Source organism: Chenopodium quinoa, unplaced genomic scaffold (assembly GCF_001683475.1).
Source record: "Chenopodium quinoa cultivar QQ74 unplaced genomic scaffold, ASM168347v1, whole genome shotgun sequence".
NCBI lineage: Eukaryota > Viridiplantae > Streptophyta > Magnoliopsida > Caryophyllales > Amaranthaceae > Chenopodium > Chenopodium quinoa.
The window spans coordinates 1452701-1524789 of NW_018743444.1; the positions used below are offsets into that span (position 1 = coordinate 1452701).

The window sequence follows — 72089 nt, forward strand, 5'->3', positions numbered from 1 at the left end:
GAATGGCTAACAAGGAGAATCATAATCAAATTCAATCAATTAAAGCAATTCTCAAATCAAGGGTTCATGTTAGTGAAATTTGCAATGCAATCTAGATTAATCTTATAGGTTGATCACTCCTAGTCTAATTAATCACATGCACAACTATGTCAACTAATTTAATTGCAACAATTCAATCAATCAATGATCATCAACTAGCAAAAATCATCAATCAAGCATGCTTCCCCTTCTCCCTAGAAACTAATCTACTCACTAATCATGGTGAAATTGAAAGACAAAACAAATTCAATCACAAACATATTCATTTCAAGCTAAATCAAAAGGAAATTCAATCAATCAACAAATTTTCAAACCTAAATCAAAATTCAAATCAAACGTTCAAGCATTTAAGAAAATTGCAATTGAAATAAATTCATAGGAAAGAAATCTCACAAACTTTCATTGATATGAAGAAGAAATCTAAACTTGATTGAAGCAATGTTGTAATACAAATCAAAATCCGACAATTTTTAATCTCTACTTTCTCTCTAACTTCTCTCTAGTTTCTCTATCTAAAAACTAAGCAAATGAAAGATTATCTAAAAGTTAGCCTTCAAAAGGAATTACAAGAGTATTTATAGATAAAGAAGAAAAACTGATTGGTCGCACCCTCTCCAAGAACATCCCGCGGGAGCGGAGAAATGGGTACATAACCCATAACTAACTCCACAGGCAATCTGGGCAAGACCTGCGCCCGCGGCAAAGACCCCCGCGCCCGCGGCTAAGGGCGCGTCAGTTGCCTTGTTCCCAAGTGTAAACAGGTGATCGCGGTCTCTCCAGAATCTTCGCGCCCGCGGCTAGTCCGTGGCTAGGGCGCGGAGAGTTCCTGCCAAAAATCATCAATTTGCTGCACTTTATCCGCGCCCACGACCCTCAGAACCCGCGCCCGCGGAAATTGGCAAAGGTAGAGCGCCCTCTCCATGCCCTCTCCAAGCCCTCTCCAAGGAGCTTGGTTCTTCTTTGCTGAGCCCTTTTTGCTCTTCTTGACCCCTTCTTGAAGTCAACTCCTTATGCACCTACAAAAGTAACCAAAGAGAGAAAACTGAAGAGAAAAAGAGCAATATATAAGGGAAACACGAAGAAAACCACATAAAGGAAAGTAAAACACGAAGAAAGAAGAAATAGAAAAACTATAGGAGAAAAGACCAAAATGATAAAATAAAACTATGAAAAATAAGGTGAAAACATCCTAAAAGATTACCCTATGAGTGCCATAAATGACACTCATCAAATTCCCCCAAGCTAGACTTTTGCTTATCCCGAGAAAAACAAAAGCTAAAAAGGAATAAGGAGGGCTTATTTAGTAAAAAAAAAAGAATATACACTAAGACTCACTTACGTAGAAATCACATTTGTTTTTAGCTATAACAATCCCTTTAAACCCCAAAGTCGCCTATGAGGACGAATGAGGTCTCGTAAGGGTTTCCTAAGAGCTTAACCCACAACTCTTTGAAATAAAACGAGGCAAAATCATTTAAAAGAAAAGACGTTAAAACAAAAATTCAAACAAATAGCTCTTGATAAGGACCTTCACAAACGGTCAAATGCAAATGAATGAACACTTTTCTATATGAAATGGGTATGCATGCTTCAAGATATTCACGGTTGATTGAAACATAAGGTATGCTAAGCGTAGAGAACTAATGAGGCGCAATCCACTTTCATCCAAACAAATCTAACCGCGTTCTCCCAATGGCTTCAAATCTTCCCTTAGTAAGCGTCTCTATCGTTCCTTGAAGGAACCGAAAAAGAGTAAAATTTGAGGGTTCTCGACGTCTTGACCTTGAATCCCTTTTCCTCAGGCTTTAACTCATAATGCCCTCCCTCGGTATATGACTCAACCACTAGGTCGAAAGGAATTTCCCAAAGGTTGTAACATAAGGGCAAAAGGTTAAGGGTAAGCTTAAATTTAAAATTTTGGTGGTATCCCTAATAGTGAAGCAAAGAACGGACCCTTTCTTAGAATCACAATCAAGTAGTCACCAAACAAAAATAAACTAACACCCCCAAGCTTATTCAAAGCTATAACCACAATCATATATACAAAAAGCGTAAACGCTTCTCCCCCAAGCTAAAAGACAGCATTGTCCTCAATGTTTGAAAAGGGAAAAGAATCACATCAAAATATTTTAGAATTTTCTCATTTTCATTCATTTTTTTTCATTTCTTTCAAAGTAATTGTCCATGCCACTATAACTTAGGAAGGCTTTTACAATTTGCATTTATTATGTCCTTGCCTCTTTTTTACTTTGGACGGATTTTCCTTTATTCACTTGCCATTATTCACAATATATATAAAAAGACAAGTTTGCTTACAAATAGAACCAATATCCAACTTTATACACCACAAACTCCAAAAATATGACCATTTGCTTCACAAAAACAAAAAATGTAACAAAAAGAAACAAAAGGCTCAAATTTCTAAATATGTGGCTAGAAAAGAAGGGAAAAGGCTCAAATGGTTAGCAAGAAGGCAAATGTAAACCCAATGAACTAAAAAGAAAGAAAACTCCTAGAAATGAAAAATTACCACCCTGAAAAGTTGCCTTTGTCCTTCCTAGTTGGTTCGGTCTCGTGTTCGAGAATTAAGAGTCAAAATTCAGGATTAGGTATGCAAAGGTCAAGGATCCATGCCTCACAATCAAAATATGATGAAGGCTTGAAAAAAAATTTCCTCACACGGTTGTAGCAAAAACTTACTAAAAGTGTAAAATCCACCAAAGGAAGCAACTCCTTCTTACCACAAACCAAAAGAATCCGGCTTCAAGGCCCCAAAAGGTCTTAACCGCTACCTTAGCATACCCTATCCTAGAGTCAATCGCAAATACTCTCAAAGCATGCACACCGATAAAACATAGGAAAGCATACATTCAAAGGCAAAATTCAAAATTGTAGAACGTATAGAGATAAGAGCTAAACAAACAAAAAGAAAAGTATAGCCTCAAAAATTTTGTTTTGTATTTGAAAGAAAGAAAAGAACTAAAAATCAAAATAAAGAGAGAAAAGCACAAGAATGAAAGCAATTACAAGTAATACCCAATCGTCAAACAAGCGGTCATTCGGCATCAACGCCAATGACCCCAAAACCGCTAGGTGTTACAAGGAAAACATCCTCGAACCATTCAACTCATCCTAAAGCTAATCCTAATCTAAGCATCCAAGAAAAGAAAAAGAAGAGAAATAGAAAGATCTCACCGAGCGCCAAAGCTATGCTACATAAAACAAGGTGAAAGAGCACCTTACGAATCGTTGAAATCCAAAGCATAAGCAATAGAGCAAGGTGAGAAATAAAGAACTATATATAAAGAAATTTTTTACTAACTTCCAAACAAAATAAAAGAAGAAAATAAAGAAAATAAAATGCATGGAAATAAAGAAAAAACAAGTAGTAATAGCAACAGGAAAAGAATCCAATGAGTATAGGGATCAGAATCATCAGACTGAAACAGTAATAAGAAACAAGATATCAGATAATCATCATTAGGAATTATCATAACAGAGATACAGAGAAATACAACAGATAGCGATCAACAAAACAAACAACAAAGTCAATAGCCGGGCAGAGAAATCAACAGAAGCACAACATCATCATCATAAAACCAATGATAAAGAGGTCAATACCGGAAGCATAAGAGACAAGGAATGAACTACAAAAGAAAGGGGGGAAAACGTTGAAGCACAGCAACAAACGACATAAAACACCCCCAAGCTTAAAATGGGCTACCCCCCTAACTCTAAACCTAAAGACATATAAGCAATAGAGAAACATCATATAAAGCACATAAGAAGGGGGGTAGCCATGGTAGTATCACTCCGCACTATGGTAAGGGGTAGAATGAGAACTCCCCTCACCGGTCTCCATCATATGACTAGAGCTAGTCATCTTGCTCACCTCCATGGGAGCCTTACCCCTTAACCTACTTTCCCTCCTAATTCTATCAACCTCAAAATAATGAGACCAATCATCTAAGACCGACTAACCCAACCTACCCCACCTACCAAAAGTCTCGAGGTCCGAAAAAGGCAAACGATTAGCTGGATCATACGCATAATCACAACCACTGGGCCGCCTATAGTCATAAGTGCCCGGGGTAGTGCCTATGATAAAAATAGGGTGAAAATGAGGGCCTTCTCAATAAGGGTAACAAGGTCTAGGACCCATAGTAGGATTAAAAGGCTCCCATTGAGGGACAGGTCCTTGTTGGACCGGGAGATACGGGTAATTCACATAGGGCTCGATCTCCCTCCTCTGAACATGCAAATCGTACAATTGATACAAATGATAGTCATAACCAAGATAAGGGTGATGGATAGAAGGCATGGAGTATAACACATTAGCAATAGAATCAAGCTTGACATGAATGATTGAAATATCAAAAGTAGGAGTGGGAGAGGGGGAAAGAATAGGTGTACCTCCCAGTTCAACCGAGGGAAGAGTATGAGCATTCGATGAGAAGGGATTGGTTGAGCGACCTCTTGTAAGATTTGTCCTTCGTCGAATAGAAGGATTAATATCTCGCACCGGGGGCCTCCAAGACAAGGAATCTCTCTCCTCAGGACGGGTAGTTGCCTCCTTGCATGGGATGAGGAACCATTCCTTAAATCGAGAAACTTTCTAAATGAAAACATCATCCTTTCGAGTTGAATCGAGAAACTTTTGATTCACAAGGGCGAAGATGTTGAGGAAATGAGAGGGAGATTTTTCTCGAAGGTCGATAATCGGGGGAAGCTCATCTAAAAAAGTCTTGTAGTCATCATTAATGCAAAGAGCTAGGATAGAAATCATCCCTCCCAATTGGATGCACCCCGATAGGCAAACTCCATCACGGATATCAATTGATCAAATGCTCCGTGAAATCCACCGACTCAATCTCAAAGTCGTTTTGGTCGGTTATCCACAACCAACAAAGCTCTTCTCAGGAGATAGCTCCCAAAGAGTCCTTGGATCAAAGAGCATACGTGAGGATACAGTTGAAATACTGCATAGCCGGATGAATCATGGAAGCGGACTTGGAAGTTTGAGGGTCATAATTTCCTTCCTCCGAGATACTTCTCCACCAACGTTACTCATCATATCCATGATCACTTGCCATTTTACTATGTGTCGGATAGATACAATGATCCGTATCCTCGGCCCAAGGAAACTTGAAATATGATCATAGTTGAGCATCCGTCAATGAGTGATCATTGTTGAAGAGTTGGAAAGTCAAAATCCTTGAGGAATTTGCACCCGGTTCTTGGACAACTTCAAGAGAAGAAAGGAATTCATAGGTCACCCTAGCATAAGTAGGGGCATTAAAATCCAAAAACTCTAAAAGATCAAGTCCCTCTGCAAGTAGGCTAACATCCTCATTTATCCCTAGAAATTTGGTTGTTGCTAGATGGTAGAATCTCGTTGGTCTTAGCTTCCTCTTAGATAAACGCTTGAAACAAAGGGACAACATGCCTAGGCTTGCTTGAACTTGATCTTGCTCGCTTCTTTTGACAGATCGGGGCCATCTGTAAGAAGGAAAACAACTCATGAGCAAGACTTAACATTGGTCATATTTCAAGAATAAGCATAAGTAATTGCTCAAGAATCAAGCACAAATGAAATTATCTCACAATAGAAGCAAGAGATGGCTACAAATGAACAATGCCATTAATATAAAATCATGAATTTGAAGCAAGTAAGCATGGATTAAAGGTGAAATTTAACATAAGAGATCAAATCATGAATCAAATTGAGCAAAATAATCTCAAGCATTGAATTATCAAAGACATAAAACCATCATGAAGAATACCCATGAGAGAGAAAATAGCCAACAATGGTTATTCAAGAATTCAATTAAATTATACACATTTATCATGAAGAAGCTTCAATTCAACACTCAATGACATCATTAAACACAAATTTCAAGTTAAAAGAACTAACAATGGAGTTCTACCATGAAAGCAAAACAAGGGTTTCAAGCTTGAACAATGAGGAAGAAGATGACTAGAAAATAAGAAATTATACCTCAATGAAGCCTTGAAATACTTGTAAATGCCCAAAATGTAGATTTAAGAAAAATTAGAACTCCTAAAGACAAGCTCCAAACCTCAACACAATAATTCAAAAATTGAAAAACGCCCCAATTTTTGTTTGAATTTGGGTTAGAAAATCTGAATTTTTTGGGTTTAAATTTGAAAACTTGATGTGGTAATTGTAATTGATGTTGAAATGATAACAAAAGAATGAGTAGGTTTTGTTTTTCAAGAGAGGGTATAGGGTTTTAGGAGTGAATGAAAGTGGGAAATATGAGAGAAATAAAGGATGAGGGTGCGTTTTGGGGTTATAAGGGCTGGCGGCTGGTGCGTGCGCGCAGGCCCGTGGAGGGCACGCACTCGAAAGCCGCACCCTCTCCCAAATTCTCCGCACCCGCGGCAGCCAACCCGCGGAGAGTTCCTGCTCGGATTCAAAGGATTGAGATGTAGACACCCGCGCTCGCGGCCATTTAACCCGAGCCCGCGGGTAGTCTCTATGGTGCGTGCGCGCAGCCTGGTGCGTGCGTAGTACAGGAAACTCGGGAGGGCTCTAAAACACATTACTAAATGCTATAAATTACGCCAAAATATCCAACCCCTATGGTGCGTGCGCGCGGGTGAGGTATGCGTGCGCACCATAGGATGATCCAATTTGTTTTAAATCCGACAAGAATTTAGCAAAAGGTTAAAGAAAACACCCTTACTTATGCTTTCGTGTTTGCATTCTAACCGTCCCTATCGAGTGTTAAGATCAAGTACTCAAAAATTTCATATGAAACAATCCAATATATTTTTGAACATGAATAAAAATCGATGGAAATGCAAACACGATACCATGTAACCCCACAAACTCCTTCCTCTAAGCTTAACCAAACCTCATTAAATCTTGAAGTAACACCAAAATTGTTGGAAATTTTCTCCGATCCAATCTCATGGTACCTAGGATCAAGAGAACAAAATGAAATAAAGGGAAATAAGAAAAATCCTCAAAGGAAGAAATATAGAAAATTGTAAAATAAAAAGAAAAAGGTTAGAAAACTGGGTTGCCTCCCGGGTAGCACTTATTTAACGTCATAGCTCGACGTCCTCCACCAATTAAGGTGGTTTTCGGAGAAACAATGAGTGAAAAAAGCCTACAAAAGCACCGTCAAAATACTTCTTTAGACGACGGTCATTGACCTTGATCGGAGAAGAAGAATCTTTCATTGAGACATCTACAAAACTATTTGGAAAAAACTCTTGGCCAAATTGGGACCGCTCCCTCTTGATCCCTTGATGCTAAGATGTGATGGAAGAGGTTTGATATCGACCATAGGTACACCTTTACCTTCCTTTGAAGTGATATCTTACAAAGCCTATTGGTTTGAAATATTCATGCACATATGCTTGTACACACCCAAACGTGTCTCCCCAAAACCAAACCCAGTGATGAGTACCTTTCACGTCAAATCATAATCGAATGATAGAAAGTGTGGAAAGTTTGGTGTTGCGGATAGTTTTAATTTCTTTTCTCTTCTCTCTGTTTTTGAAAACTTATTTTAAGAAAACAGCCAATTCAGTTTGTTTGGTCCATGATATGGGTCCAATAGTAGTGTAGTTGGATGGGGCTTGACAAGACCTTTCTAACGATATATTATAAGCCCAATTCTGATGAATATTGAGGAAGTTATGGCCAATTTACTGAACTGGGCCCGGTTTGAGCGTTAATTGCGGCCCGATGATCTAGGGGAGGGCCTAATATAGATTTATCATTCCTAATGCAATTTGGAATGGTTTTAGTCTTCTAGATTCTTCTAGAAGGTTCTTTTCATTCCTAATTCAATTAGCATTGATAAATTGAATTTTGTTGACTTTTCAGAGTTTTAATTAAAATCAAAGAGCATTTTTGAGGAAAAATACGATTTTATCCTCCTATACGGTAATTTTTATCTGATTTTAGAAAACACGTGAATTTCAGAAATCAGCGCCAAACGCCAGCTATAGCACCTGGCGCTACGCTTCGCACCTGGCGCTACGCTTGGCGCCTGGCGCCAACAGCCAGCGTTGGCGCTGGTTCTTTTTTTGTGCGCTAATGCTTTGTTTTGTTTATTTTATCTTTTTGGCTGATTTTTTTCTATAAATAACGTCGTAAAAACTCCGTTTTCATTCACCATCTCTTTCTCTTTTTTTTTTCTAAACTAGCTTTTACATACAAAATTCCACATTCGCAAGATCTAGAAACACCTAGCCATATTCGAAGTTACCTTCGCCCTAGACGTGAAAGGTTTAATTTCTGAGGGTTTGGTCCCAAATCTCTCCTTCCATTATTTAATTTAATTGTTTTGTTTATTATTTTCCTTGAAGTTACTAACGTGTGTATTTTGTTATTAAAAAGAGGTACGAGGCATCAAAGTAAGTACTTTAACGGTTTTTATTGATATTATGATGTAGAAATCATGTTTAAATTGTTATTATGATATTCATAGTATCATGTCTAGGGTAAATTTAATATTAAATATGATTGTTACGATGCTTCCTATGTTCTTCATAATATCTATTATTGTTAGTATCATGCTAGGGTTAAAGATTTGATTTTTATTGCTTAGTGACATGCTAGGGTTTGTTATTAATCTTGTTAGTATCATGCCTAGGATCTTGATTTTATTATGCTTTAGCGTTGATATGATTATTTTAATGATGATTATTATTATTAATAATGATTGTTATTATGATGATTATTTTTAATTATAATTATTATTTTGATTATTATTATGTTGCTTGATATTTATTGTTATTGCTTGATCACGCCTTTTATGCATGTTTAAAGGGAATTTTGTACTTGTAATCACGCTTAATAAGATATTTAATAATCTTGTTTAGGGTTAATATGATTATAATTCAAGTGATCGCCAATAATAGTTTTATCTGTGCATTAATATTCAACCAACATAGATTAAACAGGTTTAGGGTTAATCCTATTGATTGTATGTTAGTCAGAAAGCGCACATGAATACGATCAGAATAAAGTAGAGGCCTATTAATAGGGCAGGTTCAATCTCTTTTAGGTTGGATTTGTACCTTCATCTCCGAACCCTTATTTGGTTCTAGACCTTATGGAGTTGACGATCTCTTGGATAGTTAAGGGATGTAACCTTCACCCTGTGAACGGTTTACAAGTTCCTAAAACTTGTTGGCGACTCTTTTACTCTATCTTCTTCCCTTTTGCATGCCACCGTACTTTAGTCTATGATCACAGTGGGGTTCAAGCTAGGGGATTAACGCTTGAAATTTATTCCCCACAGTTTTTGGCGACTCCACTGGGGAGGATTTCTATTTTAATTCCTGAATTTGTTTCGGCAATGATTTAGAATGAGTGGATGAGACTCGAAACGTTCTAAGTATTTCATGTGCGTAATTTTGATTAACATTATTGTCATATGCATAAAAATGATCTCATTGAAAAGACCATCTGTAATGAGTTAAAAACATAGGATTTTACACGTAGGGAATTTGAAAAATATCTTTCACAACTAGGATCGAAATAACACCGCGCGAAACTGGAAAACTTTATCGAGCACAAAAAGCTGCTGAGGCATGTGGGAAGTAGCACCAGGGGCCAGAGAATTGGCGCCATGATTTTAACTATAGCGCTAGATGCCAGCATTGGCGCCAGGCGCTACAGCTAAAATCTGGCGTCATTCTCTGTTTGTTGGCGCTAACTTCCCCCAATACCGAGCCAAAAATATGCGTTCTAATGGTCTTTCGTATTGTTTGCTCCATCCTATTTCCTGATTGAGTTTTTTTCTCACTTTTCTGAAACCCATATGTGTTCTACATATGGACATAACCCTCTGGGAATTCATGCTCCATCTACCTGATTGAACGCTCTGTGCAACAAAGGGTACATCCGAGAATGTTAAATTCACCAAACCATGGAAGCGAGTTTTTTCTAAAGCTCACGGTGTCCCATCCACTCACGCCAACCCTTCACGGTTAGGCTTCCGCGCGGTGTATTCGGACAATTTACCATGGACCCTCTATTAACTAAACCATATCCCGAACTTTAGAGTACTAGAGCCATGGTTAGGTTGCAAACTCATTGCATCATATTGTGCCTACTTGACTAATTGTGCATTATTTGTTGTGCATATATTCTATGTTTCTCTTAAACGTTTGTTTGACTTGTGTTGAGATTAAATAAATTAATGACTTAAAGAAATTTTCCTAATTAATTAATTAATTAATTAAATTGAGTAAATAAAGTCTAATTTTTTAATCAGAATTGACCTAGTACGACTTTAGGCATACCCTAGTTGATTAATAACACCGAAAACAGTCCCAGATTGAAGCTCCAGTATTGGCGCCAAAGTCTGGACTATAGCGCCACTCTGTGGAGTGTGGCGCCTGGCGACAACACTGTCGTCTGGCGCCAAGCTACACAGTGCGACGCCAGTTCTGTCGTTTTACCGACAGTTCGGATTATCGGTCAAGTCATCACCTAGTGTCTAATTAACCAGTTTGCTAATTAATTCGGTTAATTTTCGCTGTCAATAATACTTGGTTGAGTCATTAATCGAGTTTAGGCACTAAGTCCCATGGTCTCACACAAGAATTCAAGCATGTCACTTACACTCAACGCACACACCAATACAAAACTTTGACCATGTCTAAGGGAGTCTTGCGTGCGCGTTTTTTCCGTCATTTTTTTTAGAAGGGTAAGTCGGATATTGTAGACACCTAAAAATGTCTCCCCAAATCCAAACCAAATGATGAACAACCTTTCATCGCCATTATTGGTCGGGTTGAATATTTAATCTTGAAGTGATTAAATCCATATTCAATCCCAATACATTTCATAAACCAACCCAACTCCTAGCCCATTTCCCCAAACCATAACTTATTTTTCTCTTTCCTTGCCTTTAAACCCAAAATAATTCATTTCGTGTCCTTTAAAATCATTCATTTCGTGTCCTTTTTATAAAACGTTTAATTCTTTTTATTTTGGTCCATAATCTGGGTCCAATGATTTAATATTTGGATGGGGCTTTAAAAGAGATTTCCAATGATATATTATAAGCCCAAATCCGATTTATAACGAATAAGTTATGGCCAAAATATTAAACTGAGCTCAAACCGAACCTAAGCCCACCTTACCTACGACCCAATGATCATGTGGAAGGTCCAAATTATTTAATCCCATTCCCAAACCAATTAGAATTAATTAGAAACTTCTATAATTTTCTAAAAGATCTTAATTATCTTTTTTGAAAAGATAAGATTAAAGAGTTTGGAATGGAATAAAACTCCTTTTTTGAAAATCCTATTTCTATCTTAATTGAAAGACATTCAAAGATAGAAAGATATGAATTTCTTCCTCATATTTTTTATCTAAAATTTACATGGTTGGATATTCCTTGAAATTATCTTTCCAATGATATATTATAATATCAATTCCGAGCTATAACGAAAAAGATATGAATTAAATAAAAAACTCAATAAAAAACTGACACCGTCTCACTATTTCAGCCATATCTTTTATTATATAAACTATTTTAATCTGATTCAAATTGGGTTAAAAAGTAGAATTCAAGAGCTTTCCAACTATATATTATTCATCTTATTCCGATTTCTGGATTAAAAGATATGATAAAAACAAAAACCGCAAAAACTGCTGTCTATCGCAAGAGTTTTAATCCGATTCGAACTCGATCTTTTCTTGATTCTTCGACCCTCTATTTTCCCTATAAATAGAGGTCATATCACCCCTTTTTCAATTATCAACAATCTTGATCATCAAATAATTCTCTTCTTCCTCTTTAGCCTAAACACTAGCCTCCCTATTCTTTCATTCCTTCCTTAAGCACTCCAAGAAGTCTATACTAAACCCGAAGTTCTATACTTTAACCAAGGCGTGAAAGGTATAAATAACTGAGGGTTTGAACCAAATCAAATCTATATTTATTTAATTTAATTTTCATTTACTTTATTTTTTTATTGAAGTTACTAACAGTTTATTCATGATGTAGCAATTTAAAGGAACGTGCGGAATGTGAGTAATTAATTCACTTAATTACTCTTATTATTTCTTATTGCTAGTATCATTATTTTGGTTAATTTATGATTTGATTTGAATAACGCTATTATTGTTAAATTTCTTCCAATATTAATGTTTATTCTATTATTTTTATGATCACTGTATTGCATGTTTAATGGGAATATGTGATTGAAAATCACGCCTAATAAGATAATTTGGACAACCGGTTTAGGATCCTTTTTAATCTTGTTGTTTAATCAAGTGATCACAAATATTATAGAATTATATGTTGCATTAATATTCAACCAGTTTAGCATAATAATAGTTTGGAGAAAATTAAATTTTTATTTGTATGCCTTTGAGATCGCAGGAATCATTTTTTACTATAAGAATCGAGTAGAGGCCAATACGGGGGAATGTGACTCCATGACTCACTTTGTACCATCATCCCCGATCCTCCTTTCGTGGTTCCCAACCATATGGAGGTAGTAATCTCATGGATTATGAATGGGGTGTAACCTTCACGGGTCAATCGTTGTTGCCTATCGTTGTCCCTTATCGTGGTTGCCTTTTTATGATCCGTGAACGGTTTACAAGTTCCTTAAAAACTTGTTGGCGGCTCCCTACTTTCCTTGTCCCTAATCGTATACGTCAATTCCCACTTCCTATGAGTGCCAAGCATATTCACACGTGCTTTAACGTAGGTGCATTTCAAGCGACGCCTACAATTTGGCGACTCCACTGGGGAGGATTCTTGGTTATTTATCGATTTGAGTGATCGGTATTTAATTGAGATGAGTGGATGAGACTTGAAAGATTCTTGAATTGTATTCCTGCGATTTAATTAGCATTGTCACATTTGCATATGCATTTTAGGTCACCTATTTTCCCACAATAGTACGTTTTCTACGTATGTGGCTAGCCCGGGGGATTTAAGCTCTATCAACCCGAAAACGTTCATGACAATAAGGATTCATCCGAGTTTTTAAATCCACCCAAACCATGGAGTCGAGTTCGATTTCATCACGAACTCGCGGAGCTGCCCATTGGCATACACCCTCAAGGGAGGCTGCCTTGCTAACGCGTCCAAACTCTTAACCATGGTACCCTTTGACCCCCAAAAGCTTGACCATAGTCGAACATAGAACTTGACTTTAGGTTGCGAACTTCATTGCATCATTCGTGACAATGTGCTTATATGTGCCTTTTTTGATTTTTATTTATTTATTTATTTTTCTCTTATCAAATCCTTTTTATTATTATTAGAGTCGAGCCATAGATTTTTTTTTAATTTTTTTTTAGTCACCCGGATTTTTATTCCCGTATCTTGCACAAGAGTCAACTTGTTTTTGTCATAGCCAGAGTTCTTGAAAGAGTTACGTGTCGTGCAACCCATGGATCTGTAGCCCCAAGTTTTATATTTGATTTAGAGGTGGTTTCATCCAAATCAGAGTCACATATCAAATGTTATAATCGAAATACTACAGCCTGTCCAATTTAGGTGTCTTTTTAGCGTTACCTTGTTTTTTTTTAAAAAAAAAAAAAAATAATTCATGTCAAGCTAGTCTTAGCCAAGTCCTTTAATCCGTTTCAAATCATATAACATAGGATTATAAATTTTTTTTTTTATTTATTTATTTTTATACCCTTGAGTCCTAACTCTTCTAGAATTCACGTCTTCTTCCTAGTTTCTTGTGATCGATTTTTATGCTAACCTTAACATGTGTTCTTTGTCTTTGATTGTGGATTATCTTATTTATGACTAATGATTGAAAATGGACCATTTTCACCTAGTAAATAGCATAAACATTAAAATTGGACAAAATTAATCAATTAGTTTGTCTTTTAGTATTCCGTGCTATTTGATCATTAGGTCCTTTGTTTTTCACAACATCCTCATGTCTAGCCATGCGATCATACCACGAGTCTTAATATACTCACCTAATCACACATGTTGAGTCATTTCACACACTTTGTCTTCGAGTAATGCACTATATTGTTTATGATCGTATACTAGGACCATGCATGCATCGTTTTCCGTCGTAATAGGAATGAGTGGAGTATTTCTCATCAATTTTCAAAATCGTTTCATACACTCTTCCTTTTCAATTCGAGTATTGAGTGAATGCATTAAGTGAGTTCTTCTTTACACAATATTTGAGTCTAAAATCCTCGAATGGGTCGCCAACGTTGTCCCAGTTCTGAAGAAATACGGAAGGGTAAGAATGTGTAAGGCAAGTCCAAAGGACGACTTCCCTTTGCCACACATCGATATTCTGGTGGATAACACGGCAAATCACGCGCTTCTCTCATTCATGGATGGGTACGCAGGTTACAACCAGATTCTCATGGCAGAAGAAGACATGGAGAAAACAATCTTTATAACACCATGGGGCACTTACTGCTAGACAGTAATGCCATTCGGGTTGAAAAACGCGGGTGCTACTTACCAACGTGCAGCAACTGCCTTACTCCATGACATGATGCATAAAGAAGTCAAGCTATACGTCGACGACATTATTGTAAAATCAAAAGACCGTCTAGACCATCAAATAGCCTTAAGGAAATTTTTCAAAAGGCTAAGAAAATATAATATGAGGTTGAATCCATCTAAGTGCGCTTTTGGAGTCACCTCAAGAAAGCTTTTGGGTTATGTCATAAGCTCTAGAAGAATAGAGATAGACCAAACCAAGATCAAAGAAATCATATCAATGCCACCGCCCAAGACTGAGAAACAGATTCAAGGATTTATTGGCCGGTTACAATATATAAGTAGGTTTATATCAAAATTGACGACAATATGTGAACTAATCTTCAAAAAATCTCAAGAAGAATGTACCAGTAATATGGGATGATGAGTGTCAAAAATCCTTTGAAAAGATCAAAGCCTATCTCGCAAATCCTCCCGTACTAGCACCAGCACTTCCCGGAATACCTCTCAGGTTATATTTTGACGGTTACCAAAGAGACAATGGGAGTTATGCTAGCACAAGAAGTAGAAGGCAAAGAGAATGCAATCTACTATATAAGCAAGAAGATGCTCGAATACGAAGCACGCTATACACCACTCGAGAAGTTGTGCCTCGCCTTGGTGTGGGCCGCAACCAAGTTAAGACATTACATGCTAGTGCATACCGTCTTCGTAGTCTCCTGATTAGATCCACTCAAGTATCTATTTGAGAAATCTACACTCAATGGACGCATATCGAGATGGAGAGTCAATCTAGCCCAGTTTGATGTAAGGTTCATGCCACAAAAAGCTATCAAAGGAACTGTGGTGTCGGACTTTCTAGCAGACTTCCAAATAGAAGACTCGACGCTAATACAAGACAATGAATTTCCAGATGAAGACTTAATGGTTACTGAAGATGATACTTGGACATTATACTACGACGGAGCCTCAAACCAAAAGGGATGTGGCATTGAAGTATTACTAGTATCACCTAAAGAAGAGCATGTTCCAATCTCCATAAAGCTTGATTTCGACGTTACCAACAATGCTGCTGAATATGAAGCATGCGTGGTAGGCCTTGAAACAGCTTTGGCATTGGGAGTAAAAAAGTTAAGGATATTCGGAGACTCTTCTTTGATTATCAATCAGATATCTAAAAGATGAAAGTAAGGAGCGAAAGTCTAGCCCCTCACCAAACCTATCTGGAAATTCTTACCGATCAGTTAGAGAAGGTAGAATACACATATCTACCTAGGGAAGAAAATCAATTTGCTGACGCCTTGGCAAGACTAGCCTTAATGGTTAGGATTCCCACGAAAATCGAGCAAATGCCTCTCACTATAGAAAAAAGGCACAAACCAGCATACATCCAGGCTATAGAAGAAGAAGAAGAAGAAGAAGAAGAAGAAGAAGAAGAAGAAGAAGAAGAAGAAGAAGAAGAAGAAGAAGAAGAAGAAGAAGAAGAAGAAGAAGAAGAAGAAGAAGAAGAAGAAGAAGAAGAAGAAGAAGAAGAAGAAGAAGAAAGAAGAAGAAAGAAGAAGAAGAAGAAGAAGAAGAAGAAGAAGAAGAAGAAGAAGAAGAAGAAGAAGAAGAAGAAGAAGAAGAAGAAGAAAGAAGAAGAAGAAGAAGAAGAAGAAGAAGAAGAAGAAGAAGAAGAAGAAGAAGAAGAAGAAGAAGAAGAAGAAGAAGAAGAAGAAGAAGAAGAAGAAGAAGAAGAAGAAGAAGAAGAAGAAGAAGAAGAAGAAGAAGAAGAGAAGAAGAAGAAGAAGAAGAAGAAGAAGAAGAAGAAGAAGAAGAAGAAGAAGAAGAAGAAGAAGAAGAAGAAGAAGACCATGGTACACGGATATACTCAATTACGTCACCAACGGAGAATACCCTCCCCATGCTGACAAAAGAGCAAAACGAGTATTAAGGCTTTTGGCTTCCCAATATATACTCATAGACAACGAGCTACATAAAAGGGTACCTAAGGGTCAAGCTCTCTTATGTGTAGGAAAAAAGGATGCAAAAGAGCAATGAGGATAGTCCATGAAGGAATCTGTGGCACTCATATAAATGGCAAATTGTTAGTCAAAAAAATAATGCGAGAAGGATATTATTGGACTACAATGAATAGGGATTTCCATCAATATGTAAAAAGATGCCCTAAGTGCCAAATCTATGCCAATTTACAACATGTTCCTCCATCCTTGCTCTACACCTACACATCTCCATGGCCATTCTCTACACGGGGAATCGACATCATCGGCAAAATCACTCCCCCAGGAACAGGATTATCTTAGTAGCAATTGATTACTTCACAAACTGGGTCGAAGTGCAATCATAAGCTAAACTCACTGCAAAACATGTAGCACTCTTTATCGAGAGAAATATTATTTGTCGATACGGAGTCCCACATGAAATGATAAGTGACAATGGAACTCACTTTCAAGCCGAATGTGAAGAATTGCTACAAAAATACGGCATTCAACATCATCATTCTTCCCCTTACAGACCTCAAGAAAATGGAGCAGTCGAGGCAGCTAATAAAAATCTAAAGACTATCATCGAGAAAATGACGGAAAATTATAAGGATTGGCCTGACAAACTTCACTTCGCATTGTGGGGTTACCGCACATCAATTCGCACATCAACAGGAAATACGCCATTTTCCTTGGTATATGGAATGGATGTCGTACAACCTGTCGAACTAGAAATACCATCTCTACGCATTGCATTAGAAAGTAAACTCGATGAAATTGAATGGACTATGGCAAGATATGAAAAATTAATAATACTCGATGAGAAACAACTAGAAGCTCTGCATCACACTCAGTGTTATCAAACTCGTATGGCTAGGCATTTTAATAAGAAAGTCAAGACAAGAAACATCAAAGTAGTAGACTTGGTGTTAAAAGCATTAAGAAAAAATGTTTTAGATCCAAAGGGAAAATTTAGACCTAATTGGTCTGGACCCTACATTGTCAAAACAATCCTGTCAGGGGGTGCAGCAAAACTAACTGATATGGATGGCAATGAGTTCTCGAACATGAAAAATCTTGACCAACTTAAGAAATACTACCCATAATTACTTGAGTAGGGTACTCAAGAGAGCTATGTTTTGCCTGATTCTTTAAAAAATGATACGTAGGCAACCCTTTACGGGTGCGGCCACTTTATTTTTTGAAAATATTGCATTCCAAAATTAATTAAAAATTCTACAAAAGATCGGCGAAATATCCGCGTCGCAGAGAAAACTCTGGCGCCAGACAGCGACCATCAGCGCCAGCCGCAAATAAGCGGCGCCAATTCACAGACGAATTCAGGGCAAATTTCGGTGTTTTTCGGAAAATTTTCGACTTCCGTACTCGAAGAATTTCTAGAAAATTAATTGTTTTGGTTTTTATTGCTTTAATAAAAGAAATTTAAAGTAAATAATTAATTAAAAGCTGAAATTTCATTAATAAAATAAAATCATTATTGATAGAATTTAAATAAAGCTGAAATAAATTAACTTTAAATGAAAAATATAAACTAAGTCTAATAATTTGAAGTTAAGAAATGCTCCTAATCTTTCTTTTCTTTCCTAGCCCTTTTCCAATTTTTGTTTGCTTCCTCCTCCTCATCCATAACCTTAGCTAGTAGGCATCCTTCAGAGGACCTACATTCAATCTTAGAGTAGATAGGTTCCCCTTCAGCTAGGACTCCATGCTTCTTTTCTACCAAAAATTTTTTATCTGTGGTGTCAGCTTTCCTTTTTCCCTTATCTTTGTAGTACTTTTCTTTCTAGGCATTGCAGGTGTTTTGAATTCAACTCTTTCACCTAAGCGTTCCTTGGCAAGAATCACCCTGTCACCTAGACGACTCTTCACATCAGTTTTACCGTGATCTTTCTTCGAATCCTTCGAAGGTTTCTTCAGAAACCACTTCTTCACATCATTGGGCAAGGAAGGAGGAACCTTTTGGGTAATTACTTCCCACAGAGGTCTGGCACTCCAATAAGCATCAAATTTGTCTACTTTCTGGGAAACAGGGTATTCATAGGGAGGACGAAGATCCCCGGAAGGAATATTTTGAAGCAATCCGTATTGTCTTTTTACCCTGCAGGGATAATAATAAGACATACGAGACAAACTTGGAAGACGGCGGAAAGGTTGCTTGTTGACACCAACCATCCTTTCTATTTTCCACCATGGGACGACCCACTTGATAGCAAAATTGCGAGATTCGAAGACCCTTCTCCACTCGTGGCGCCCCATTTTAGAGAAGTGTTTCTTCCTCCTCATGAAGCATTTTGTAGTGTACTTCTCAATGTTGTCCGGAGGGCTAATTAATTCTAGCCTTTCCATTAGCCACATCTGCAAAAAAAATTGCAATGCAATTAAATTATTATTACAATACAAAAATATATTTTTTGATTTCTGTAATTAAAAATATTATATTTCTACCTATAATAAAATTGGAGAGCCGCGAAAAGGTGCTTTTGGGTTCCTTTTCAATTCATCAAGACTAATCATAGTCTCTCCAGCTATCAATGGCATTGGATTTCTCCCTGATTCAATTTGTTCTAGTACAGTGGTTATAATTGATTGACCTTCATTATTATTACCACTACTAAAAAAAAAATGATTAAGCATGCAAAATAAGAAAGCCCTTCTTCTATAAATATGAAAAGATTCAGAAAGAGGTTTATACAAATAATAGCGTGCAAATTCTTTCAAATTAACTATGTTTCCATCTACTATTTTTGATAAATCCCTTTATGTTAGTGAAGAAGCGCTCAAAATCCTTGTAATAATATGCATCTACTCTAGGGATTACTATGAGGTCTATTGAAGGAAAACCTAAAAAAGCACCAAATTCTCCTGGCAAAGGGCTAATCTCATCATACCCCATTCTAAAGCAATGAGTATCAACATTCCAATATTCTAGAGCGGTATGAATGAAATCTAAGTCAAGATCTACCCCTTTAATGCCATAAATTCCCCCCTAAGTGAAACAAATCTAATTCTTTTCTTTCTCTGGAATTAAGAGATCGACACCATTCATGGGTGTATTGGGTGAAAGTTTTGGTGACTAGAGACATGATATTATTTTTCTAAGGCCAAGAATTATTTTATTTGCTGAAATTATGAAAAGAATCGGCTGGGCAGGGGGCTATTTATGCACGATTTACGAGCAGTTTTAATCGGGGTAAAATACGGAGACAGCGCTAATTGGCGTCAGACTCCGCGATTGGTGCCAGACGCCAAGGCTTAGCGCCACACACCAATTGTAGCTCCTTGCGCTACACCCAATTGTGTGGCGCCAGCTGGCGCCAATCTGCCACGTCATCCGCGCTTTCTAAAACCGCGTTTTTACTTTAATCCGAGTCTGCTAATGACTTTACGGCTTCTTTATCTTTTTTCTAAAACATCTTTTTATTCATTTTTTTTAATTAATATAACTATTATATTAATTATATTATTCTTTTTGGATTTTATTTAGGTTAATTTCCAAGTTTTTATAAACCCAACATTTTATTTGGCCTTTTCCTTTTTTCATTTTTCTTTTGGGGGAGAGAGTCAGATACCCTCCATCAATAATAAAAATGACGGAATTTTTACGCAAAATTGTTTGTCACACTTTTCTTGCACACACAAACATGCACATAAAAAATAATAATGGCAAACATAAATAAACTCATAATAGTATGTATATACAAAATATGTCTAAAAAATGAGTTTAACTAAAAGGAAAAGTTCTATAGAAAGTCAAATAAATAATAAAAAGCAAAGGTACAAACCACCTCGCGCAAACTGTCAAAGAAATAAGTCAGCAAACATGCATAATATATGTGGACAAAAGTGGCAAATAAATAATCTTACTCGAGTCTGGTGGCGAGGAATCGACCGCTTTACGAAGCGCGACCGGAGGAATCATCTCCTCAATTGACCCATATGTCCCCTGGTAATGGATAGACATACGGGGTGGCACGAACTCAACAGCATCGTCCGGACAAAGCAAAACCAAGTTAGTGAAGCATTACTTGGGGGCTACTTAACGAAAGATAAGAGCTAAAAATCGTACCGCCACATCCTCAGCCGGTATAGGAACTGGAGCCAACAACGGCAATAGCTCCTCTACATAGCATCGCCCAGGGATCATGCAAGATTGCCAAGGGGGGACCAGCTCCCTCTAAAATTCTCAACAACCTCGCGGCGCCAGAACACTCAGCTTCTCACTAGGTTGTTCTACCTCCTTGCAACATATTTTGGGTTCCTTGGTACGCCAGTTAGCCCCTCTAAAAAATTTGACATGGTTTTTAGTAATCGGCTTGATTACATAAAGTGATCGACCTAATGAAAGATCGTCTCACTTAGCTTAAAGCGCCTAAGAATTGGCTCATCGCAAAAGGCACCGATATAATGGTTCATTTGGAAAAGGCACCGGCATAGAGGTTCAAAGTAACAAAAGCGCCGACGTACATCATAGCGAGAGAAAATTTCAAGCGAGCTTTTTAAGGATCGACAAGTGGAGATCTTCGGTAATTTCTTTGGAAAATTATCGCAACACATGAGGATAGCTTCAAGAGAGGATATCTTTGCCAGCATTCCTGGCTTGCGGAGAGTTTTCATAAACAACTGAAGGTAATTTCAAGCGATGTTGTCTTCGACCATGTTCCCTTAGACGTGGAAGATGGTCATAAAGCGGATGGAGATTGTTTCAAGAGAAATAATCTTCGATGGTATTCCCTTGGACGTGGAATATTATCAATGCGGATGAGGATTGCTTCAAGCGAAGCAATCTTCGATGGTATTCCCTTGGACGTGGAATATTATCAATGCGGATGAGGACTGCTTCAACCGAAGCAATCTTCGATAGTATTCCCTTGGACGTGGAATATTATCAATGCGGAAGAGGATTGTTTCAATTGAAGCAATCTTCGATAGTATTCCCTTGGACGTGGAATATTATCATACCGAAAGAGGATATTTTCAAGATAAGCAATATTCTAAATTGGGAACAATTACAGGTGTAGCAGTTTTCAAGCGAGAGATGGAATTCTCTAGCTTACAGGAGGTCATCAAAACAATCGGTTACTTTTAGAGACGTGTGCTCGACGGTGCAAGATACGTGTTTCTTAACTCTTTTATCTGTTTAACTAAGGCTAGTTTTGCAGGTATCGGCGTTACAAGAATGATTTAGGATCGTAGAACGTTCTGAGTCATTCTCCGTCCCTATCGATACTTTGACTTTTGTTTTCGAAACTCGCGTTTCTCCAAACTCAGTCAAAGTGGGGGCTTCTGTAGACACCCAAATGTGTCTCCCCAAAACCAAACCCAGTGATGAGTACCTTTCACGTCAAATCATAATCGAATGAAGCGAAAGTGTGGAAAGTTAGTGTTGCGGATAGTTTTAATTTATTTTCTCTTCTCTCTGGTTTTGAAAACTTATTTTAAAAAAACAGCCAATCCAGTTTGTTTGGTCCATGATATGGGTCAAATAGTAGTGTATTTGGATGGGGCTTGACAAAACCTTTCCAACGATATATTATAAGCCCAATTCCGATGAATATTGAGGAAGTTATGGCCAATTTACTGAACTGGGCCCGATTTGACCTTATATGCGGCCCGATGATCTAAGGGAGGGCCTAATATAGATTTATCATTCCTAATGCAATTAAAATCAAAGAGCATTTTTGAGGAAAAATACGATTTTATACTCTTGTACGGTAATTTTTATCTGATATTAGAAAACGCGTGAATTTCTGAAATCAGCGCCAAACGCCAGCTGTAGCGCCTGGCGCCTGGCGCTACACTTGGCGCCTGGCGCCAGCGTTAGCGTTGGCGTTGGTTTGTTTTTTTGTGCGCCAATGCTCTGTTTGGTTTATTTTATCTTTTTGGCTGATTTTTTCTATAAATAACGTCGTAAAAACTTCGTTTTCATTCACCATCTCTTTCTGTCTTTTTTTCTAAACTAGCTTTTACATACAAAATTCCGCATTCACACGATCTAGAAACACCTAGCCATATTCGAAGTTCCCTTCGCCCTAGACGTGAAAGGTTTAATTTCTGAGGGTTTTGTGTCAAATCTCTCTTTCCATTATTTAATTTAATTGTTTTGTTTATTATTTTCCTTGAAGTTACTAACGTGTGTATTTTGTTATTAGAAAGAGGTACGAGGCATCAAAGTAAGTACTTTAATGGTTTTTATTGATATTATGATGTAGAAATCATGTTTAAGTTGTTATTATGATATTCCTAATATCATGTCTAGGGTAAATTTAATATTAAATATGATTGTTACGATGCTTCCTATGTTCTTCCTAATATCTATGATTGTTAGTATCATGTTAAGGTTAAAGATTTGATTTTTATTGCGTAGTGACATGCTAGGGTTTGTTATTAATCTTGTTAGTATCATGCCTAGGATCTTGCTATTATTATGCTTTAGCGTTGATATGATTATTTTAATCATGATTATTATTATTATTAATTATGATTGTTATTATGATGATTATTTTTAATTATAATTATTATTTTTATTATTATGTTGCTTGATATTTATTGTTATTTCTTGATCACGCCTTTTATGCATGTTTAAAGGGAATTTTGTACTTGTAATCACTCTTAATAAGATATTTAATAATCTTGTTTAGGGTTAATATGATTATAATTCAAGTGATCGCCAATAATAGTTTTATTTGTGCATTAATATTCAATCAACATAGATTAAACAGGTTTAGGGTTAATCCTATTGATTGTATGTTAGTCAGAAAGCGCAAATGAATACGATCAGAATAAAGTAGAGGCCTATTATTAGTGCAGGTTCAATCTCTTTTAGGTTGGATTTGTACCTTCATCCCCGAACCCTTATTTAGTTCTAGACCTTATGGAGTTGACAATCTCTTGGATCGTTAAGGGATGTAACCTTCACCCTGTGAACGGTTTACAAGTTCCTAAAACTTGTTGGCGACTCTTTTACTCTATCTTCTTCCCTTTTGGACGCCACCGTACTTTAGTGTATGATCATAGTGGGGTTCAAGCTAGGGGGTTAACGCTTGAAATTTATTCCCCACAATTCTCATCCACTTCCTCGATGCTTCCATTTAGAAAATCCTCATACATTGCCATTTCCTTGATAGGAGCACCTATCTTATCCTTATTCAATAAGAAATTCTCAAGAGGATCATTAGAAGTGAGCAAGTGCTCATGCGTGGAAGACACAACAAGATCAAAAGAATTAATCAACATGCAATAATCTAAAAAAGAACATGGATACTTCATGCTTTCATTCAAGTCAAATTCAATGACCTCTTCTCCTACCTTGAGTGAAATTTTTACACTCTTAATATCAATCATGGCACCCGAGGTAGCAAGAAAAGTTCTACCAAGAATAACAGGAATGGTAGCATCTTCATCCATTTCAAGAACCACAAAATCCACCAGAATTACTAACTTTCCTACTCTCAAAGGAACATCCTTCACCTTACGCTTAGGAATCTTAATTGACCTATCAGCCAATTGCAAGGTAATTTTGGAAGGCATAAGTTCCCCTAACTCAAGTCTTTGATAAAACGAATATGGAATTAGGCTAACACTAGCTCCTAAGTCACATTAGGCATTATCAATTTGCATCTTGTTAATGGCACAAGGGATAGAGAAGTTTATGGGATCTTTCAACTTGGGTGGCATCTTGTTCATTATAATTGCACTACAATTCTCAGACAAGTTGACCGTCTCCACAACATCACAAGTCCTCCTACCACTCAAAATTTCTTTGAGGAATTTTGCATAGTTGGGCATTTGGGTAACAACTTAGATAAATGGTAGACAAAGATGAAGTTGCTTAAGCATGTCAATAAATCTTCCAAATTGTTCATCAAAATTATGTCTCATGAATTTTTCTGGATATGGAAGCTTGGGTTTCACAATTTCTTTCTCCACTCTCACCTCTCTAGGTGTCTCAATCACAACCTCACTCAAAGATGCACCATCTCTCTCATCCTCTACCAAGACCTCCTTGGGGACCTCCTTAGTTTCACTCTTCCTAGGTGAACTCTCCTCAAGAACCTTACCACTCATTGTAACAATAGCATTCATGGGTCTCTTGGGATCTAAGCCTTGGGAAGGTAAAGAAGAAGTACTAGCATGGTATTTCAAAGCTTGGAAAGTTGAGAAATTTGGTTTTCAAGCATCTTATTTATGAGTCATCATCTCATTGAATTTCTTGTCACTTACGGCCATGTAAGTGTTCAACAACTTTGTTTGATTTTTAATGATTTCCTCCAAATTAGTCTTAGAAGAAGAGGATTGTGAATAAGAATTATCACCTTGAGTCTTTGGAGCTAATCCGGGTGGAGGGCCTCTTTGAGCATTATTTTGAAAATTGTCTCTACCTTGATTGTTCCAATTAACCCTATTTTGATTTTGACCATAACCTTGATTATGGTTACCACTACCTTGATTATGATTTCCATAACCTTGGTTTTGATTACCATGATTTTGGTTTTAATTTTGGCTACTATAACCTTGATTGTTATAATTACCTCGAGAACCTTGATTCCTATAACCACCACTTTGGTTATAGTTGTCAAAATTACCTTGGTTTTGGTAATTCCTATTCCATTGACCTCTTTGGTTATAAAACCTTTGCACATTATTATTGTTTGACTCATAGTTTACATGTTCACTCTCATTGTTATCAAAATCATCATTACCATCCGGAAAACCATGAGGGCAATTACTAGCATCATGATCATATGAATCACACACATAAAAAAAACAAACCACTAGACATGTTAATAGAGGAAGGAGAGGGTGAGAGTTATAAGGAGTACCTCTCCCCTTAAATTGGGAGGGAAGACTTGGAGCTTGGGAAAAAGAACTCTCCAATTTTTCCTTGATTGCAATCACTTCCTTTGCCAAGTTTGTCATTTATGAGGAGAGATTGTTGATTGCATTTAGATGATCAACCAAGTACACCGAAGAGCTACTCTTGCTAGTTGAATCTCTCTCACCATCTTTCCAATCTCTATAGCACCTCACAACATCCTCAATGATCTCTACCACTTCTTCTTCCGTCCTATTCATGATGGGTACTCTGGCTCCCCCATCAAGGCATGACCTGCCTTGGGGACTTAGGCCTCCATAGAAAATTTGAATAATTTGATAGGTTGGAATTCCGTGGTGAGAACATTTCCTTTGATACTCCTTATATCTCTCCCACGCTTCATAGAGGCTCTCACTTGGCTTTTGTTTGAAACCTTGAATCAAAGCTCTTGCCTCCGCCGTTTTCTTTTGTGGATATAAATGGGTTAGAAATTCTTTTGTAACCTTGCCCCATGTTATTTGAGAATTCGGCTTAACCTCCTTGTCTAGCCATTCCAAAGCACGCCCAATGATATAAAAGGGAAAGAGCTTGAGGCGGATGAATTCTTGGGAAACTCCGTTCACTTTGATAGTATTGCAATATTATTTGAACTCCTTGAGATGATTTAGTGGGCTCTCATGCTTGGCTCCACTAAATTGTTTCCTCTCTAGCAAAGTGATCATAGCCGGCTTAATTTCAAAATCATTTGCCGGTGTTGTAGGTGGAGCAATTCCACTCTCTAATCTATATGCACCGGGAATCCCCAATTCTTTCAATGCCACTCTCGGCTTCTCTCCCATTCTTGCTTGCTCTTCTAGTAGTGGATCTTCCTCACTTGAAATGCTAGAACTCAAAGATCGCCTAGCAACCCTTAATCTTGCAATAGTCCTCTCAATCTCTGGATCAAATGACACTAGTGAATGACTACGTGCTCTATGCATACAACTTCAAAAGAAATGATTAGTAGCACAGCTACAAGTGTAGCCTATAAGAGAAAAATCTTTTTGTTTTTTTTTAGAATAAAATAGACTCAACAACTATAACAAAGCACCGATGTCACTCCCCGGCAACGACACCATTTTGACAAGGGGAAAACTAGGTCGTTGTCTAATCCTCCCTTGGTCATGCTAAATTTATAAACATTTAACAAACCTTATACAAGTATACGGTAAGTCAAGGGTTGAACCCAATATTCTATAGTCTATTGTTAAGCTAAATCAAAGAACATCAATGGTTGAGGTTGGTAACTAGAATATCAAGAAGATAGGAAAATCAAAGAATTCAATCAATATGCTAAACACTAGGGATATAGGTTCCACATGCAAGCTCAATGATTATGCTAATTGATAGATCACTCAATTGATTCAAACATTACAAGGGACAAACAATAGTTTCAATCAAAGGAATTCAAAGGATATCTCCTATAAGCCAAGCTAGGGTTCACTATAAATGGCTAACAAGGATAATCAACAATCAAATTCAATCAATTAAACCAATTCTCAAATCAAGGGTTCATGTCATTGAAATTTGCAATGCAATCTAGATTAATCTTATAGGTTGATCACTCCTAGTCTAATTAATCACATGCACAACTATGTCAACCAATTTAATTGTAACAATTCAATCAATCAATGATCATCAACTAGCAAAAATCATCAATCAAGCATGCTTCCCCTTCTCCCTAGTATCTAATCTACTCACTAATCATGGTGAACTTGAAGACAAAACAAATTAAATCACAAACGTATTCATTTCAAGCTAAATCAAAAGGAAAATCAATCAATCAACAAATTCTCAAACCTATCAAAATTCAAATCAAACATTCAAGGATTAAAGAAAATTGCAATTGAAGTAAATTCAAAGGAAAGAAATCTCACATACTTTCATTGATATGAAGAAGAAATCCAAACTTGATTGAAGCAATGTTGTAATACAAATCAAAATCCAAGAATTTCAATCTCTAACTTCTCTCTAGTTTCTCTCTTTAAAAACAAAGAAAATGAAAGATTATCTAAAAGTTAGCCTTTAAAAGGAATTACAAGAGTATTTACAGACAATGAAGAAAAACTTATTGGTCGGGCCCTCTCCAAGAATATCCCGCGGGCGCGGAGAAATGGGTACGAAACCCATAACTAACTTCGCTGGCAATCTAAGCAAGACCCGCGCCCGCGTGCACTGCAGCCCGCCCCCGCGGAGAAGACCCCTACGCCCGCGGCTAAGGGAGCGACAGATGCCCTGTTCCCAAGTGTAAATAGGGGGTCGTGGTCTCTCTAAAGGGAGTGGTCTCTCCATAATCTCCACGCCCGCGGCTAGACCGCGGCTAGGGTGCGGAGAGTTCCTGCTAAAAATCATCAATTTGCTGCACTTTATCCGCGCCCGCGGCCCTCAGGACCCGCACCTGTGGCAATTGGCAAATGTAGAGCGCCCTCTCCGTGCCCTCTCCAAGGAGCTTAATTCTTCTTTGCTTAGCCTTTTTTGCTCTTCTTGAACCCTTTGTGAAGCCAACTCCTTAAGCACCTATAAAAGTAACCAAAGAGAGAAAATATAAGAAAAAAAGAGCAATGTAAAAGGGAATCACGAAGAAAACCACATAAGGGAAAGTAAAACACGAAGAAAGAAGAAATAGAGAAACTAAAGGAGAAAAGACTAAAATGATAAAAGAAAACTATGAAAAAGGGTGAAAACATCCTAAAAGACTACCCTATGAGTGCCATAAATGACACTCATCAGTCACTATTTATCCAAGAATTAAATTGGAGTGTTTAATTGTTAGGATAATTATAATGATGCCATTATGATTTGAGAGTCATCACCAAGTTTAATAATATGTAAAGAACGTAAAGTGAAAGAAATTACGCACCAAAACTCTTTGAACGTATATACCTTGAGTATGAACATATGAGGGGAGTTATGGGGTTTTATACTTAACCATAACTTCTATTGGGAGTACAGGACGCTGTATTTTCATTTTATTATTATTCGCACGAATTCCACCACTTACGAGTGGTTCTTTTATACTGGCACGGTTAGCTCCCATGTTATTACCCCTTTATCGGGGCAAGTTAGGGGGGAAACCAGTTCAATGCAGAATCAAAACTAAATAAATTATTTAGTTACTTAGTTGAGAAGTTTTGTTGTATGTTGTGTGCTTGAAAACAGGTGCAACAAGGTAAGTTGTGTGTTAATAGGTAAAATAATGTTAGTGTGTTTAAATACGCTTATGTACTCAGCTTTGCTGATTGTGTGTGTTGTGTGTTTGTTGGCCTTGTCTTTACCTTGACCCTATGATGACCGAATTTTAACGAATAGTAGTGGAAACAAGTATAGAGAAGCTTTTCAGGTGATGAATCATATTCGTGATGGGCATGAGTGAAGAGCGAATCATGCTAGTTTCCATAAGTTTATGATGTTTAATTGCTTTAATAATATATTATGATATTTCTATTACGAGACTAACATAAAAGTTATAAAATTGAATTGGTTTTATTAAGGGCCTACAATGGTTCCAAGTTGTAGGTTTGACTTTATTATACTTTAGTTTGACTTTACTTTGGTTAATTGTCTTTTTAGGTTGAGTCGTTTTAAATATTTTAAAGGAGATTCTTGCACTGTGTTTTTTTATGGTTACCTTAGCCGTTTTTCATGGTGGCGGTGATATCTTAGATTTTCCTATTTAAAGTTTTAAACATGGAAAAACATGTATTTTAAAAGAAAGGAATTTTTAGGTTGTTACATATTTAAACGACAATATCTCGGTAGTTGACTCAACCCCTCTCTTGGGTCAACCCTTTCTTACCCTTGCTATTAGCTAGTGAGACCAAGATAGGACTTTATCTTTGTTAGGCTCGACAATGGCCTATCAATTCTCAATTAACTTCTAATTGTGTTGTCTATCAAACCCTAGGCACGGCCTCTATTTATACATCATATGTGTAATTAGATTCCAAACCAAGCCCACAATACTCTCCCTATAAAACCCATATGGCCTACTGTTGAGGTTTGGTGAGTCTGACTCACCGCGGAAACAAACCCAAAAATAAGACCGCACTCGCAATAAATAAAACAATAAACATAATTAAATTAATCACAAGTTTAAGATAAAACGATTAACTTTTGGAGCGTGCTTCGCCCGACCGAATGGGCTCTTACTTGAAAGCTAGCTCCGAAAACACGAAGCCTCCAACATTGATCCACCCGCACCAACGAATACTGACAAGGTCCAATGTCTTGGGGTTAGCAAGACCCGACAAATAAACCCGAGTAATTGAGTTCAAAGGCTTTCACTAAATGTGATACATTTTCCAACTCTTGAGTTCAAGGGTTTTCATTTACTTGTGATCCCCTTTCAACCTCTTACTCAAGCAAAGAATCCTCAAGCCATGATTTGGCTATTTATAAGGAAAGCTACCTTGTGAATTCCACTCATCTTTCAATGTGGGACTTTTCACAAAAATATCCCACATGAAAAGATTGATTAATTCAACCCTTAGTTAAATAAACTAAGGAACAAGTGACAAGTCTTACATGGTTAGGTGAGGACCACTTTCCCACTTGGTCCCCAAGGCAATGCATATGCATTATGAGCTAACCATGTGTAACCCAACCTTGATCCCCAATTTGGGTTCGGTTGGGCCACTTTCTTTTGGCCCGTGTCCATGACCCGTCACCCGGGTCCACGACCCCCTTGCCACATTCGCTGCCACCATGGCGCGCTGCCAACGTGGCACGCTTCCACATGGAGCGCTACCAACGTGGCGTGCTGCCACTTGGTGGCTGCCAATTGGTGGCTGCCAACGTGGCTGCTGCCACTTGGTGACTGCCAACGTGGCTGCTGCCACTTGGTGGTTGCCATGTGTGCTGCCACGTGGCACGCTCCAATTTGGCGTGCTTCCCTTGTTTTTGCGTGGCTAGGGTTTTTGCTTGTTACTTGAAGCATTTTCCCGTCTTGCCAATTCTTAAATTTTAGCTCGACATTTGAGATTCTCCGACGCTCGGTTTCGACGCTCTAAGCTCGAATTTCTGACGTCTAAATAAATATTACTCGGTCGACTCATTAATTCCTTCCGAATTAATTCGTCTCTTCGGTTCGTTGACTGCTTGGGTGTGACCGGAAGGGTTCAGTCAAGATTAAGCTGTAATATTAATTATGCATTAATATTACTGATTGGAAGCGGCCTCCACCCAGGCATTCTGATCACTTGACCTTACTGAATATATAACCTTTCTAATAATTCTAAACCCACTATCAGAATAATACACTTGTTCGAAGGACACTATTCCTTTTAATCTCCCACTTGTCCTTCCGGACAAGTGTACTTTTAGGGTATAGCCCTTTTCCTATGTCTCTTAATGCCTCTTCATGAACTATAAGGTAAGATTTATTTGTCATCCTTATTACGTCAAGAAGTGTTTCTCGATTCCGAGTCCGACTGTCAATAACCAGATGACTTTTAAAATCCATCCGAGCACGGCCATGCATTTTACAGTCTCGCTCTACGAGAGGCCTTGTAAACAACAAAGACATCTTCTCTACTTTTAGTAGGGTGACATTTCCAGTCTTGTAATGTAGATTCTCTTACTAAGAGGACCTAGCCGCCCGAGTGATGCCGTTATAATCCTCTATTACGGCAGACGATTGAAAATCATCAAAGCGGACTAGTACTCAAACAAGAAAGCTCACAATACTCATGATCAAGGAAAAAGGTTCCGATAGCAATAATGAGAAGTATACTTATGATGATTTTTAATCTCTTAAAGTATTCTCATAGGTCGATCCAGTATGGTTCTAAACCAATACCTGTGCAGATGATTCATGACAATCATGTCCTTGTACCACAAGAAACAATCATGTCCTTGTACCACAAGAAACGGTGCTATAAATCAAACTACACACTAATCTCAACTGGTCATTAATCGTCCATCGTTTAAAATGACCTCGATTAGGGATAATTTTTCGATTATAATATTCAACGTTCACTTAATAGGTGTATCCTTACCAAGACTGGTCTTGATACCCTATTTTGAATATTCCAAGAATCAAATGGACTCATTATTTAATTCTAAACCATAATTAAATAGCAAACGGAGTGATAAAAAATTCATGAAATTTTAAATTACTCCAAAACCTGAACGGTTCATCTTATGATAAATGGTTTTTTCCGAATGTTGTAAGAGTAACACTCTATATAAAACATCTACAGAAATCACACCCATATATAATATGCTTGATTTCTATCATGCAATTGTGAATGATGTCGTTCACTTATTGCATAGGTTTAGTTATAACTACTTTGCTAATCTTAGCATCTTCATTACTGATCACTTTCATAATAAGATGATAAAATTTGAGAGTGCCATGGATTAAATGTGATTTAGGATTTATTGTCCAAGTGATGGCTCCCACTCATTTTCATGATTGAGATCTTCAACTCGACAACATACAATCGTTAACGTTCAACAACGAACTTTCCATAGAACATCTTCTTTATTATCGCCTTAAAGGCAACAATATTCTCAACATATATTTTAGTAGACTTCTTGATGATTCTTTCCTTGGGTTTCACACCAAACGACTCACAATGATTTGAGATACCCTAATCACTTGTGATCATGGAATTTTAATTTAAATTCCCGCACATTACACATGGATGCACCTCCATGTTACTATTCTCAAGCCACGACTTATTGTTAGCTCGTGCTTATAAACGACTTCCTTGTTAAGGATCTAATCCTTGTTAAGGCTTGTGCTTGCAACATCAATTCTCAAATTGCATTTGTTTCCATAAGTCAAGAACTCATCATGTTACTTATCCAACTACTTTGGATGTTCTTGGCCATAATCTAACGATCTATCACATATATTCATGTTGATTGGTACCTCATACATACTTCATATGCTCTAAGCAAGTAAGTCCTGCGACGATTCCATATCATAGAGTACATGATGGATTAAGTTGGAGTAATTCTCAATCTTATTCCATCCATGTGACATTTTAGCTCATTCAGTTTCACTGAGTCTTGCTTAAATTGTTCGCTATGTGATACGGTTGAAAGTCTCTTACTCGAGTCTTTCTTGTTTGACTTAGTATTTAGCCTAGCTTATACTTAGTTCAAACATTTACTTAGTTTTATACATAAGGGTCGAAAGCCTTTCAAAGTCCTTCAATTCATATTTAACATGGTAAATTCCTTTACACGTTCAAACATTTTATTAAGTATATACAATAGATCTTAATACCCAACATGTACTAAGTATCGTCTTTTTCTTGGTCCATTGTCGAAAATACTTTTAAATCTAAGCATTTAGTATTTGACAGTTATTTCACAATAGAGTTCGTAAACTTTTTGTTGGACCTTTACATAATTTACTTTTTCTCCCACTAAACTTCTTATTTATAAGAGTTTCTATGTTTCTCCACAAGTCAATCCTCTTATTAACTTCATGAGAAAACATGTTCCAATTCCTATGTGCAAGGCTTCCTTAAATCCCATAATGGATTCCTTGAGCTTGCTTCCAAATCTATCATTATTTAGATTTTCAAAACCCTTAGACTATTTTCATAGTCACTTCCAAAATCCTATTTTAGCAAGGCGGTTTTGGTATCTATTTTGTCATATTTCATATGTGCAATTTTGCTAGAACAATCACGAAATGACTTTAGCATTCCGATTGGTGAATAAGTTTTTATTAAAATCAACTTCGTGAATTTAAGTGTATCCTTTTCAACCAATCTAGCTATGTATACACATACATTTCCACATTTGTTGGTTTTCTCCTTGAAAACTTATTTGCAATCAATGGGTCTTTCACCCTTTATGCAAATAAATCAAGTCTTAAAACATGATTTTCAAACATGGAGTCTATTTCAAATTTTTATCGCTTCTAACCATTTTTTGAAATTTGGATTTGTCGTAGCTATTTTACAAGACATTATTCCCGTACTATATAATAGTAAATAGTATGCTTGTAAGTCTTAGGGTTATTTCTAACTTAATAGAAAATTTATAGGATTCAATCCAAGCCTTTGGCGAATTCTATACCTATACGGGGTTATTGCATCAAACACTGAGTTTCAAGGCGCTTCCAAAGCCCTTTGATTTTCTTGATATTACTCCAACTTTTCAGAATTTTTGTGAGAAATGAATTCTCTTTTAAAGCACTTGTAAAGTCCTTTTGAGTATTCTTGATCAAGTATCTCAGTTCTAGTTTGTTGCTAAGCTTGATTGTCATCGAGTTCATTTTCCTTCCACTTGTCGTTTTGGAAATGTGTTACTTTCCAGAAAGACACCACTTAGAGCAACAAACACTATGTTCTCAATTGAGTTGTAGAGGTTATGCCCGTGGTCTCACTTGCATGCTTACAAAGAGACATTTATATTGTCTTTGGGTAAAAGTTCGTTGTAAAACAAACAGTTAGCTCCCACTTGAGCTATCTTAGCCTTTAATGATCCATTAAGCTCCCACTCAACCACCGAGCTCTTGCTAAGCCGGTGAGCTCCTACTAAGTCACTTAGCTCCCACTGAGCCAGTGAACTCCCACTGTGGCTAAGAGTTTTAGACATATACTTGAAAAGACATTTAGAAGTTAATTCTACCCATAACTGAATATGGCGTCCTTTCTTAGCTTCGACATTTTGTTTAGTGTAATATTTGTCCTTTGTGAAAATCTTAAGAACTTTATAGGAAGGGATGTGATCCATCATTGTTCGAGTCATTTTTAAATGGCATTGAGGTCTCCGTGAAGACACACTATGTTATTTGTGGAGTTATTTATGAAAATTTCAATTTCATAACTTTCTGATGGTCACGCTTGACTCAAGCAAATATTGCTCGATCTAATCTAGACTTTTTGATATCTTGCCAAGTCGATTTTGTACTTCATTGAACTCTTGAACTATTCAAGGTCAAATTTGTTCACATTTGATGAGTATAGTCATATTCTTTCAAATTCTTTGTGAAACCTTGAAGTAAATGAATCCTCTTTTAGCTTTCGGAGTCAATTATGTATACCAAGAATAGATTTTTTACTTTGTCGGTTTTAACAAAGACTTGCTTGTCTTAGAACGATTCCGAATCGATCAACTATCTAGAGCCTAACTAATACAGCCTTGAGTACGTTCTTGTCAATGTAACATTGCTAAAGATATTCAGAACGCAAATCATGCCCATGACTTTGAGCTTTTGCCAGTTTATCATGTTAAGAAAATGTTTGTTTATAATCAAGCATTCTTGACTCGTAGTTTAGACATCCATGCCATTAAAATAAATTTACAACTTTTGCTCAGTGCTTTGAATGTGATTCTTTCTATGTGTAAACGGATCAATTGATGATTATGAAACACAATAACCATTTATTTGTTCCAGCCTTAGCTTAAAGGTCTTTAAATAAAGCATACGACCTTACAACTGATGTAGCACCACTTGCTTCATTCTAAGCTTGTAAGTCGATAACTTAGCTTATCTTTAATAGTTTGAGGTCACTTTCAAAGTGAAACACTCAAGAAATATCCTATACTTTGTGAAGATAATGAGTTGCTAAGTTAACTTCAATAACATGAACTCATGGGTTGAAATGGAATCTAATTCCTTTTCTTTGTTCCTTGTTTCCTATATTTCTTATCATGCAATATCTCATGACCTTACATTAAGAACCATTTCTTTAAGTGCGTTGACTTTTATACTTTGTTAGGCATAATAAAGCACCTAGTGCGCCGTAAAACAAAGTTTCATCTTTTCCTTTAATTCACGCTTAAATTACTACATCAATGAGTCCTACTCATCTATGTATTAAGAAAAAAGATATGTTATTTGTCAACATGGACAATTAAAGTTTGTAACTCAATGCTTCATGTTTTATCAAAACTACCTATTATTTGGAATACATTATGTCCAACCATCCTTTCGGACTTTGTTATAAAAGTCATTTATGAGAATTGTAATTTAGAAATGCTTTACTTTTCTTTGAGAGCCATTCTCAAAGATTTCCATTACCAATCATGGAAAACAATATAGTTTGATTTGGAATTCTAAAAATATAAGTGCAAAGTATAACCATTTATCAAGTAAATAACATAATAAGTTTGAAAATTAAAAGGTATTCATGCAAATTTTCAATCTTATTAAACGCTTGTCCACGCATTAAATTTGTCCCCATTTGGCGAGAATAAGTCGATTCCAAGATCCAAAGAAACAAAGAGTGGTTAAGCATGCTTTGGCTTGGCTTAACACTCAATCTCCTAGGGTAAGCAACACTTTGCTAATGGCTCCAAGCCACTCTTGGTTGAATAAATCGTCGCATCTAATGCTCTCTCAACAATTTATTCACTTTGCCACGACATGTTAGGACTCCATCACTCATATCGTTGAGCACAACCAAAACCAACTTGCATACCCGGTATGCCTTATTAGTCTAGGGAGTAGTAGTGATGCCTCGCTTTGGCGTAGCCCATCACTACTCTCAATAGGTCGATAAGTGTTGTTTTGGAATGGCAATTTTACTCAATATTTAGGGACCTAGGGTTTCTATGTTGGTTGATTTAAGTGAACTTAACTAATCATCACAACATTCGAAATACTAAACATGAATCTAACATATGATTCATATATAAATAATCATGAATATGTAAAGCATAAGCATTTTAATGCATATTGGCAACTAGCATGACCCCTTGAATTCTTCAAGTCTTCAAAAGGTCTTCTTTTGCAACTTCATGGCTTTATCTTCCAAGAGCCTCCATCTTCAAGACTTGACCATAATTATGCAATACTAGTATCTAAGATTAGGACTAATCTAAATATTAAGGCACAAAAAAACTCAACGGTACGCAGACCGTATTTAGAAAAATACAGCACGGATCGTAGTTTGTATTTTCTATCCTAATCAGGCCCCACTAGTTGCCATTGTATAAAACATGTGAGAGAATATACATTTCATTCATCCATTCACTATTTGTGAATGGCCCATGCATTTTACAACAATAAACAAGTAACAATGCATAAACACGCGATAATTAATCTAGGTGGTTAATCCAATTAACACGCCTAATTAAAACTAGTAAAAGTTGTTTTAACTGATTATGTAAATAAGCGCAATTAATATTTGAAGCTCCCACTAAATGCCGCATCCACCTTAATTAATCCAATTAGTTAAGCCGGTAAAACCCAATTATTTGCCAAAATAAAATTTTGCAAATGTCGCTCTTTAAAACCGAGGCCTAGCCTCCAAAATTTATTAAAAAATTAAAACCAAAATAGATTAAATTAATAAAATAATTAAATCGGAAAAATAAGCCAAATTTTACGTAGTCCAAAATATCCAAGTGCCTAGCACTAAGATTTGGAGTGCTCGCAACTCGCACACAACTCGCACGATCTAATTGCACCACATTGCTTCACAAGCAATGTCTACCCATATTCTCCTTAATGATGTACCAAGCTAAGCACAAAAAACAACCCTAAATAAAGCTCAAATGCAAACCCTAGGCGGCTTACCTACGGCAAGCCTCAAGGCTGCCATGTTGCGCCAAGGGATGCACATGCAGCAGCCACCATGCGCATGTGCACCACTTCGAGGCGCCTAGCAACCTCGGCAGCCCCATGTGGGTTGCATGAGCTACCTGGCTGGCCGAGAGCATGCTTGGGGCTCTTAGGCCTCAATTTAGTGCTCATGCTTCGAGAAAAATCTTGACTTTGTGTGACATTTTTTATCAATTACTAAATTAATTTTAGAATCAATTAATTTTGAGGAAAAATGAAAATTATAACAAGTCCAACTTAAATAAATTCATTCAAGTGCATAAAACCAAAATTATTCTAAGAACCATTCTTTAATAAAATTGGTTTAACTTGGTGCAACAAAAATAAGAGGGCAATTACTTACTATTAATTTAATCAATTTAAATTAATCTTGAGATTTTGTCAAAATAAAAGGGAGTTGAAAAAATGAACATAAGTTCAATAAAGATTCCAACTTTAATACTTGTGAATCCTTAAAAAATTATATCTTCCAATGTGAAGATAAACAAATTTCTATCACAAGTTTCAAACTTTATGATTCTAATCAACTAAAAAATGATTAAATCAACAAAGTTCAACAAAAATTTATGGAATTTAGTAACTCAAAATTTCAATCACTTAACATAATTAAAGATTGAATCTTTAGTACTTGGAAGCCTCAAATAACAATAATTTTACACTTAATGCAATTAATTTGCAATAATGTGAAAAATAGAACCAAGCTTTTAAACACAAATTACCACCAAGTAATCATGCCTAAAGAGGTTTAAAATTGCATATAAAATATGTATTGAACCAATTACATAACCACCATAAATATGCAATTAATTTTCAAGGTTAGAAAGACTTAAAATTTTTTGTAAAAACGAAACCCCTCGAAAAATGCATTTCTGGTCGTTTTTTGGCTTTTCCAGAACGCCTTTTCCTCCCAAAATTCACTATTTTTTGGGTCGATATCTGGGTTCGGAAGCTGAAGTCAGCTCTAATACGAGGTTAAAATGGATAAAACGAGCTACTAATCTAATTAGCAACTTAAAACCAAAAAAATTAAGCCATAAAAAAACCTTGAAAAACAATATGATTTTAAAAATAAACGAGCGAGGCTCCGATACCGCTGTTGGGATTTGGAAAGTCCGACTCACCGCGAAAACAAACCTAAAAACAAGACCTCACTCGCAATAAATAAAACCATAAACATATTAAATTAGACACAAGATTAAGATAAAACGATTAACTTTTGGAGTGTGCTTCACCCAACCGAATGGGCTCTTACTTGAAAGCTAGCTCCGAAAACACGAAGCCACCAACGTTGATCCACCCGCACCAACCAATACCTACAAGGTCCAATGTCTTGGGGTTAGCAAGACCTGACCAATAAACCCGAGTAATTGAGTTCAAAGGCTTTGACTAAATGTGATACATTTTCCAACTCTTAAGTTCAAGGGTTTTCATTTACTTGTGATCCCCTTTCCAACTCTTACTCAAGCAAAGAATCCTCAAGCCATGATTTGGCTATTTACAAGGAAAGCTACCTTTTGAATTCCACTCATCTTTCAATGTGGGACTTTTTCACAAAAAGATCCCACATGGAAAGATTAATGAATTCAACCCTTAGTTAAATAACCCAAGGAACAAGTGACAAGTGTCACATGGTTAGGTGAGGACCACTTTTCCACTTGGTCCCAAAGACAACTCGCATGTATTGTGAGCTAACCATGTGTCACCAAACGTTGAGCCCCAAGTTGGGTTCGGTTGGCCACTTTCTTTTGGACCGTGTCCATGACCCGTCACCCATGTCCATGGCCCCCTTGCCACATGGCTGCCACCATGGCGTGCTGCTAACATGGCACTTTGCCACATGGCGCGCTGCCAACGTGGCGTGCTGCACGAGTGGAAAAATCCTCATCCGTAACGGGCAAAAAGGGGCCATCCGTAATGGGCAGCGTCCGTTACGTATGCGGCCCATTACAAATAACCTGTTATTTGTAACTATAGGGAATAACTTCAAGCCTTTAAAATCCCACTAGCTTGAACCCCACAGTGATCATACACTAAAGTACGGTGGCGTCCAAAAGGGAAGAAGGTAGAGCAAAAGAGTCGCCAACAAGTTTTTAAGGAACTTGTAAATCGTTCATAGGATGAAGGTTACACCCCTTAACGATCCAAGAGATCGTCAAATCCATAAGGTCATGAACCAAATAAGGGTTCGGGGATGATGGTACAAATCCAACCTAAAAGAGATTGAACCTGCCCTAATAATAGGCCTCTACTTTATTCTGCTCGTATTCATGTGCGCTTTCTGACTAACATACAATCAATAGATTAACCCTAAACCTGTTTAATCTATGTCGGTTGAATATTAATGCACAAATAAACTATTATTGGCGATCACTTGAATTATAATCACAATTAACCTAACAAGATTATTAAATTATCTTATTAAGCGTGATTGCAAATACCAATTCCCTTTAACATGCAATAAAAGGTGATCAAGCAATAACAATAATAATATGCATATCAAGCAACATAATAATAATCATCATCATTAATAATCCATAAATATTAGGAAGAGGATAGGAAGCATCATACTTTTAATCATACTTAATATTAAAGATACCCTAGACATGATACTAGGAATCATCAAAAGAACAATCTAAGCATGATATCTACATCATGAAAACCATCAAAGTACTTACTTGGATGCCTCGTACCTCTTTCTAATTACAAAATACACGCGTTAGTAACTTCAAGGAAAAATAATAAACAAACAATTAAATTAAATAATTGAAAGAGAGATTTGGGACCAAACCCTTAGAAATTAAAACCTTTCACGTCTAGGGCGAAGGCAACTTCGAATATGGCTAGGTGTTTCAAGATCTTGTGAATGCGGAATTTTGTGTGAAAAAGCAAAGAAGTAAAGAATACTAAAGAATTAATATTATTGAGAATTGATGAATGAATGATGAAGATGAAGAGAGTTGATGAATAATTTTGTGAATGAAGAGAGTTGATTATTGGTAATTGATAAAGTGATTGTTGATGAATGAAACCGGAGTTTTTGATACGATATTTATAGAGAAAATAATCCAAAAAATATAATTTATCAAAACAGAGTTTGAAGACCACAAAACTAACTTGGCGCCAGCCCTGGATCATTGGCGCCAGGACCAGTGGCTAGCGCCAGGCGCCAATCCTGATTCCAGGCGCCAAGGCCTGGGGTTGGACGCCAATTTGGATTTCAACGCGTTTTCGAAAATGTGATAAATTTCCCGTACTGGAAGATAAAATAATATAATTTCAGTCGAAAATGCTATTTGATCTTGATTAAAACTCTAAAGAATCCTAATTGAATTAAGAATGATAAGACCTTCTAGAAGATTCTAGAAGACTAAAACCATTCCTAATTACATTAGGAATGATAAATCATATTAGGCCCTCCCCTAGATCATTGGGTCGTACTTAAAGCTCAAACCGGGCCTAGTTTAGTAAATTGGCCATAAATTCCTCAATATTTATCGGAATTGGGCTTATAATATATCATTGGAAAGGTCTTTGCAAACCTCATATAACTACACCACTATTGGACCCATATCATGGACCAATCAAACTGGATTGGCTGTTTTCTTAAAAATAAAGTTTTCAAAAACAGGGAGAAGAGAAAAGAAAAGAAATAAAACTTTCCGCAACACTAGACCTTTCCACACTTTCGTTTCATTCGATTATGATTTGACGTGAAAGGCACTCATCACTGGGTTTGGTTTTGGGGAGACACAAATGGGTGTCTACAGAAGCCCCCACTTTGACTGAGTTTGGAGAAACGCAAGTTTCGAAAAAGAAAGTCAAAGTAGCGATAGGGACGGAGAATGATTCAGAACGTTCTGCGATCCTAAATCAATCTTGTAACGCCGATACCTGCAAAACTAGCATTAGTTAAACAGATAACAGAGTTAAGAAACGCGTATCTTGCACCGTCGAGCACACGTCTCTGAAAGTAACCGATTGTTGCTGCTACTGTTGTTGTGACGACCTCCTACAAGCTAGAGAATGCCATCCCGCTTGAAAACTGCTACGCCCGTAACTACTTCCAATTAGAAGATTGTTTCGCCCGAAACTATCCTCCTCTGCATTGATAATATTCCACGTCCAAGGGATTACCACCAAAGATTATTTCTCTTAAAACAATCCTCATCCGCATGGATAATATTCCACGTCCAAGGGAATACTATCGAAAATTGCTTCCCTTGAAACAATCCTCAGTTGTTTGTGACAACTCTCCACAATCTAGGGAACGCCAACTTGCTATTTGTTTTGACGATCTTCCGCAATCTAGGGAACGCCGTCGATCAATGTTGCTACATCTTGAGCCTTTTCTTGAATCATAGTGACAACTTTTCCAATCATAGCAAAAGTCGTCGAAGACTGCCCATCTCGTGCTATCTTCTCAAATCTCGGGTGACAACCTCCACAATCTTAGCGAATGCCGTCGAAGACCGCCCATCTCGTGCTATCTTCTCAAATCTTGGGTGACAACCTCCACAATCTTAGTGAATGCCGTCGAAAATAACTTTACTTGAAGTCATCCTCAATTGTTGCGATAATATCCCAAAGAGAATTACCGAAGACCAACACTTGTCGATCTTTAAAGCTTGCTTGAACTTTTCTTCCACTATGCCTGTACGTCGGCGCTTTCGTTGCTTTGAACCTATACGTCGGTGTCCTTTTGCAAATGAACCAGTATGTCGGTGCTTTTTGTTAATGAGCCAATGCTTAGGCGCTTTAAGCTTAATGAGACGATCTTTTCATCAGGTCGATCACTTTACATAATCAAGTCGTTTTCTTAATCGTGTCAAATTGCTTAGAGGGGCTAACTGGCGTACCAAGGAACCCAAAATATATCGCAGAAGGCTAGCACAACCTCAACAGGTGGCTGGCTGCTTTGGCGTCGCTGAAAATCAATCAGCGCCAAACATATGGCATTAGCGCCAGGCGCTGGAATTGGCGTCTGGCGCCAAGAACAAAAAGTGACGCCAATTCCTAGGGACTGGCGCCAGCACAGATTCTTCTTTAAATTCAATTTTCCGTTTTATTTCTTGTGATCGCTGCGATAGGGTCTTCCCTGTTCTGCTGCACCTGTATTTATTTTGACTATAGAACTTTGCTAATCTCTTTAATCATCTTAGGGTTGACCTAAGGCTTAACGTTGCTTGACTCAACTCATTGGCTTGACACGACTCAAGGCAAAAACTTGACTCGTTGTGATTGACTCGAGGTTGACTCGACTCGAAGTAACATGACACGTGTGACTCATGACTCGTGTGTGCATTGTAATGTGATCGTGCGACTCGAAAATGCAAAAAGAAAAAATGAAAAAATTATTGTATGCAAAAATGAAGTAACTTTGATTAATTTTCCGTCATTTTTGTGGAGGGTACCGACTTTCTCCCGAAAAAGAAAGACGCGAAAAAGAAAATCAAAAGTTTGAAGATGCATGTTGAATGAGCTTAGTCAAATATTTTTTGATGCTATCTCTCAAGGTTCAAGGATTAATTCATCCTAGGCTATCTCAACTGTTGACTCCATGATGAAGGTATTTAGGTAACTTAGGCATGGAGGCTAAGCACTTCATACTTTGTGATGCAATGATGATAATGAGTGATGAGCGATTTTGACGAAGCATGCTTCAGCGTTAAGATTTCATGACAAAGGGTTCCTAAGGGAAAGTATATTTGGTCATGTATCTGTGCGGTGTGTGAAAGTGACACTAAAGCTAGGCCGCAAGAGCTAAGTGTGTGGAAAAATATGTTGTTGAAAAGAGTCAAATGGTGGTGACTCTTAGGCTAGGTAAGCTAATTATGTACGGATCAAGCCCCCAAGTCTAGCTCTAAATGAATAGGGATGAGCATTGGAGATCCCTTGATATGATTATGGTGTAAGTGTGTGAATGTGAATATGAATGCATGTTTATTACGGCCGCACCTCGATGTGAGGTTGCCTACGTATCCGTTAGGAATCAGGCCGAACGTAGCTCTAGCCAAACCTCGCACAAGTGTGTATACCTCAAAAAGGTCTTTTTAGGGTTGTAACGTGGTTAGGCTAAAGGCTAAAGAAGAAGGGGATAAAGGCTCAAGACCCTAGATAAGCCCCTAAGGTGTGCAACCTTACTTTTGAATCTTTATAATTTTATGCTTGAGTTTCTACTCTTTTTTAGGTCTTTTTGCTTTAGCATTTATTTTATTTTTATAAGTGTGAGCAATCTCGATCATGCGGTCTATCACTCACTTGGCATTCATGTTTCTCAGGCACGGTACCGAGCACTCGATAAGAGACGCAATCTGAGACGTGTTCTTATCTAAGATACTTTCATATCAAAGACATTGGAACACTTGCCCTTTTGTACACTTGTTTTCGTTTTTTATTATTGCTTATTTTTTTCTATTGCTTTATTTTGAATTTGCTCAAGCTCTCTTTTGAATTGCATAAGTTGCACGCCATCCCATCCCAAGGTTAGATAGATGTAGGTTGAAAAAAGAAAGGTATATCGTTAGACGAGTCTCAAAGTGGTTTATGAAGAAAGGATGTGTAAATTGAAAGGCGAAAGGAGATATGATGTGGCTACAAGGGGTGCCTCAAATCATTGGTATACCTTGTGCTTAGCTCGACATGGATTATTTTTATTTATTTTTTTTAAGGCAATGTAATGAAATGATCATATGCAAGGAATTAAATGCTCATTTTATTAAGGGAAAAAGGAAAAATCTACAAAATTAATCTAAAGGAAAAGAAAAGGTGCCTATGCTAGACTTATTGGGGAAAGAAAAGATGAAAAAGAAATAGAAAAAAGAGGCCATGAAATTTTGTCGTTGAAGCTCGCCTCTTATCTTGTGTTGTTTGCTTTATCATCACTCGCTCTTCTTGTTAACTGGAGGCATAGGAAGCTTGTTATTATCAAATAAATGTTGCATAGCCTCCTTTAGCTTCCAACAGCTCTCAGTAGTATGACCCCTACCTTGATGATACTTGCAGTGTTCGTCTGGATTCCAACTAGGCAATCTATTTTCAGGTACGGGATCTTGAATAGGTCCAATGGGAGTAATGAGTCCTTTGGCATGGAGTCGATCGAAGGCAGTATCGTAGCTCATCCCAATGGGGGTGAAGTTTTTCCTAAGTTGCTTCTTAGATCCTTGGTTATCTATGGCTAAAACTTTACTGAGATCAAAGGTACTAACATTGTTACTAGAGTGGGCGTTTTCGGAAGAATAAGGATTGTCGTTCTTCTTTCCTTTCCATCCACCGTGATTACTATTGTTAGTAGATTTTTGCTTTGCAAGGTCATCTTCGATTTCAATTCCGATGTCATAAACGACCTTGAAAGTATTCAAATTGTGTTGATATTTTAGGTGCTTCGAATACTTTTCTTGGAGATTCTTGATAAACATCCTCACAGATTCCTTTTCGGTGGGGACTTCAATCATCTTAGCGAAAGTTTCCCTCCACTTATTAAAGAAAAAAGTAAAGCCTTCATTTTATTTTTGTCTTAACATCTTAAGTTGTCTATGATCGGTTTCAACTTGAATATTGCACTTGTACCTATCAATGAAAGCGTTTGCTATCGATTCCCAGGTAGAGGTTTTCTCCTTGCCAAGGGAGAAGAACCATTGTTGGCAAACGGTTTCAAGAGATACTGAGAAAAGAGAGGGGAAAACCTTCTTATCGATACCCTTAATGGTCATTATAGTTTCAAAAGCTCTTAGATGGAAGTAAGGGTTATCTGTTGCCTTGAATTTAGGGATGTCAGTGGCGTTGAATTTATGCGGAAGAAGTTCCTTGTCCAGCGAGACCCCTTGTGAACTCATGCCCTGAAATTTGTAGTCACTAAATAGCTTGCTCAAGCTTTCTTGCATGAGGTCCATCCGTTGTTGCTTCACGGGATCATCAACTTTGAGGGTGAGTAGTTTCAGTGTTTCAGTCATGGTAACCAATTGGTTCCTAAGCTCATTGACTTCTTCTTGAGTTTCCATTATATTCTTAGCCTTCCTCTTTTGACGAATTGGTTTATCAAAAAGCGAGACTTGAATAAAGAGGATGTCCTTGATTAATCGCCCTTCTCTCCTCGACCAAGTACTGTGGAAAAGGAATTTGGGGATACTTATTGTTAATTATTTGACTCAAACTTTATTCAACATGCAATGGATGGAGGAGGTGAAGAAAAATGGAAGAATGTGAAGAAAGATTTAGATGGAGGGATATGAAGAATTAGGAATAGAATGTACCCCCCAACTCAAATGACGGAAAAGACCGACTCATGCATGAACCTAAGACATGGCCATGGTGACATGTGCTCAAAGTGTGTGCTAATACTAGTGAGTGTAGATGGTACTTTAAGACTTGTGTCATGACCATGTGGCTAGACTATGTGCCTAGACTCAAGCAAAGACTAAGTTAAGACTTCACGTATATGCATTAAACTGGACAGATTGTGGTATTTTAGTCATAACTTTTTATCTGCGACTCTGATTGGGATGAAACCAACGCCGAATTAAAGATAAAACTCGGGGCTACAGATCCATAGGCTGTAATACTCGTAGTTCTTTCTAGAACTCCAGATATTACCAAAACAAGTTGACATTTGTGCAGTATACGGGAATAAAAATCCGGGTTGACTTAAAAGAACTATGACTCGATTTTATGTTTATTTATTAGCTCAAATTAATTAATTAATTAATTAAACAAAGTCCTTTAGTCATTAATCAGTTTATTTAGTCTTAACACAAGTCAAACAAACGGTTAATAAAAACATAGAATATATATGCACAACAAATAATGCACAATTAGTCAAGTAGGCACAACATGATGCAATGAGTTCGCAACCTAACCATGGTTCTAGTTCTCTAAAGTTCGGGATATGGATTAGTCAAATAGGGTCCATGGTTAATTGTCCAGATGCACCGCGTAGAAGCCTAACCGTGAAGGGTTAACGCGTGTGGATAGAACACCGCGAGTTTTTTATTTAGAAAAAACTCGCTTCCATGGTTTGGTGAATTCAACCTCTCAGATGTACCATTTGTTGCCAGGAGCGTTCAATCGGGTAGATAGAGCATGAATTCCCAGAGGGTTATGTCCATATGTAGAACACATATGGGTTTCAGAAAAGTGAGAAAAAATTCGATCAGGAAGTAGGATCGAGCAAACAATACGAAAAAACCGGTCGAAATTAGAACGCATATTTCTGGCTCGGTATTGGGGGAAATTGGCGCCAGCAAACAGAGACTGGCGCCAACTTTTAACTGTAGCGCCTGGCGCCAATACTGGCGTCTGGCGCTACGGCTAAAAGTTTGGCGCCAAGCTCTGGCCCCTGACGCTACTTCCCACATGCCTCAGCAGCTTTCTGTGCTCAATAAAATCATCCTGTTTCGCGCGGTGTTATTTCAGTCCTAGTTGTGAAAGACATTTCTCAAATTTCCTACGTGTAAAATCCTATGTTTTTTACTCATTACGGATGGTCTTTCCAATGAGAACCTTTTTATGCATATGACAATAATGTTAATCAAAATTACGCACATGAAATACTTAGAACTTTTCGAGTCTCATCCACTCATTCTAAATCATTGCCGAAACAAATTCAAGAATTAAAATAGAAATCCTCCCCAGTGGAGTCGCCAAAAACTGTAGGGAATAATTTCTAGCCTTTAAAATCACACTAGCTTGAACCCCACTGTGATCATACACTAAAGTACGGTGGCGTCCAAAAGGGAAGAAGATAGAGCAAAAGAGTCGCCAACAAGTTTTTAAGGAACTTGTAAACCGTTCATAGGATGAAGGTTACACCTCTTAACGATCCAAGAGATCGTCAACTCCATAAGGTCATGAACCAAATAAGGGTTCGGGGATGATGGTACAAATCCAACCTAAAAGAGATTGAACCTACCCTAATAATAGGCCTCTACTTTATTCTGCTCGTATTCATGTGCGCTTTCTGACTAACATACAATCAATAGATTAACCCTAAACCTGTTTAATCTATGTTGGTTGAATTTTAATGCACAAATAAACTATTATTGGCGATCACTTGAATTATAATCACAATTAACCTAACAAGATTATTAAATTATCTTATTAAGCGTGATTGCAAATACCAATTCCCTTTAACATGCAATAAAAGGTGATCAAACAATAACAATAATAATATGCATATCAAGCAACATAATAATAATCATCATCATTAATAATCATAAATATTAGGAAGAGGATAGGAAGCATCATACTTTTAATCATACTTAATATTAAAGATACCCTAAACATGATACTAGGAATCATCAAAAGAACAATCTAAGCATGATATCTACATCATGAAAACCATCAAAGTACTTACTTGGATGCCTCGTACCTCTTTCTAATTACAAAATACACGCGTTAGTAACTTCAAGGAAAAATAATAAACAAACAATTAAATTAAATAATTGAAAGAGAGATTTGGGACCAAACCCTCATAAATTAAAACCTTTCACGTCTAGGGCGAAGGCAATTTCGAATATGGCTAGGTATTTCAAGATCTTGTGAATGCGGAATTTTGTGTGAAAAAGCAAAGAAGAAAAGAATACTAAAGAATTAATATTATTGAGAATTGATGAATGAATGATGAAGATGAAGAGAGTTGATGAATAATTTTGTGAATGAAGAGAGTTGATTATTGGTAATTGATAAAGTGATTGTTGATGAATGAAACCGGAGTTTTTGATACGATATTTATAAAGAAAATCATCCAAAAAAGATAATTTATCAAAACAGTCTGAAGACCACAAAACTAGCTTGGCGCCAGGACCAGTGGCTAGCGCCAGGCGCCAATGACTGGCGTCTGGCGCCAATCCTGATTCCAGGCGCCAAGGCCTGGGGTTGGACGCCAATTTGGATTTCAACGCGTTTTCGAAAATGTGATAAATTTCCCGCACTGGAAGATAAAATAATATAATTTCAGTCGAAAATGCTATTTGATCTTGATTAAAACTCTAAAGAATCCTAATTGAATTAAGAATGATAAGATCTTCTGAAGATTCTAGAAGACTAAAACCATTCCTAATTACATTAGGAATGATAAATCATATTAGGTCTTCCCCTAGATCATTGGGCCGTACTTAAAGCTCAAACCGGGCCTAATTTAGTAAATTGGCCATAAATTTCTCAATATTCATCGAAATTGGGCTTATAATATATCGTTGGAAAGGTCTTTGCAAACCCCATCCAACTACACCACTATTGGACCCATATCATGGACCAACAAAACTGGATTGACTGTTTTCTTAAAAATAAAGTTTTCAAAAACAGGGAGAAAAGAAAAGAAATAAAACTTTCCGCAACACTAGACCTTTCCACACTTTCGTTTCATTCGATTATGATTCGACGTGAAAGGCACTCATCACTGGGTTTGGTTTTGGAGAGACACAAATGGGTGTCTACAGTAACGGACATTTCAAGTACCCGTTACAAATAACCCCGTTATTTGTAACGGACATGATATCTGCCCGTTACAAATAGTGTGTAACACAATTTTAAAAAAAAATCCAGCACATGTTGCTGTGCTGGATTAGCTATCTTGCATAAATATTATAGCACAATTATTTTATTAATTAATTGAGATAAAAATATACTTCATATTTATACAATGAGCAAAAAAAAACATTTATTATTGCCTAAATAGTTAAAACTAAAAACCTTCTGCTACATTGATTCTTTTTAGTCCAAAGCTATTTAACTTTTCAATTATCTTCTTAGTCCAAACCTTCTGCTTCATTGATTCTTCTTAGGCCAAAGCTATTGCTGCATCAGCTCAATCTCTTGCTGAAGGCCCCGTACTTGATCTGCAACATCGAATAATATATTGGCCTCTTGAATCAATATAGAGCCAATCCACTGGACAGCTGATACAACAATGGATTCTGCCATGGTTGTGATCTTTCCTTGGTGTTTACCTTAGTTTTCCTGTTGATTTCACATAAATGAATCAATATTAAAGATAGTCAATTCTAACTTACAACAAACACACGCATTACAGGGAAAAGAGAATTATGAGGTGCCTGACAGATCCTACTATAGCAATGAACCTTTTATTTAGGTGAAATTCTTAGATCTTTTCACAATTGAGGAAAGCTTATTCTTCAAATAACCAGAAAGATACATCAATGAAAGTAAATAATACTTATGTAACCAGAAAGATACAAATGCAATATATCTTACACTTTGGTAATTCAGGGGTTGTCCTATTTTATGGGTTTTAGGGTTTATCGTCCATGAATTTATTTGCTTCCGCTAGCACTCATAACCGTTACATACTCAATGCAACAATGACAATAATTTATTCATATATATGATCACAGTTTTTCAATATACTAGCTAATGCAGTAATTCATATGACACAATGCAACAGACAGCAGATAGCACTTTATTCAAAACTTCCAACACACAGCAGATAGCACTTTATCTTCCACAGGTTTTTTATCACTAGGCCTAATCCTTGCAGTACTGGCAGACATGAACAAATTATTTCACACTAAAACTAAAACTAAAAACTAAAATGTCAAAAAAAAAAGTAAAACCTTAAATCATGAAACTCTTAAACCTTAAAGTCAAATCAGTAATCAGGTAATGCATTATAATCAATTAATGAATCAAGATCACAAAATTCAGATTCCAGGAAATTCTTAAACTTCAAATCATGTTCATCAGCTAAACACATCAAATACTTAAAACTCTGTTATAAATCTTTAATCATATATCATTTTATCCAATTTTTCAATTCAACAATCCAATAACTTTGATGTACAAGGATTCATATAAAAATGAAGCAATCAATCCACAAAACATGAACAAAAAAAAAGCATAAAAATCGTAAAACAATCTAAAATCCAAATAATCAAACATCAAAATTAAACATGAAAAAATTCATCAATTAATCTACTTCATCAGATCTGAACCAAAAACCAATCAAATTACAGAACAAAATCAATTGCAAAAAACAGTCAAACCAAAATCAATTTGAGGTTATTTTAGTGGCTTCAACTTTACAAAATTAAATTAGCTTTTAGGTTGCACATATGAGGTGTTGAGAGAGAGAGAGACCTATGCACACAATGTATAACTGATTTTTACTTATATAAATCCCCCCTCCCCAAACAGAGCCTAACTCACTCAATAAGCATTTTCTCTAGTAAAGCCAAAATGCATACCTGTAGCTCCCAAGGGATGTCCAAGGGCTATTACTCCCCCATTAACATTAACTTTCGCTGGATCGAGGTTCATCTTTTTACAACGGTAAACATACTGAGATGCAAAGGCCTGCATTGAAAATGGATGTTACAAATTTGAGAAATGGTGTTGAAGTCACCAACTGAAAATATGAGGCAGCTTGTTCAGAGTGCTAACCTCATTTATCTCAAATAGATTGATATCGTTAAGCTTTAAATCTTGGCCCGAGTTAAACATGTATGACAGATGCTCCACAGCTTTTGATCCACTAACAACAATGCTTTGCACCTGTCAAAAGATGTTTTCTATTTGAGTATCTGTTACTGAAGGAAACTGTAAAATTTGAGATTGCAAGTGAATTTGCATACACCGAGTACTCAATAATAAACTCACTATGAAAGAAGAACTAACTGTCAATTTGATATCTGACCAATTACTAGTCACAAATCAGATATATGACAAAACCAAATTGGTAAAATTGGTCCAATTCCAAACCAAACCAATTCAATTGGGACTGATATATACCTTTTTACATTAAATCATGAAAATCTTCATGATTTGTATCTACTCATATTACTTGATCAGCCCACAAATAATCCTCTGATTAGGCTTGGACATACATATTAAAAAATAGATTGATATCGTTAAGCTTTAGCTCGACATATTTCACTGCAGCAGGAATGGCAAAAGCTGGGCCAAACCCCATAACAGAAGGATCCACACCAACAGCAGCAAAGCTCCTAAAACACAGGATTAATAGTAGCAATTCAACCTTACAAATAAACTACAGTATTTCTCAAACAACAAACTCACAAAATCAAACAAGTGCGGAAAATTTAAGATTAAAATACACAATTGAAACCGAAATTCATTTCCAACACTATTACTTCCTCTAAATCAACATGCAAACAAAAAACATCAAACACAGAAAACATAATTCAATTATGAAAGTCGTAAAAATGGAAATTCAAACGCAAACAAGATCTAAAATCATAGCAGAAAATGCAGAATCAATAGAAAAGAGAAAACACATACAAAGATCCACGATTATAGAGGTCGATAGAAACGGAGATACGTTCGACGCCATTGCTGAGCTTTGTAAGGGTAGCCTTCTTGTGAGCTACAATAAAAGCTGATTCCGAATCCCCCATTGCTGAGATTGAACATGAAACAAGAATCATAGCGAAAATTACAAACCCTAATTGATTTATTGAAGCCGCCATTATTGAATTCTCTTAAGTTGCAGATTGAGAATTGAAAGGGGAGAATTTTCGAAATGTGAAGAACGAAAGAGAAGCGGAAAAATTCCCAAAACTAAGTCATTTAAATCGATTTTCCAAGAAATAAAAACAAAATTCCCAAATATAATTTTAAAATCCAGAAAAATCATAGAACTTGAAAAAAAAAGGGTAACAAGTAGCAAAAAATTAAAAGAAATAAGATCTAAGAACCTTGTAAGCGGTGGTTTCCAACGATCTAACCTTTGATTTCTCCGTTGCCGTTAGTGACTTCTTCCTCTTTTTCGCCTCTTATTTCACTTCCTCCTCTTGGTTTTCAACAATAAACTAGCAAAAATCATTCAAATAAAAATCAGATTATAATCTAATTATAAAACCCAAAAATTCTACCAATTTGAATCTAATTGCTACAGATCTAGTAGCAAAAACAAAACATAAATTTAAAAAAAAATGCATAATCAAGAGGAAAGAGAATATGGAGGTAAGAAGAGGTGGTAAAGAGAGTAAATGAGAATGAATCTTGAGGAGAGAGAAAGACATTGAGTTCTAAAGAGGAGAGAGAAAGGTAGTGAGTGAGTGAAAGAGAAAGTTAGAGGATGATTTCTGAGGAGAGAGAAAGAGAGGGGAGTGACGGCTGAGGAGATGTGTGAAACCCTAAGTAACTAATGGGCTCATCTCACCAACGCCTGGACCAATCATTCGTAACGGGCCCATGATGTCCGTTATAAATAGTATACTATTCGTAACGTGCGGTATTTTGTCCGTTACAAATATAATAGTATTCGTAACAGACATTATTTTGCCCGTTACGAATACTATTTATTCGTAACGGACACTATTTTGCCCGTTACGAATAAATAAGTATTCGTAACGGACACTATTTTTCCCGTTACGAATATCTTAATTGTAACGGGCAAAGCTTTGCCCGTTACAAATAGCCTGTTACGAATGAGATTTTTTCCACTAGTGCTGCCACATAGCACGCTGCCACTTGGTGGCTGCCAACGTTGTTGCTGCCAATTGGTGACTGCCAACGTGGTTGCTGCCACATGGCGTGCTGTCACGTGGCATGCTCCTATTTGGCGTGCTTCCTTTGTTTTTGCGTGGCTAGGGTTTTTGCTTGTTACTTGAAGCATTTTCCCGTCTCGCCAATTTCTAAATTTGGCTCGACATTTGAGATTCTCTGACGCTCGAAGCTCGAATTTCCAACGTCTAAATAAATATTACTCTGTCGACTTATTAATTCCTTCCGAATGAATTCGTCGCTTCGGTCCGTTGACTGCTTGGGTGTGACCCGAAAGGTTCAGTCAAGGTTAAGTTGTAATATTAATTATGCATTAATATTACTGATCGAAAGCGGCCTCCATCTAGGCATTCTGATCACTTGACCTTACTGAATATATTAGCTTTCTAATAATTCTGAACCCACTATCAGAATAATACACTTGTTCGAAGGACAGTACTCCTTTCACCTGCCACTCCATTAGGCCCAATAATGGGCTTCTTTCTTTTGTTCAATCCAACACCCTTTTGTGTGACCTTATAGGATCCATTCTATTGAGATTTGGACTATTTGACTAGCCCAAAGATCATTAATCACGTCTAGCAACAGACAACGACAAAAGAACGAACTTAATTATCTCCATAATTTGATTCATTATATATCTAGTAATTGCACTTGATGAAGACATAAATCCTTCAACATAATGGTAACTCGCTACCATGGTTTTGTATGGAAGATTTTAACTGTATCTTGAGTCACAAAGAAAAGCTTGGAGGAAATATTACTAGCCAGAGAACAATTGATGGATTCAATAAAAGTCTTAATAGATGCAGGTTGAGGGACATCCACTTAGAGGGCTATTTATTTACCTAGTCAAACAATAGGGAAGGCGAAAACAACATTCAAGAATGATTGGACCGAGCTCTAGTGTCTGATCAATGGTTTAATTTATTTCCATGCTCAAAGGTGGAGCACCTTCCAAGAAGGAAATCTGACCATGTGCCTATAAAAATCACTATCCACGCGCAAATTATCGTGAGTAACAGGAAAAAAAGAAGAAGTAGAGGTTTCCAATTTGAAAAAAAATGGCTCAAGGATGATGAATGTGGCAATATCGTGACTAATTCGTGGAGCTTAGAGTCTGACTTTGATGTTATTCGAAAAATCAGCAATTGCGCTAGTAGGCTGCGCTTTTAGAGGAAGCTCTCGTGCTTGCAATTTCTCAGATGAATTGGCAGAAAGAAAAGATCAAATGAAGGATTTAATGGCCTCTCCCCCTTCAAGTGAAACAGTGAAGGAGATGAGCGATATTGATGAAATAGATGAATTGGAACGTCGTGAAGAAGAAAATTAGGCATAAAGAAGCAGACAATCTTGGCTTTGAGATGGCGATAAAAACACAGCTTTTTCCACAATAAAGCTAAATAATGCCGTAGTCAAAACACCACTTAGGGGGTCATGTATGAAGATGGTACATGGTATAAAGATGAACAGGAGGCAGAGGTAATTTTTCTAGATTGTTATAAAACTCTTTTTACTTCGAACGGAGAAAGAGAGATGGAGCATGTACTTGAGAAAGTAGATGGCAGGGTAATTCATAAGATGAATGTCAACCTCTCCACAAATTTAACAGGTGAAGAAGTTCATATAGCATTGAAGCAAATGCATCCAACTAAGTCTTTGGGACCTCATGGAATGTCAGCTATCTTCTACAAGAAGTATTGGCAAATTGTTGGAGGCGATGTTATCTCCTATGCACTGGACATTCTGAATAATGGAGCTTCAGTTTGTGATATAAATCATACCTATGTTGTTTTGATACCGAAGAAAAAGGAGTGCAAAACAACCCGAGACTGCCGGCCTTTAAACCTTTGAAATGTGGTGTATAAACTTGTCTCGATGGATATTTTGAGTCGCCTTAAACCTGTGCTTCCAAATGTAATTAGTGAGTCACAAAGGGCTTTTGTCCCAGGAAGGCTTATTACGGATAATGTGCTTGTGGCTTACGAGTTTTTCACTATTTGAAGAAGAAAAAGACGGGTGCTAAAGGTTACATGGCTCTTAAACTTGACATGAGCAAAGCTTACGATTGTGTTGAGGGGTCTTTCATAGAGGGAATGATGCTTAAATTGGGTTTCAATGCAAGTTTTGTTGAGCTAGTCATGAGATGTATGTCTTCGGTTCAGTATTTTATCCTGTTCAATGGCTTCCCTTCTATGAGTTTTCCCCTAGAGGGATCCGTCAAGGAGTCCCTATCTCTCTCTTTCTGTTTTAATTTTTGTCAAGGGGATGTCGACTTTGCTTAGTGATGCGGAAAAGAAGAAGGTTATCCACAGAGTCAAAATGAGCAGGAATGTTTCTCCCATATCCCACCTATTCTTCTCAGATGATAGCTTGCTCTTCACTAGAGCAAGTGATGAGGAAGCAAAGGTTGTATTAGAGATCCTAACCTCTTATGAAATTGCATCGGGTCAAAAAATAAATTTGGAAAAATCAAAAGTCTCGTTTAGCCGGAATGTGAGTGCTAATTTGCAGAATAATCTTCAATTGAAGATGAATTTCATGGCTGTTACTGAGCACGAAAGATATCTTGGGTTACCAACTGCTAGCGAAATTTATTCGTAACTGGCGAAATTGACTTTTTGTAACTGGCATTGTTGGTTGCAAATGCCACCGTTACAACTAGTGAAATTTATTCGTAACTGGCTAATGATAGTTACAAATAATGTACTATTTGTAATTGGCTTAAACTAACGCCAGTTACAAAAAGTCTTTTTTCCATGTTAGAAAGCATACTATTCGTAACTAACATTTAAGTTGCGCCAGTTACAATTAGGGTATTATTAGTAATTGGCAAATCTTAACGCCGGTTACGAATATATTTTTTTCATTTTTAAAAAAAAATAATATTAGTAACTAGCATTAGATTACGCCAGTTACTAATAAATAAATAAATATTTTTTTTATAAATATTTGATTCGAATACAAGAATGGTAGTATATCCTACCAAACGATCTGTTGTCAAATGGGTTACAATCTCTTACAATTCAACCAACAAAACACGTACTCCGAATACTTCTATATAATTTAAATTTGATCACCCACAACATACAATACTAACACTTCAAATAATTCCACACAACTTGAATTCATCCACAACTATACAATACAACAAAATTAACAATACTTTGAAAAAAACAATAAAACTTGAATAAAAAAAAAAATCATTGATTTATAATTTAGCAATGTAATAACAATAACCAATAAGCTAAATAAAAATTGATGTATAGAAATGTGTTATATTGTTTTATTGAGCTGTAAATGCGATTAATCATAACATCGATTAACAAGGTAGTTAGTCTTTCAACAAAAAATTAAGTCTAAAAAACTTAGCCCATTGTTTTCTAATCTCATCCAATTCTACATCTGCAAATCTTGCCAAATATTCATGCAAATATAAAAACAATACATGTCTATTATACTTTATAAAATAAAACATCAACCAAAACTCGTATAAAGCATTTTAGCTTGTAAAGAAGAGGTAAATTCATAACTAACCTCTTTCAAATAATTCTTGCAATCGCTATGGGAATATACTATCTCATACATATATCCCATTACATAATAAGCAAATTCGGTACCACCATATTGTTGAGCACACTAATTCTAATTATCATAGTACAATAATTTAATTAATTAAAGGAAATTTCGACTTTTACCACCAAAAAAATTCAAAAAATTGTTTTTTACCACCAAAACTTATAAAACTTACATTTTACCACCAAAAAAATTTCTAAAAATTGTTTTTTACCACCAAACATCAAGAAAACCGTTACATCTAACGGTTTAAAAAAAATTCCTTCGAATTTTGTGCGCAAAAGATGTTTTTCATAAGTTTAGGGGGGCACTTTGGCCCTACGGGTCCAATTTGAGGTCAAAATTGTCAAAAAATGATTGAAAATGCCCTGTTTTGTGTGTTCACGCAAATCGAGGTTTTTTAAACACGCAAAACGAGGCATTTTTGATCATTTTTTGTTAATTCTGACCTCAAATTGGATCCATAGGGATAAAGTGCCCCCTAAGACCCCTAAAGAGCCTGTGTTTGACACGAAAATCGAAGATTTTAGAAAATTCCGTTAGGTTTTTGACGACAGGTGGTAAAAAACAACTTTTAGTTTTTTATTTGGTGGTAGAATAAAAATTTTAGAAGTTTTGGTGGTAAAAAACATTTTTTTGTGGTAAAAGTCAAAAAATCCTTAACTAAATAGTACTTTTATTACTAAAAGAATGAAAAAGCAAGAATTAGACGCTTACCTTCATTCTTATGTACGTGTAGTAATTGTGGCTTACTCATTTTGAAAGCATTTGCTTTGAGGTGTAACCTATATACTTTGTAAGGTCTAAAAAAATCATAAAAAGCATCAGATTAAACGAATGAAAATAACTTTTAATTACATGTATATGAGTACGTAGTCTATTTAACTAGGAATGTTGAGTACTATAGTAATTATTTGAATATATAGATTATTGGTCAATATGCCACAAGGCCTACTTCTTAGTAACTCATGGAAAGAAGATGAAAACTATCCAACTGTTAAGTAGGGTCTTATTGTCAAGTTATGTCATATCCATAGTTATGAGAGGTAGGGACAATGTGACTACTAATTCCGAATTCCGAACAGAGGGATTATATCATGAGCTATAAGAATCAAATAGTTGACATGAGTTAAAAAATAGTCACTTTTAAAAAATAGTCACTTAGTTATAAAGAGATGAGTTAAATCCTTCCCTTATTTATTAATCTCCTTTACACCCTTTCTAAAGAAAATAACTACTTTGTCTAACAAAGAGATTAGTTTAAAACAAAAGATGTTACCTTGCGGATACGTTCATAATCATAGAGTCGTGCATAGGCACTTGCTCCAGCAACAATCAATTTGGGTCTGAATAATGTGTAACTTTTCTCTATCTGCAATGGAGTTCCTAATCAAATGAGCTTAATAACAGCCATATTAATTAATTAAGCTGCATGCTTTTAGATTAAGGTATTAGTTGGTAAAAATAAGTAATTAACACAACAGGTCAACAACAAATAATTGCTTGAATCAAGCTTATACAAGTCAAAGGTGCAAATATAATAAATTACAAATTTACTTGTCTTAACAGAAATGTCAATTGAAAGCAACAAAAACTATGCATTTCTTTAATGCTTAGTAGTTTAGATTGAGCATCCACTCATCCAAAGGATGAACTTTCTAAAACCATATATTACATTGAAATTGAATGAGCAAGTTGACTTTTTATTTAAAAAAAAAAATAACCATAGAAGGTCAAATAGGGGTATTCGGTTCTCAGTTCTAGAAAATAGGTGCATGGTTGCTCAATTTGAAGCTACTTTTGAAAAAAAAGCTAATTATGCTTAAAAGAAAGGGAAAAAATCCTAATTTTGGTAAGAAACCTTAGATATATATATTATTTTTTTCAATATATATAAACAGTGCTTTCATCCAATCAGTACGCCATTGTCTCAAAAAATATAGACACGGCAGATATCTTCTTGGTGTCTGTTTGCAACATAATAATAGAAGTTACAAGCTTAATTACCAAAAAATTGCTTAGCAAATAATTAATTAACTGACAGGATGCATGCCACAAAGTGTTCACACATGTCATTTAACACAACATTCCAATATTAAAAAATTATAAAATTGGCAGAATTTACCACTGATCAAATTAAATGACAACTATTTATGTCCTTCTAATTTTTATTTTCTTTTTAACACAAGGCTTAGATATTATAAAAATTGTGTATGCACTTGTATTAGTATCACTTGGGGATTAAAATCGAGCTAACTCAAAGCTTCAATCTAATTGTCAAAAAGAAAATAATTGTCAATCATATTGTAATTTTCTTTTTAACACAAGGCTTAGATATCTAAGAAGTTAGCTCGATTAGATCAAATAGCTAACTCAAAGCTTATTCAATCTAATTGTCAATTATTAATATTTTTCTATTCTTGTTTTAATTGTAGAAAATGTTTTTTTTTTCAATAACAATGCTTTAATAAAAGAAATTAGAGCATGTTCTTTTCCCCAATTGCTAACTTATCTGAATTACTAGGATGTAGATGAGCTTTTCTAAGCTTATAAGAACTATTGAAGTCATGATTTGAACTTGGGAAATCCTTAGCTAATAGGAACTTAATCAACTTATCTAAACATATGTATACTTATTTTTCTTGAAACTTAATATTTGAGATGAAAAGGAATTGCCTAAAACACTCAAAAAAAATTTAAACTTGTGTATCAGTTAGCAGGTTGATCCTTACATCTAATATCCTGATTCACAAGTTATGAAATAAATCAGTAAAACCAATCAATACCCCCCCCCCCCCAAAAAAAAAAAAAAAAAAAAAAAAGGCAACGCCGTACAACAATCATATATTAGAAGAATAGCCTATGTCGTAGATAGGTATACGCAATGTTCTACGCAAAAAGATATTAACTATCTAATAATCAACAATGCCATGAAACAAGACCTGGTATCCATGTGAAAGATGTCCACTATGGAAGATCAAGAGCCATGATTCTATCGTGAGGCTTCAAAAGAGCAATATAAATTAACATATCCATACATGTAAAAAAGCTTCCATGGGTATAGTAATAAGCAAAACCCAGATAATTTGACTCAGAAATCAATAAATTACTCTTAATTACAAAGTACTATCAATTGATAGTAAAAATGCCATCAGAAGAAACCCCATTTTCACACTATCGGCAGTAAAACCACCAATTGTTATTTATTTTATAATTAATTTCAATTATTATTGTTTATAATAATCTTGTAATTTGAAAAAAAAAAAAAAAAAAAAAAAAGAACAATCAAAGTGTTGGCAACAACAAATCCATCGAAAATCAGTACATACTTCTGCTAATCCAAAAACCTAATTCAAATAATCCACAAAACTCAATTATACTGCATACCCATCAAAACCCCCAATAATAAGCAAGAAACCATTGTTATATAATATATAATAGAACCCTAATTTGAAAAATTACATACCTTAAAACCTTGATATGGAACCACTAAAGCTGAACCCATATTCAAAAATTTCAAACGGAATGGAGTGAGTTGGAGGGATGGAGAAACTGTAAGAGGAAGGAGCACGGAGGAGTTTTTCACAAGAAAGCTAAGCGTGAGGACTATGATCTAAAGTGAAAACCAAAGGAAAAAAAGTTTTAAGTCTTTTGTTTGTATTTCAATGAGAAATTGATTCCTTACTTTAAAAAAAATTAAAAATAAATTATTTTCTTAATATTTGTAACTGACGTTTGTAAGCTAGTTACAAAGTATTTAGTCAAAGTTTCTTTGACTTAATACTTGTAACTGGCGTTCGTAAGCTAGTTACAAACTTTTTAGTTAAAGTTTTTTTTAACTTAATATTTGTAACTGACATTTATCTAGTAAATTACTAATAAAACTTCAAACAATGATAAAGCACATATTAGTAACTGACATTTACTACGCCGGTTACTAATGTCATGAAATTTGTAACTGACATTATCTTAGTCGGTTACTATTGATGCTTTCGTAACTAGCATAACATACGTCAGTTACTAATTCGGCGTTACAAATAGCATTTTTTCTACTAGTGGCTATTGGTAGGTCTAAGAATGTTGTTTTCCAATTTATTCAAGATCGGGTATGGAAAAACATTAAGGGGTGGAAAGAAAGATACTTGTCAAAGGCTGGCAAAGAGGTGTTTTAAAAATAGTAGTGCAAGAAATCCCGTCTTACGCAATGCAATGTTCTAAGCTCCCGGAAAGTGTGATCAATAATATGAACTCTCTTTGTAGGAATTTCTAGTGGGGTCAAAAGAACAATGAAAGGAAACTCGCTTTGATCATTTGGAGTAATCTGAATATAAACCAAAAGATAGGGGAGGTGTCAGTATGCGTGCCTTAGGATCTTTCGAGTTAGCTTTACTTGCTAAGCAATTCTGGAGAATTCTTGCTTATCCTAATTCTCTTGTTGCAAAGGTTCTCAAGGAAAATATTTCTTGAGAACTGATATTTAGAGTTCCAAGGTGCCTCCTAACGCGAGTTACACATGGAGATCGATTATGTCTACAAAAAAGTTGGTTCAATGGGGTTCCATAAGGTATTGAGGAAGTGGGAAACAAATTAGTTTCTGGTGGGATTCTTGGATTAATAATCTTCCCGATGGGAAGCTTTTTTATGATCCACCTAATGATGCACCCTCAAAGACCTGCCTCTTCCACTGGTTAGATCATGAGGAGGGCAAATAGAACATCGATGCTCTTAACACTCACTGACTGAACTAGAAGTTTATGTTATATACAAGTTAAAAGTCTCTGAGAGTGAACAAGAGGACCTGCTAGCTTGGTAGTATACAAAAAATGGGAAATTTTTTGTTAAGAGTGCGTACCACTATGAACTTCAAAGAAGAAACACTGATCTTGAACTCCCAAACTTAGATGGGATGAAAATTTTTTGGAGGAAAATCTAGAAAGCAAATGTGCCACTAAAAATTAAAAACTTGGTGTTGAGAGCAGCTCGAAACGACATCCCAACTAGGGACATTTTAAAAAATCGTGATGTGAGGATAACTTGTGTCCTATATGTAGGGAGCATACTGAGACTATTAGTCATATAGCATTATTCTGTAAAGATACTAGGTTGCTTTGGCGCTTGTCTCCTCTCAGATTAAACATGTCGGAGGAGCACACAACTCTTCGAGACTGGTGTGAAAAGTTCATCAATACCTGTGGTGGTGAGCGCCCATGGGAGTTAGCAATGATGTTAATTGGAAAAATTGGATACAACATAACCTGTGGGTCTTTGAGAAAAAACAAGGAGACCCTATTAGATCCTGTGAACGTGGCATGAGTCTTTTGGGTGAATATGAAGTAGCACCGCAGCGTGAAACTCCATAGCAACAAGCTTTTTATGGTGCAACCTTGCAGCTATGGTCTCCCCCTCCTTTGGGTGTGAATAAACTAAACATGGATGCGTCCGTTAGGAACAAAAAGGTGGGTCTAGGTATGGTAGTGAGAGATTGATATGGAGATGTACTCATGGCTGTAGGAAGGTCTTTGAATAGATCTCTAGAGCCAAAGTATGCAGAAGCTATGGCAATCTTGTTTTGTCCCATGTATGCCTTTGATGCAGGGCTTCGCTCTCTGATAGTGGAGTCTGACTGTTCACACTTAATTGCTATGATCAAGGAAAAAGCTAAAGAAAATTCCCTTGCTCAAGTGGTAGTTAATGATATTTAAAGCTTAGTAGAATTTTAATTCTTTTAGTTTTATTTTTGCTAATAGAATTTGCAATAAAGTGGCACATGCTATGACCAAATCAGCCCTTTCTTTTGTCAAGGACTTGGTTTGGTTGGAAGATTACCCTTATGATGTAATTGGGCCTGTTTTAGCAGACAAAACATCAATATAATCTACTCCTGTTGTGGTTGTCAAAAAAAAGTAAGACTTAGGAAAACGAAGGTATTGTATAATTACAAACACGAACATCGACAGCAGTAAAAGTAAAGTGTTGCAATTAAAAGTGAATGAAGTAATTACACAGTTATTTTTTGTAGGAAATTTTGAATTTTGCTACCTCTGAAATACATACATTTCACTTTTACTACCTGAGAAAATTTTTATTTTATTTTACTACCACACAAATGCCACTTTGTTAAAAATTGCTACCACTTAACGGAATCCGTTAAGGGTTTTGTTATGTTTTTTCTTTTCTTTTTTTTTAATAATAATAATAAAAAAAGCCTCCCTTAAACCAACCCAGCCCCTCCCATAAGCAACCCTCTTCCCTCCCCCCTGCCGGATTCCGGTCGACGCCGGCAAACCCATCTCACACCCTTTCCCCCACAAAGCAGCCTAGCTAGCCCCTTCCCTTTTCCCCTTGCTGCCCTAACCCAAACCACCACACCAAAACCACTATTAATCCTAAAATTCGTTAGGGTGGTTTTAGTGTGGTGGTTTAAGGGTTAGGGGTAGCCGAAAAGGTGGTTTCAGCACGATTCGTGGGGGTTTGGAGGAAGATCGATTAAAGAAGAGTGGTGGTAGTGGTTGTGGTTGCGGCGATTGTGGTTTCGGTGTGGGGGCTAAGGTCGGGCAGCAAGTAGAGGAAAAGGGAGGGGCTGGGCTGCGTTAGTGGGGGAAAAGGGGTGGGATGGGTTCGCAGGCGCCGACTGATGGGTGTCATAAATGGCACCCATTTGATGAGCATTTAAGTCATTTTTACCTTCTTTTCATGGCTTTCATGCTTAATAAATGCTTAGTTTTATGCATTTGGTCTTGGTTTTACCTTTCCTCTCTTATTTTGTAGCTTTTATGCATTTTGTTGGTTTTTCAACTCTATTCTCCTTTATTTGGTCTATTTTCATGGTTGTAGGTATTGTACGAGGTTCGGGTCTTGATATCGGTGAATGACTAAGGAGGGAGATGCTTTTAGAGTAAGCTTACGGCAATTGGAAAGCTCAAGATGCAAGGAAGTGGATTCTCCAAGTTCTAGCTCTTGCGCTCTCAAGTCGTGCTCTCATGAAGATGGGGTGTTGAACCCACAATCAAGTGCGTTTGGGACTTCCTCTCTTAGTGTTCATCATCTTCATAATCGTGCGACCTTAGAGAACGCACAAAGCAGTAAAAAGATCGAAGAAACCCATAAAGACGCGGACGCGCAAAGCACGGGCGCGGGCGAGCCACCCCTGCAGCGCGGGCGCGCCTTCCTTGGTATTTGCTTGCTCAGTTTTTGTTTTCGCACGCACTATAAATATCATTATAACCCGATTTTTGGGGGAAGTTTAGAAGCAAGTTTCATTTTAGATTTAGATCATAATTTTAGCTTAGTTGAGAGCTTCTCTCTCTAGTTTTAGTGTTAGTTTTAGGAGTAGATTTTAGAGAGAGAAAATGAGGAATTTCAGTGGTTATTTGAGAGGTTAAAGATTCAAGATAAAATTGTATTGAAGATCTCCATTATCAATCATTGAGGATTTCTCACTCTCTCTCCTCTTTTTTGCTTTATTTGATTCCATATTTGTTTGGTTTAATGTGTATGTTTGATTGTTGATTAGTATAATTGTTCTCTATATTTTGATGATTCTTGATTTCTTTAGTTGTTTGTGACTAGATGATGATGTTTGAGTAGTTGTTTGGCTAGGGATAGGGAGAAACTTGTATGATTGATTGATTGAGCTTAATTTGGGGATTGTGTTGATTAATTGTTGAGATTAAAGTGAGTAATGGAATTTGCATGTGTGTAATTTGATTAGGCCTTGAGAATTATGCTAGATTGCATTGTAGTTTCTAATGATATGGACCATTGATTTAGGAATTGCAATTGTCGATTGAGCTTGATTATTAATGCTCCTAGTTAGAGCCTCTCATAGTTGGCGCTAGTTTGACCTTTAGGAGATAGCTTGTTGACTCTTTTGATTGAGCTTGCCATTAGTCTTTACAACCATTGACTTGCATGCATTTCCGAGTTGCTACAATTGTCATGATTGCTTGTTGATCCCGTTCCTAGTGCTTTATTTATTTGGTTTCTTTATTTGGTAGTTGGTTAGTGTTCTCTCTTTATCCTTAAACTTTGACCTAGCTTAGGCGCATAATTGAGAGCGCTTGAACATTACCGTTCCTTTGGGTTTGACCCTTGACTTTCCTCTATAATTGTATATAGGTTTGTTAAGTGTTTACAAATTTAGTTTGACCGAGGGAAGATTAGTTTCAACGACCTAGTTCCACCCCTCGTCAAAATGGCGTCGTTGCCGGGGAACGGTGTCTATGTTTGAGTGTTTTTGATTTATTGAGTCTAGGTCTTTGTATATACTTTTCTTTTATTTTATTTTTGTTTGTTTTGTGAAAAAAAAAATGGCATGTTTTTCCTTTCCTCAATATGATGGCGAGTCTTTTAATATTTACTTCCATAGAATTGCGGAATTTTTGGACTATAATCATTGTAGTCTTTGGGAGGCTTGTGAGATTTGTTATTTTGGTTTAAATGTGCAAACTAGGAATGAAGTTGAAAGCATGCATAATGGTGAATTTAGAGCATTGTCAATTGATGATGCTTGGGATTTCTATGTTTGGTTTGCTAGGGATATCTATAATAGGGGTAATCATGATTCTAATGTTGATGTGCAATGTTTTAATTCTTCTAATGTTAGCATGATTCCCCATGATTTGTCACATGATCCCATAGTTAAACCTAGAACAAATGATTTCAATTATATTTCTTCTTTTTCTCATGATGATGAAGTACATGTTCAAGTTGATGCTAATGGTGTGTTTCTATTTTCTTCATTATTTGCCATTTCTTCTTATGATGTAGTTCATTCCTTTAATAACGAATCTCATATGATTGATTGTGCCCCCTCTCCCCTATTTAATGAAAATGCTCATGATTTTAATGTTCATGGTCCTACCCTTGGTTGTGATTCTTCTTTTACTATTGATCAACCCTCTTTGCCTTTTCATTCTCCAAACTCTTGTGATGAGCCTCCAGTCCCCTAAACTCAAATTGATGAATCTTTGAGGGAGTTAAAGATGAATCCTAACCTAAGGCCCTTAGTGAGACAAATGATGGAAACTTTAAGGAGCCAATTAATTGGAGATGATTAGAGAGGGTGAGGATCTTTTTAATGAAGAATTGAAAAGAAAAGGAGAGTTAGAAAATGAATTGTCATCCTTGATGCTTGTTTGTGAAAAACCCCAATCTAATGTGTGTGTTGAGGATGATGATGTGAATTTTAAGCAACCAAGAGAGTGTGGGGATCCCTTTGATGAGCATATGAGTGATGGTGAAAGAGTTAAGAATCAAGAAAGAGTTGAATTTGAAAATCCTAACCCTCTTTCCCATCTTGATGAGCCTCAAGTGTATGTTTGTGAGCCTTCAATCTATGAATACATAGACTCTTTTGAGGTAATGTCCCATTTGTTTTGTGAGAGTCATATGAAAATTTATTGATTCTTGGATGAGTTCATCGAGAAATATTGGGATTTAGATGAGTTTACGATGACTCTACCTCCACTCATGCACGGCTTTGAGGACTTAGGTTTTGAGATAGTTGAAGGAAAGGTTGTTTATTGTGGTGCAAAGGAGGATGAGGTTGATTCCCTTGGAGTTTTTGAGCTTGAGGGAGATGTAGATTGTGAGAGATCTTCATTTAAGGACTCTGTGATTGATTTTCATGCTCTCATTGGCGATGTGAGACCTTGTGTTGAGGGAGTAGTTACCCCTTTTCCTATTTCTTATACCCCTTTTTCTCAAAGGTTTGACCACATCCCTTCTTGCCCTATTATTCTCTCTTCCTATCTCAAAGAGGCAATTGGGGAGCCCTTTTCTATGGAAGATTTTCACGTCCCTCATTTCATCATTTTTGAGGAAGAGAGGAAATATGTCAACCAAAAATTTTGTGAGGAGGATTTTCCTTTTTCCTTTTCTTTCCCTTCTTATTTTCCCCCTTCTTCTTCTTACTTTCTTGTTTTTCCTTTTGATCCTTCTTCTTCTTTCTTTTGGCACCTCCCTCCTCACTTGCGTGCAACAATCTTGTTGCACGTTCTTTTTCCGTCATTTGCCTACTTGTTATCTTACGAAATGTGTAGTAGTGCATTTGATAAGCTCTTGCATGGATTGAATTATTATTTTCTAGAGCGGTTAAGCTTGGACCTTAAGCAAGCCTTTCTCGGGAAGTAACCCGTGTTTTATTGCTTTCATTATCTTTTCTTTTTAGAATAGATTTTCTCTCATGGAAATGTTTGTGTGCATTTTGCTAGGTACATGACTTGATATACTTTGGTGTTTCGATTTGGATCAAGAATCACGGAAGTTTGACTCCCATTTTTGCTAGCATATGGAAGGCAAGGTTCAATTCTTGAGGAAATTAGCTTTGAAATGTTTAATTGGGTCATTTGCGGGTAATTACACCTACCTAATATCCGGTAATATCCTTCCTTGTTGTTTCTCAAGTGGATGATGACTTGTTGGATATATGTTGGTTTGTTGGATTGATCTCCTTGTTTTCCCCTCCCGTGGTTTCTATGATTTATGTTTGAGTGTATTGTCTCATTCAAGCTTGGGGGAGGGTATTCTATCATGTTTGATGGGATGTTGATTCATATATGCTATGCACCTTTGTATATGCATTTCCATGTTCTATATCTTGAAAAACTCCAAGAAGATTTTTGTTTCTATCAAGGCAAATTTGCAATGTGTTTTATTTTGTTCTTCCTTTGGACATAATACTTTTGGACTTGTATAGTTGAATTCTTTTCTTCTTAAATGGTAACGGTGTGCACGGTTTGAGAGTATGTTTGGTTGATTCTAGGATAGAGTATGCTAAGGTAGTCGTTTAGAACTATTGGGACCTTGAAGCCAAATTCTATTTGTTTTTGAAAATTTGCAATTGCTCCCTTTTGGTGAATTTGAAGCTAATAGTGAGTTTTTGCTACAACCATGTGAGGTTTCATGATTTTCAAGCCTTCTACAATTACTTGCATGAGCGGCATGGATCCTTGACTATTGCGGACCTAATCTTGAATCTTGACTCATAATTCTCAAACACGAGACCGAACCATCTAGGAAGGACAAAGGCTACTTTTCGGGATGGTAATTTTTCTTTTTCTAGGATAATCTTCTTTATTTTAGTTCATTGGGTTTACATTTGTCTTCTTGCTAACCATTTGAGCCTTTTCCCTTCTTTTCAAGCCACATCTTTAGAATTTTGAGCCCTTTGTTTCTTTTTGTTCCATTTTTGGTTTTTGTGAAGCAAATGGTCATGTTTTTGGAGTTTGTGGTATATAAGGTTGGATATTAGTTCTATTTGTAAGAAAGCTTGTGTTTTGTGTATATTTTGTGAATAATGGCAAATGTATGATAGAAAAAGTCGTCCAAAGTTATAAAAAACAAAAAAAAGGCAAGGACATAATAAATGCAAAGTTGTAAAAGCCGTCCAAAGTTAAAAGAGGCGAGGACAATTGCTTTGAATATATGCATTAAAAGAAAAAAAAATTTAATTAAAAAAAGGGTGAAAATTAGAAAATTCAAAAATATTTTGATGTGATTCTTTTCCCCTTTTTCAAGCATTGAGGACAATGCTTCCTTTAAGCTTGGGGGAGAAGCATTTACGCTTTTTATATATATGTTTGTGAGTATAGCTTTGAATAAGCTTGGGGGTGTTAGTTTGTTTTTGTTTGGTGACTACTTGATTGTGATTCTAAGAAAGGGCCCATTCTTTGCTTCACTATTAGGGATACCACCAAATTTTTAAATTTTAGCCTACCCTCAACCTTTTGCCTTTACGTTACAACCATTGGGAAAGACCTTTTGACCTAGAGGTTGAGTCACATATCGAAGGAGGGCATTATGAGTTAAAGCCTAAGGAAAGGGGATGAAAATTCAAGATGTCAAGAAACCTCAAATCTATTTGTTTTTCCGGTTCCTTCGAGGAACTATAGAGATGCTCACTAAAAAGTATATTTGAAGCTAAGTGGGAGAATGTGCTAAAATGTTTTGAGATGAAAGTGAATTGCATTTCTTTAGTTCTCTATGCTTAGCATATCCTATGTTTCAATCAACCTTAGATATCTTAGAACGTGCACCCCCTTACTTGTTTAGAAAGATTTGCATTCATTTATGCTTGTACATTTGCAAAAGTCCTTTCATGAACATTTGTTTGCTTTTCTTGTATTTTGGTTTCTTTTTTGTGCTTTGCCTTGTTTGTATTATTACGAGAGTTATAGGTTAATCTCTTAGGAAACCTTTACAAGAGCATCACTCGTCCTTTAGGGCGATCTGGGTTTAAATGGATTGTCTTTAGTTGCTAAAATTGACCGTGGTTCCTACGAAAGTGAGTTAGTATATATTCTTGTCTCTTCTCTTCTTTTGGTTTGTTTGAATAAGCTCATCATTACACCCTTGGTTTTGTTTTGCTTGAGGACGAGCAAAAGGTAATCTCGGGGGTATTTGATAGGTGTCATAAATGGCACCCATTTGATGAGCATTTACGTCGTTTTTACCTTCTTTTCATGGCTTTCATGCTTAATAAATGCTTATTTTTATGCATTTGGTCTTGGTTTTACCTTTCCTCTCTTATTTTGTAGCTTTTATGCATTTTGTTGGTTTTTCTACTCTTTTCTCCTTTATTTGCTCTATTTTTGTGGTTGTAGGTATTGTACGAGGTTCCAGTCTTTATATTGGTGAATTACTAAGGAGGGAGATGCTTTTAGAGCAAGCTCATGGCAATTGGAAAGCTCAAGATGCAAGGAAGTGGATTCTCCAAGTTCTAGCTCTTGCGCTCTCAAGCCGTGCTCTCATGAAGATGGGGTGTTGAACCCACAATCAAGTGCTTTTGGGACTACCTCTCTTAGTGTTCATCATCATCATAATCGTGCGACCTTAGTGAACGCACGAAGCCGCAAAAAGATCGAAGAAATACAGAAAGACGCGGACGCGCAAAGCACGGGCGCGGGCGCGCCATCCTTGCAGCACGGGTGCGCCACCCCTGTAGCGCGGGCACGCCTTCTTGGGTATTTGCTTGCTCGGTTTTTGTTTTCGCGCCTGTAGACACCCGTTTGTGTCTCCCCAAAACCAAACCCGGTGATGAGTACCTTTCACGTCGAATCATAATCGAATGAAGTGAAAGTGTGGAAAGTCTAGTGTTGCGGAAAGTTTTATTTTCTTTTCTTTTCTCTCTGTTTTTGAAAACTTATTTTAAGAAAACAGCCAATCCAGTTTGGTTGGTCCATGATATGGGTCCAATAATAGTGTAGTTGGATGGGGCTTGACAAGAGCTTTCCAACGATATATTATAAGCCCAATTCCGATGAATATTGAGGAAGTTATGGCCAATTTACTAAACTGGGTCCGGTTTGAGCTTTATGTGCGGCCCAATGATCTAGGGGAGGGCCTAATATGATTTATCATTCCTAATGAAATTAGGAATGGTTTTGGTCTTCTAGAATATTCTAGAAGGTTCTTTTCATTCCTAATTCAATTAGCATTGATAAATTGACTTTTGTTGACTTTTTAGAGTTTTAATCAAAATCAAATAGCATTTTCGAGGAAATTATATGATTTTATCCTCCAGTACGGCAAACTTATCTGATTTTTGAAAACGCGTTAAAATCAGGCTTGGCTTCTAACCCCAGGCCTTGGCGCCTAGAACCAGGCCTGGCGCCTAGCGCTAGCCATTGGCGCCTGGCGCTAGTGTTGGTTCCTGGCGCCAACTAGCCAGGGTTGGCGCCAGCTCTGTTTTCTGTGCGTCAGACTCTGTTTTGTTTAATTTATCTTTTTTAGATGATTTTATCTATAAATAACGTATTAAAAACTCCGTTTTGATGGACCAATAATCATCTACATTCACCTACAATCAGTTTTCATTCGCAATCATTAATTCTCTAATTCTCTCTTAATCATTCTCCAATTTTCATGATCTATAATCAGTTTTAATTAGCATTCATTCATCGTTCTTCTCTAAACTTTGCTTTTTCATACAAAATTCCACATTCGCAAGATCTAGAAACACCTAGCCATATTCGAAGTTGCCTTCGCCCTAGACGTGAAAGGTTTAATTTCTGAGGGTTTGGTCCCAAATCTCTCTTTCAATTATTTAATTTAATTGTTTTGATTATTATTTTCCTTGAAGTTACTAACGCGTGTATTTTGTTATTAGAAAAGAGGTACGAGGCATCAAAGTAAGTGCTTTAATGATTTTATTGATATTATGATGACAGAGGCCAAACAAAATTTGTAAACACTCAACACACCCCTACACAAGTATAATGGTAAGTTGAGGGTCGAACCCAAAGGAATGGTGGGCGATTATCTATTGTCTATGGTCAAGCTATTCCGAAATGTAATGATTGGTGTGAATGTTATGCTAGGACAAAGATGACTAATAAATGAGAAGAAATCAAATGTAATAAACATTAGGGATAGGATCCACATGTAATCATAACAAATTCAACTAATTGGGAGGTCAAATTGACTAAGTCAAGCAATGTGAGGGAAAATCAATCATGCAACCAAAAGAGCATATCAAGCTATTCTCCTAAAGGTCTAACTAGCTTCAACTACGATAAACTCTAGCTAGGAAACATCACAAGATACCTCAATCGTGTAAATGCAAGCCACAAATCAATGGTCTGTATCAATGCGAACTTACAATGCAATCTAGTGCAACAATCAAAGTTCGCTACTCTTTCATTATTCACACACATGCACATGCACATGATCATCAACCAATTTAATCACATAGTCAACTCCATCAATTTTCCCCAATTAGCTTTAATCCATTACTCATACATGCTTCACCATTACCCTAGCAAGCTATCTACTCACTAGCCATTGAAATCAAGATCAAAACAACACTAAGCAACAAATTCATCATGACCAAATCAAACAAGCTAAAATCAAACACAAATCAATCAAACTTCAATCAAACTTGAACATTCAACAATCAATTGAAATCAAACTAAAGATTGCATTAAAGAAAAGGAAATCTTACAAACTTGATCAAAGATCAAAGGAAATGGAGAAAGCTTCAATCATCAACAATCCACTATGAAATTCTTTCTCTAAAAACCTAGAGTTTCTCTCTCTAAAAATCCAACCTAAACTAATTCTAATACTATTCTAATTCTTCTCCCTCTAAAAATAGAAGGAAAACTATAAAAAAAGAAAGATAAAAAAGACGAAGTAGTTAGATCGTCCCAAAAGAAACCCCGGAAGGTGCGGTCGCATCAAGGAAGAGGCGCGGCCGCAGGAAAAAGGGTACGGAACAGGGGCAAGAAGAGGTGTGCCCGCACCACCCTGGTGCGCGGCCGCACCTGAAAGCATGGCACTTCCTCTCTTTCTTCGTCCAAGCTCATCCTTGTGGGCTCGTCTTTATGATGATGATGAACACCAAGGAAGGCAGTCTTGAAAGGGCCATTTTGGTGGGTTCATGGCAAAGATGACTGATAGAGGAATAAACTAGTTGTTAATTGCCTATACCAAAATCAAACACTATTTATAAAATCCTAAACCAACCTAAAACAAGTATAGGTAAGTATAGGGTCGAACCCAAAGGAGCTAGTTGGTGTTATCTTTAGCCTAAATCCAACTATTTCGGAGATTGAAGTGAGAAAATGGTTGGTGTTATGATAGCAAAATTAGACTAATTAAGTAATTCAAAAAGCTAAATGCTAGGGATATTGGTTCCACATGCTAATTCAATAATCGTGCTAATCGACAATTTCTTCGTTTGATTCAAGCATTGCAAAGGACAAACAATAGTAGCAATCAAGAGAATTCAAGAGCTATCTCCTAGAGGCCAAACTAGGGGTCACTATGAATAGAAAATCAAGGAAATTCACAATCAAACTCAATCAATTAAAGCAATTCTCAAATTGATGGGTCATGTCATTAAGAAATGCAATGCAATCTAGATTAATCTTATAGGTTGATCATTCCTAATCTAATTAATCACATGCAAAACTATGTCAACCAATTTAATTGCAACAATTCAATCAATCAAAGATCATCAACTACCACAAACTATCAATCAAGCATGCTTCCCCTTCTCCCTAGCAACTAATCTACTCACTAATCATGGTGTAACTCAAGAACAAATCACTAGAATTAGCATTGATCATCATTCTATATCAAAATCAAGAGAAACCGATTTCAACTACAATATCCAAATCAAATCCAAGCAATACAAACAATCAAAGATGAAA

At 36.5% G+C, this 72089-nt stretch overlaps 1 protein-coding gene and 2 long non-coding RNA genes across 5 annotated transcripts; all 3 read right to left on the minus strand.

The window, feature by feature from the left end:
• Positions 1-23539: 23539 nt before the first annotated feature.
• LOC110739166 lies at positions 23540-24019 on the minus strand. The gene has a single exon (XM_021919631.1). The coding sequence runs from the start codon at positions 24017-24019 to the stop codon at positions 23540-23542; it is 480 nt and encodes a 159-aa protein (XP_021775323.1).
• A 24437-nt stretch (positions 24020-48456) lies between these two features.
• Positions 48457-52049, minus strand: LOC110739181. 3 transcript variants are annotated; one of them, XR_002514741.1, is made up of 6 exons: positions 51576-52049; positions 51130-51247; positions 50620-50834; positions 50272-50382; positions 50076-50184; positions 48457-48831 (listed from the first exon to the last, which is right to left on the minus strand). It is a non-coding gene; the product is annotated as an uncharacterized LOC110739181 (long non-coding RNA). The 3 variants fall into 3 exon arrangements; XR_002514742.1 differs by lacking the exon at positions 50620-50834 and having other exon boundaries at positions 51546-52034; XR_002514740.1 differs by lacking the exon at positions 50620-50834 and having other exon boundaries at positions 51576-52028.
• Positions 52050-56559: 4510 nt separating this feature from the next.
• Positions 56560-59584, minus strand: LOC110739183. The gene is made up of 3 exons (XR_002514743.1): positions 59399-59584; positions 57212-57304; positions 56560-56735 (listed from the first exon to the last, which is right to left on the minus strand). It is a non-coding gene; the product is annotated as an uncharacterized LOC110739183 (long non-coding RNA).
• Between the last annotated feature and the right edge of the window lie 12505 nt (positions 59585-72089).

What these genes read in the sequence shown, in the direction of transcription:
- LOC110739166 (XM_021919631.1), bottom strand. Translation starts at nt 24,019, where the DNA reads ATGCCTTCCAAAATTACCTTGCAATTGGCTGATAGGTCAATTAAGATT.